The sequence below is a fragment of the Humulus lupulus genome, chromosome 8 (genome assembly GCF_963169125.1).
Source record: "Humulus lupulus chromosome 8, drHumLupu1.1, whole genome shotgun sequence".
In the NCBI taxonomy this organism is placed as follows: domain Eukaryota; kingdom Viridiplantae; phylum Streptophyta; class Magnoliopsida; order Rosales; family Cannabaceae; genus Humulus; species Humulus lupulus.
The window spans coordinates 14,984,806-15,056,894 of NC_084800.1; the positions used below are offsets into that span (position 1 = coordinate 14,984,806).

The following is a 72,089-nucleotide window of genomic DNA, read 5'->3' on the forward strand; positions in this document are numbered from 1 at the left end:
TTTACCTCAAACTTTTACATTATAACATACACAAGCTTCTCTATTTTTTCTCTACATCATTTAAATATTATATTTTAAAAAAATATTTTATTCATTTTAAGAAATAAAATAATTAAATATAATAATATGATTCTCATATATATATACAAAAGTTTATAAAAAAAATTAATAAAATATTTATAACTTGATGAATAGTGTTTCGCTACATATAAAGAAATACTATTTATTTAGGTAAAAAAATATAAATTTACATCACTCATTGAAAAATTATTTAATTATTTTTTTCTATATTATAAAAAATTAGACATTTTAGCTCCTCTGGTGCTACGAGAACTTGTCCACAATTATGCTGCTGAGCCGATGGTCCCTTTTTTTTTTTCCTCAAAATTTCATCACTTTTTTTGGGGAGGGAGAAAACTAATCCCATCAGATCAATTAAAGGTTTGGTTAATTAGTAAAATAATAGTAGACCATCACCAATCCCATCAGATCATACTATTAATAATCTGTAATCTTAGCTTTTTAAATTAAGCTTTCTAATCTGTAATCTTAGATCAGTGCCACAAATGTTGTCCTATTCACAATTATTTTTTAATTGCTTAACAACCATGTATGTGCTGGGCTGTCATTACTTCAGATTATATAGCTTAATCTGGCTCCCGAAATGAAAGAGACCACTAGAAAGAACATTAGATATCCTTACAGTAACGTACATTTTTTTTGTTCTGTAAATTTTCAATGTCAATTGATGAGGTACCTATATATATTATCAATTGCACATTTATCATTCTATATAAAAACTACTGCATGATTTCCTCTGTGTCTTCAACATTAGGAACTATTTTAGATATGTAATTAATAGATAAAATTGTCATTTTTACCACTCCATTCCAAATTTTCATTTGACCTTCAATCTCGCTCAACCTCTAACACTCATGTAAAACTGAAGAATTTTTACTTCACTTAATTATTAAAAAAAAAATTATATTTTTCATTTTTTCTTTTGGCCATTCAAATACTTGTGCACACGTACTACTACATTTACCCCAAAAGATGACACAAAAGAACGAATTGAAGGAACAAGTACGTCGAGCCAAATTTACATCCCAAATGGCTATAAATATATATTAAATAAAATTAACAATATATATAATTAAAATTAAAATTTATATTAAAAACACTAAATATTGATGACAATCAGAAAATGTCAACAAAAAGGGCTCTAAGTGATGTCTTTTTTGGGACTTACTAGTGCCGAAAAATTACTTGAAATCTGAATAGTTTAGTAACATCGAGCATTGCTTGATATCTAATCCCTTTGATTTTAAACATCAAGTAGGGGTGCACACATGTGTCAGGTTTTGGGTGCATCAGATTCGGGTTTTGCGAGTTTCGGGTGGAGGAAAGTGGTACCGAATTCGGTCCGAATTTTTTAGATTTTTGGATGGTTTCAGGTTTAGTTGGGTCGGGTTTCGAGTGTGATTGGTCCAAAATTGGGCTTTGGACCGAAAATGAGTCATGGTAAAAAATTTCAAAAATATCATTTTTTTTACACTTTTTGAATTTTTTTTTTTACTTTTCACATGTTTTTTTTTTAATTTGTTGTTAGTTTGGTAATATTGATTTTTTACAAATTGGGTCTTGGTAATTCTTTTTTAAAAAAACATTATTTTTTTCGATTTTTTTTAATTATGTCTGGGTTCGGGTTACACCCTAACTCATATACCCTTAATTTCAAAATCCGAACTCGACACGTACCATATCAGGTTCGGATCAGATTTAACCCGAATTTGATGGGTTTGCAAAAATTCGGGTTTAGTCCGGTCGGGTTTGGTTGGGTTTGCGGGTTTTTTGGGATTTTCGAAGCAAATGTTCAACCCTAACATCAAGCATGTACTCGAAGTTCAGAGCTCTTTGATAATACTTGTCATCAAAGACCATTTTTGTAATAATTGCATTATCTTCTAATAAAGCTTAATGTGGATGGTTTGAAATTTGGAATTTGGAATTTTCAAATGGCTAATTGCTTCTTTTAATTACATGGCTACTTAATTGAAATATATATAAAAATAAAGAGCAAAACATATCATTTTACATTTATCATTATTTTTTTAATTATATAAATTAAATATAAAATATTACCGTATTTTGAATTTGAAAATATTAGTTATATAGTTTTATTTAAATCATTTACTACAAGTTAAAACTAAGTTGGAAATTTCCATATAAATATAGGGTAATTCTTACAATAAGTATGGTACGTAAATATATGGCAAGACACTAGTAAAACAAGATCTTATTTTAGGTACGTAAATTAATTTTGATTATAATTTTTTACTATGACAGTGTTCATTGTAGTCATAGCAGGTCTTTTGCAAAATTCCGAATAAACTCAAATAATTTATAGTATCGAAATCATGATTGAAATAGTCTGTTGCATATGTGCTTTCTTTTTATACGCGTGGGGAGATAGATTATTTGAATCATATTTTTGGTACCGCAAATTATTCATATTTTTCTAAAAAAAATGTCTACTTTAACTATAATAAACACCAATAGAAAAAAAAATTGATGAAAATTAATTTAAGTGTCTAAAACAGAAATGTACTTTATTGATGCCTTGACATAACATGCTTTACCTTATAATTTTCATTAAATATATTCCTAACTTTAATTAGATTGCAAAATAAAAAAAATAAAAAAACATTTGGCCGTACCCGTACTTATTTTAAAATATTTGTGAAGAGAAAAGAAAAAAAGAGTAAAAAATTATAGTTTTATTATCTATTGGTTCGTACATGGCTATTGGGCGAAAGAAAAGGGCCGTGGCAAAATGGTGAATTGCTTTAGAAATTAAGAAAATGATAATAGTTTTCACTTTATGATATTTTTGTATTAATTATGAAGTGGTGAAATAAGAATAATGTTGTCATTTAGTGACAAATGAAAGCAAAGTCATAAGTGGGAGGGTATAGGGGAAATTTCATAGAAAGTTCAAAACTTCTTTATGGGGTTTTACTTTACTTTATTTTATTTTAAAGCGAAAGTTTTGTTATTGGTACCAAAATTACATAGGCACTCTTAAAAAAAACTAAATATACAGTTTTTACATATTTATACTTGCTTGTTTTTTTGCTGGAACAGTATTTATGCTTACTTAAAATGAGTAAAATATATCATTATAAATTTTTTTTTCAATTCAACTTACAAAAGCCCACATTTAATAAGCACTCTTACTATAGTATCATAATTTTATTATATTTTTAAAAAAAATAACTTTAGGAAGAGGAATTTGAGTTTGGAATTATAAGAAGTGTATTATTACTAGGGTTATGCATGCCTATGGCCCCAATATTTTTTTTTTGTTGGCATTTTCTTTCTCTTTTGAGTTTATTCTCTTTCTTGATTGTAATAATCTATATTTATCAATACACTATCACAATAAATTTTAATCATAGATTGGAGTATACATAAAATATATCTAATTTAGTAAATAACGGTGTTTTTCTTTTTTACTTTGAGGGGTGCAAACTATATACAAGGGTGTTATAATTAGTAGAACACATCTTTAATTTTTGAAATGGGATTTCAGAGTACGTATGTACATTATTTTTAGAAACGTCAATGTAATTATGCACTTCACTACTAATTTTTTATTTTAATTTTTGTAAAATTAGTTGGAGAAGTTACTTAACTTTTCTTATTGAGTAATATTATATATTATGATAATTATAATGATGAAATAAAACCACATTGTTGGAAATGTGATTCAGCCACTTGGTACACGTGTGCACTCTCCAAGACAGTTATTTTTTTAGTTACAGTCTTTTGATTGTATATATATTGTAAGGCTTAGTTTATTATGGATATAACAACATTGTAAAGCTGAAAAAGAGTTCTTGGTGAGCAGAGTTTAGTGGGAGAGTTTGGTGAGAATTTTGTTCTGTTTTTTAGAGAAGAATTATGGGTTTTGTAGCTTTGGTGATTGTGAGCTTGTCTCTTGTGTAATCTCTTTCTTTTGTAACACTTAGATTTAATAAAGGATATCAGCCATTTCTTGGCTGTTCAGACCCTTGGAGTAGATTCATGAGAATGAACCGAACCAAGTAAACTCTTCTTGTTATCTTGTTTTTATTATCTTGCTTATTTCTGATTTTTTTGTTTAGTTCTTGTTTGTTTTGTTATTTCACAACACACATATTACACATTATTCATTTATGTAAGCATATATCCGGAAACGTGTACGTTATTTATATTTCCAAAAAATTACTAAACGTGACCTTTCTATACAATCTATCAAAACCATATAAAATCGATAGTTATAGTTTCAAGCTTCAACATTCTCTTACATATAGGTAAACTATTCGAAGAATACAATTATAAATAATAAACTAATAATAACTATACCATTTTCCATATCAGGAAGGGCATAGGTAGGTTGTTGAACCATAATTTGGGAGTGTAAGTAGTACTGATCAACAGAAACCCAGTTTAGCTTATTCCCATTAATAACTTAACTTTACACGTACGTAAGAATAATGCTGTAACGTTGCTAAATTTATAACTTGTTAGTTATATTACTAGCTAGGGATTCACAGCTCAAGGTCCAACTTAATTATGCCAATTAAATTTGTATTATGTCTAACTGTCTATAATTATATAATTGAAAATTAGAGCCACTATAATACAATCACCCATTATGGTACTTAAACTGATTAAAATAAAGGGAAACCGAAGAGTGTGTAGAGAAGAAAAGTGTACACACATGAATAAAAGGCCACAATTATTAAAAATGATTTTTTTTTAATAAAGAAGGTTGTGGAATTAATTGTGTAGATGGGGATGGTTGAGGCAGGCTAGAAATTTGTGAAGAGAGAGAGCTATGTATTATATGTATATGTGCTTCTTTACCAAGTGTAAGATAAACGTGTCTTCGTGTAAGGGCTTTGGTAAACCGATTAATGTTTTGAAGCCTACTTAATAGCACTTTTTAATAATTTTTTTTTAAAAAAAAAAACAATACGTAGAAGATAAGAGTAGGCTACCAACCAAACAAATTAACTTCCTGTCAAACTTCCCACCTTCTTTATGTCTTCACTAAAATACCCCTCATTTTCAATATACAGTCTACGTTACTAAATTCACATCGTACTACGCTTTAATTTAGTTGTCAATAAAAAAAATAAAAGAAAAAGAAAGTTGAATTACTTAACCTAAATCACGTATTAATAAAAATACAATCCCTTTTGCTTTTAATATATCTTGATGTTTAAGTTTAATAATATTTGAGAGGGAGAAGTATGGAACAGTGGGGTCAGAGGGCAAAATTGGTATTTCATTCAATCGAGTCAACTTCAGAGGCTGCAGTTTTGGTAGTACATACAAGCCATAGAAAAGGGCATATATATCTCATGATCATATAACAAACCATGCATTAGAACTTATTGCCTATAAAAACCAATTAAGGCAGAGGGACTTCTTGTAAATATTGTCTCCTTGTTAGTTCTATAAATATATAAACACAACAAGGAGAAGGAGAATAAACCTTAACATACGAAGAAGAAGATGATGACGATGAGCTTCTACAACTTTATGGTCTCAATCTTCTTGATGATCAGTCTCTCCGTCTTCTTCCTGGCTGGGATTTCAATGGCTGAGTACCGTGAAGAAAACCAGCTATTTGGGGCGTATAACGGAGAAGAATTGTCGTCCATAGCCGGATATGGAGAAGAGAAGCTTTCCACCGTTCTCGTTACGGGCTCAGTTCTTTGTGAGACTTGTCTGCATGCAGCTCAGCTCCATGCATGGCCAGTTTCAGGTCAGTAATATTTCTAATTATTTCTTCATCATTATATATTAAGTGTTATTTTTCAATAATTTATTAAAATTAAGTTTATAGATTAATAAAATCTTCGATGCATAGGCCACTTTATTCTTAGAGAGATGAAAGATCAAACTTTGCATCATATATTGCTGCTAGTTTGCCTAACTTTGACCACTACTCTGCACCTTTCTTCCGAAGTTTCTCTTCTCCTTTCCTATCAAACGAATTGAAATAGTTAATGCAATATGTAAATTAAGCTATATTAGCAAAATTAAGACTTACGAACGTCCTAAAAAATTAATCTGTATTTTAATAAATTTTATTCTCTTTCATTAGTCTTTTCGTTTTATTCTTTGCTGCCTGTCTTTTTCATTGCTTTATCACGGCAAATATTTTGATGTAAAAAAATTAAGTAATCTCATGATTGTGAACATAAATTAATGGTTTTTATCCCTTCGCATATGCCTATATATGATGTTTACCCGATAATTGTGTATAGGATTAAATTAATATTCTTGTTCACTTTTGTGATTATATATGTAAATCCCTATATATTACACTAGTTTATTGAAGTTCTCTTGGATTCATCATAGATATAGATATGGTGATTTGAGTTATGATCAATTTAATTTGATGTAGAAATTTCACCAAAATATACCTCAAAAAAAATTAATATATATTTATATGAGTATGTGTTACTAAAAATTAACAAACCATCTAATTAGACAAATACAGTCTCATCCTCGAAATAATTTTTTAAGCTCTTTATTTCTGATTTCTTCATATGAAGAGAAGACCTTTTTGAAGCAATCGACAGAAATTTAATATTTAAGTTGGACAGTTGAAAATTAATAACTCCTAATTTGATTTTGACATGTTATTTCTTTGGAAACAATTTAACTCTCCCAGCTTGCTTAGGACTTAGAGTAGATCAAAACATGGGAAACCCACGTCAAGAAACAATTTTTGTTTTTAATTACACTAAAAGAATAAACGTGGACTTAAATGCATATATATAGCAGAAAACATCGTTGTAAGACCTTATATTGCCTGCATGAATTCACGGATTTAATTATACTGAAAAGGATGACTAACAAATAAAATATTGAAATAATTAGAATTGAGTTCAACGCAAGTTTTTTTTTTTACATAATTTTTTTATGCACGACACATTGAAACTGATCATTCATTTCATTATAATAATTGAAATGTTATCATATCTACAGGGGCTCTTGTTGGCGTTACCTGCCATATAAATGGACAAAAGGGTAAATCAAGTTGGATTAAAGGTGTGACAGATGAATATGGAGATTTCACCATTGACCTTCCTTCCCACTTGCATGCTATTCCCAAATTGGACAAAAAATGTTCGGTTAAAATTCTTCGAATTCCAAAGAACTCCTTATGCAAACCGGCTTATGTCAAGAGGCACAAGAGCCTGAGTTTGTCCTCGGTTGGTAATGGAATTCGAACCTATGATGCCGGAGCAGTGAGGTTCCAACATTTGACATCTACAACAAAACAAGGATGCGTTAGAAAAGAAAACAACTGAAAGATGATATTGTAGAGAGATCATCTGTTAGCTTACTTGGGATGCAACAGTAGCAACAGAAGATGGCGCTTTAGTCACAGAATTGAGTTACTGAGGTTCGTTCCCGTCAATATAGCTGCAGATGTGTAAGAAAAGAGGGAAAAAAGAACGCGAGAAAAGAGAGTACATATGACGCAAATGTATACAATCTTGTTTTTATAATATATATATATATGCTTTGTGTGATATATTCCTAGCAAAGTACTCTAAACAATACGAAAAGTTCTTCCACGCAACAAACCATCATTATTAGATAATGAGCTATCTCTTAATGAAAGAAATGGCTTTTGCATATCGTAAAAATCTTACAAGTCACAATATTAAACATGAATGGAAACATCTCAAACAAGGAGGACAAGCAACATTTTAATTTTAAGATTAGTTACAGAAAACCAGGTAAACAAAATCCTTAAAGGGTTGCATTGCTTTTGAAGAACATTCCATTCAAAATGCTGATCAAGACTTCTGCTCAGCCCCTTTAACTAGAAATTTAGCAACATCAGCACAGCAAGTCAACTTGTCTGCCTTCTCATCGGGAATTTCAATGGAGAACTCTTGTTCAAAAGCCATAACAAGCTCTACTCGATCTAAGCTGTCTAGGTTCAAGTCTTTTTGGAAATCAGCTGTTTCGGTAACCTGATTAGGTCAAGTGAGTGAGTGATCGACATTCCATGTTATTTACATTAACACAAAGAGAGCAACTGAAGGTCTGTTATTTCACGAAACTATAACATGGACTACAAAAGTAGATGTAAATAAAAATATACCTTAGAGGCATCAATTTTATCAAATTTCTTAACTAGTCCAATCACTCGACCCATTATTTGATCAGTGTTGGTTCCAGTTGATGTGCACATCTGACAGCTTAGCCGTTTCAGCATATTCCCCTTTGCAGCGAATAGTGTATCAGCTGACCCCCCTGCTCTGACATGCCACAAGATGGCATTTTTAATGCTTTGCATATTCAGAACAGCTGAAAATTAGTGAAACCAAACTTAAGTCAAGGCATACAACAAAGGAGGCATCTTCATTAATAGCCAATTAACAACAAAAAACAAGGATTAGTTACAGTTGTAGTTGTAGTTATAGATGAGTTCCCCTCTCCTAGATATGCAATCCTGCAACAAGGAAGTCTGGGAAGAGCTATAATAACAAAATAATCAAAATTTTAGAAAGGTATAAAATAACAAAAAATCAAGAAATGCCACAAACAATCCCCATTTTTCTTCAACTAAATATGTACGGAACTTAAAAATACTACAATCCGAGGCAACCACAAATTAAATCTAACAAGTTTTTTACAGCATTATGGTCAAACCTCATCATAGTAACCTCCCGGGTAATTGCAAGGGAAATTAAAATACAATAGAAGAAGTACAGCACGTGGTTTTGTATTAAGTAAACGTAGATGGACAAACATTGATTTCTCAATGCATGCAGCCAAATTTAACATACCTACTCAAAATTCTCATTAATTGCAACAACAAAAAACAAAGGCGGTGGGTAACAGAAAAACAAAGCGTGTGGCCATGAAAATGTTGAAGAGGTAAAAAGAAAAAGAAAAAAAAAGAGAGAGAGATTTAGAGTCCTTTTATCAAACAGGTGAGGGTCTAAAAATCAATTATTTATTGGACACCAATACCATCTGAATTCTCTAACACTAAACGCTACTGTTTCACTCAACTCAATCTCTCTTCACACTCTTCAGTAAAGTAGCAACCAAACTATAACTTAGTCAGAAAATGTGGTATGTGGCTAGTTCCATTGTTCATGTTCTGCAATAGAATCGTATAGTAACAAACTTTTCAGACAAAGGTAGTGAATTAACAATTCAAAACCTAAATTAGCTGTGCATACTCTTTGGTGGTGAATTTTCCATTCTTTTTGTTGGATGAAGTACACTCTGATTATTTTAAATGAAATGTAAAAAAAAAAAAAAAAAATCAAAACTTAAAACCCATTTACAATGTGTGTCCAATTTCGCAATGTGCGAATAGCAAGACCAGGGTCGAAAAGTAACAATAAGCAAAAGAGAGTTGGACCGAACTCGACATTTCTTTTTGTTCTCAGAAACAACGTTAATAACGCCCAATATGAAGAATGAAGACAACAAAAGTAGAGACTGATAACTCACCGCTGTCTTAGCTTTCGGTAGAGTTGAGAGCAATAAACGCCTCACGCAATCTGTTTGCTAAAATGCCTCACTCAGATTCTGTAATGCAACTCCGTTATAAGCGAAAGCATGGAAAAGGACCGACTGCAAGTTGAACCGGGCTGGGAACAAATTTAAAAAGCCCAATATCATTTTGAAAACAAATAAAATTAAAGCACAAGCATATTCGAAGAGCTCCCAGCGAGGATCGAACTCGCGACCTTTCGCTTACGAAGCGAACGCACTACCACTATGCTATGGAAGCATCGCTGGTAATTTTGTTTTCTCAAATAAATATAAATATTATAATATGATGGATTGACCTACAAAATAATCACATCAAATTACCATTTTATATAATTAATTTTTCGAATACTTTTACGTTGCGGTTGCGGTAGCGGTAGGGCCAATATTTCAAAATGGACTGAAGTGAAAGACAGATCTTTACCACAAAGGACAGGTCAACAAAGTTGTTCTTGAGCTCTCTCTCTCAAAAGTTCCATTCAAAGAAAAAAAAATCTATATGGAATTAATTTTCTTGCTCAAGAAAGATAAATTTGAGCACTCACATCATGAAAGGATTGTTACCTAAAATCTAAAATCAAGACAAAAATCCTTGAATTGATGGACCCTTTAACAAACAAAACAATGCTAGGGAACTTCTTCAATACACTGCCTTTTGGCATCAAATTGATCATCGTCTTCTAAGTCTACTTGATGATGTTGTTCCTCTTCTTTGTCAGCTTCGCATCTTTTCCTCTGAGGAATTACTTGGAAGAAAGAATCCTTCCAATCCTTGGTTTCCAAGAACTTGAGGAGTATCTCGATCACTTGATTCACTGTAAGGACCTGCACTCAAAACCACAATGTCATCTGTTCCTACATCGTCCCAAATAGTAATCTTGACTGATAATTATTTTTTAAACTCTAAAGTATTCCAGACAAGTGTGTCTATTGATCATTTTGATTAGGAAAATTATAAACTGAATATATTACTTGTTACAAACCATATTTATAGTTTTAAACAGTTCAATTCTCTGAAAGCTGAAGTTGTAAATCATCTACTTGCATGCATCACAATATTTGTGCAGAGATCTTAACTAGCGACCTCTTCAGATTGAGAGAACAGTTGCCGTCAGAAAGTGGTAAAATCGTGATAGGCTGCCACTTGGGCATTTAAAAGTTCGGTTAACATTAGTAGTACCAGTTTAGAATGTAGTTATGATAATAAAAGAATGCTACTAACTTCATACCTGGGAACTAGCCATCTTCAAGTAATTCCCAATTGGGAGCTTTGCAGTTTGGATGCCCTGCTCTTGTGCTTTCTTCATTGTTATCCCTTTCCACCGATTTCGATCCACTAATCCACCAACGATATACATTTTCTTTGGATCAAGTTCATCAAGCACAGTTTCTGAATCAGCTGTCAGATACACCAGATGTTCCTTTTGGTCTTGCAAAGCTTCAATATATGATCGATTATCCTTCTCGATTATCCACTTATCAAATCCAGGGAGCCTTTGCAATTGACTACCCACCTCTCCAGCGCATCCAGTCAACCAAAGATGGCCGGGGTTGGTACATCTTCCATTAACTGCATAGCAATACATAATCTGCAGATTTGTCAATATGAAGAGACATCACATGAAGTTAGAACGCAGAGCACAAATGAATTTGAATTGGCCACCGATGAAAACTAATCAACTACTTATCACAATTTATTACAAACACCTCGAATGAAGGAGGCGACGATGGGCCTCAGAGTCTCAGACAATAAAGAAAGACTCTTGTATAAAAACATCATTTCGAAGAGAAAAAGGAAAATACTAACACAAATATATGAACTAGAAACAATTTCGAAGGGCAACTTTTCCTAACTTAAAAGAAGCCAATTCAGAAAAAAAAAAAAAAAAAAAAACTTATTTCACTCTACCAAAACTGAGTATCATGAATAAACATCATAACAAAAATTGGTGGTTAGAAGGAAATTAAGAAGATAAAACCTGCTGAACTAAGCTGTTGATCTCGGAGGGAGTCATGAGGTGAGAGAACTCCATGTCTATGATGATGTTCTGGCCACATAGTTTGGCGTTGGTGAGTCTCTCGATTTTTCTCTCCCTCTCTTCTGACCTCTTATCCATTCTCTCTTTTCTCATGCTTTTACGGGACTCAATAAGCTTTGAGCGCTCCTCCTCAGGGAGGCTCGCCAGCGTCTCTTCCCACTCCTTTCGCTTCCTCTCTCCATCCTTCTTCTTTTGCTCCTTTGCCTGTGCTTTCTTCTCTGCTTTCTTTGCCTCATACTTCTGCTGCTTTATCAGCTTCTTTTGGGCGTTCTTGGACAAAGGCTGCTGGGGTACTTCTGAAGTAGTTGCTTCTGAATTTGGGAGTTTCTCGAGTGTATTTTTCTCATTTTGAGTGGCCTCCATTGAAGGCTTCCTTCCCTTGACTTTAAGGGGGCTGTGCTACAAACACAGAAGGCAATTGGCAGATAAGTGTAATGCATGCAAACGCAAGAACTAAGCATAGCACATATATAGCAAAAACTATCTACATAACACTCGATAAAATTTTGCGTGTCACTCTACTGCCTCCAAAAAACTTACTCTTGTCTTGGTTTTTGTTAAACCCGTAAAAAATATACTATAAACTCGTATAAAAGATCGATCAAAAACCAATTCGCTGAAGTAACATATAGAAGTACATTGCATGAAGTTGAGACACAATAGCAAACGAGATCAACCAAAAATCCAAATATTTATACAACCTAAATCAAAGACCTAAACATCAAAGAACTAATGAGCTTATGAAAATATCAAAGAAAAACAAAAGGTATCTACGGGAATATCTAAAACTAAATATGTGTACTGCCATCTTAACTCTCAAACACTACACTCATTTCAACATTCTCCCACGCTAATTCAGTACGGAACCAACCTAATAATAGGTAACTTAGTTAAAGTTTGTGGTTTGTGGCTAGTTCCACTGTTCATACAGTTGAGGCAGTCCCGATTGGACCAGAAAGAGAGAAAGCCTAAAACCCATTAAAACTACAAAGTAATAAAACAAATAGAACTAAAAACTATGAATTAATTCGTACCCCAGGAGTCAAAAGCTGAAACCCATAACAAAGAATTTCAAATTTTGTAATGTGTGAATAGAAGAAAGCAGGACTTGGAGTAGAGTTAACGGACAGATTAACTGGACCGAGACGCTTAGCGACGAAGTTCATGGACAAAAACACAAAAGGAAAAAGTATAGAGGATGACTCACGAGATTACAGCTACTCTTTAGTTCTCTGTCGATACGATAAACGTAGCCGCCTGAGACGATGTGTTCGATGAAATGCCACAACGAATGGATCCTCTATTTACTTGGGAACGTATGGGGTTGGCTCTGTATGCAGAATTGGGCTACTAGTCCACCATCTACGATCAAAATAGATACTTCGATATGAAAAGCCCATTAACCTATATATACTTTCCACCCACTTCCGAAATTTGCGGCGAAGTCTTAAGTCCTAGTGTATGCTAAAAATTTAATTCGCAGCATACCATTAACTTAAAATGTTAAAAAAAATTATATTTTAAAAAACATATAGAAAAAAGATTCTTGATAAAATTTTAATCTATTTTTAAAAATATGGTTGAAAAAAATAAAAGAACCAACTAAAAACATCGTTAAAATTAAATTAAAACCCAAAATATGAAGAAAAAACTGGACTTTTTTTATTAAAATTATAAAGAAACACTAATAAATTTAAACTTTTATTGTATTAGAAACTTAATATATATATATATATTTAACCTTTAAATACTAAAATCAATTAAACATACCCTAAACCCTACAACTTAATCAACAAAGAAAAAAAAACCAAAAACAAAATCAAAATTATAATCATAAAACCTAATCAAAGAAAAGGCAATAATCTAGGGATCTAAACAATGTCTAATGGCGATAGGATGATGGGGCAAGAAAGACAATGCAACTAGGTTTGAGATTGAGATGAGACTATGGGGTTGGGCAAGATCACGACGAGGCTAAGGGTTGACAACAACAAACAAATGAGATTGCAACAAAGACCATGAAATGGGGGCGTCAGTAGTTTGGTTAAATCATTGAGACAACAATGTTGGTAGATGGGTGAGATTGTGTTTGGTAGACCAATAACTAGCTTACGAAACCTTTGGGGATATACTGAGCTAGTGACGAAGCCAGACTTTAGCAAGAAGTGAGGCTTTCAATAGATTCAGAGTTTTAGTAAAGGCTTTTATATTATTTTTTAGTGATGTTAAAATATTTTATTAAAATTTTATTAAAATTTCTAATAAAAAAAAATTGAGGTGAAGAAGAATGAGAACTTCATTAATCAACAGAACATATACACCCTCCAACTCTCCAAAAGCTCCTAAAAAGGAAGTTCACACCCTCCAACTCTCCAAAAGCACCTAAAAAGGAAGCTCCACCAAACAGTACAAACTAATTACATAAGTAATCTCATCAAGTAATTTCTCTCAAGCCTATTCAAGTTTCTATTTTTTACTAAATGTAATATGTACTTCACTATATTTTTAACATCATTCACAATATGAGAGACCGAATCGGAACAGCCTTCAAAAATACACTTATTCCTATTAATCCAGATACAATAGTTGATTGCTGCAAGAATAGCAACATTTATACAGTGCACCATTCCGGCCATTTTCAGATTCAGCCAACTAGTCCAACCATTGTAATCCTTAGGCCAAGCATTCGTGCCTAACCAATCAAATATCTGATCAACTACTCTACAAGACAAGCTACATCTGAAGAACAGGTGCTCATGAGTTTCGTAACTGTCACCACACACAGAGCAGTCCAAGGAACCCAAGTCAAGATGAAACTTGACCATGTTATCTCTGGTTAGGAGCTGGGAATTCACCACTTGCCACAACATAAAACGGTGCTTAGGCATAATCAAAGAATTCCAGACAGCTTTATAATAGTGGCAGATATGAGTTTGAGTTAAAGAACTCTTATAAAGAGCTGAAGAATTGAATTTACCCGAACAACCAACAGCTGCAATATCTGATCTTGTAAATCGTTGTCTCAACTGACAGAGCTTACGCCAGTACCAGCTCGTGTCTGGTTTAAGATCATAAGACCAGAAAGGGGCACCTTTAAGATAAATGGAATTGATCCATTTGACCCAAAGCAGGTCACTCTTTCCTGTGACAGCCCAGACAAATTTAGCAAGGATAGCATGGTTCCATTTAATCCCATTTTTGAACCCAAGATCCCCATAAGACTTCGGGAGACAAACCTTATCCCAAGAGGCAACATGAATTTTACTCCTATTACCATTAACACCCCATAAAAAACCTCTGCAAATTTTCTCAACCTCCTTAGTCACACTGTGAGGCAGCACAAAGATGCTCATCCAGTAGTTACGAAGACCAAACAACATAGAGTGAATCAACTGAATTCTTCCAGCAAAAGATAAATGCCTACTAGCCCAAGAATGCAGCCTCTGATTTATTTTCTTGATAATAATGCCACAGTCTTCAGCTTTCCATTTAGTAGGCCTAAGAGGCACCCCCAGATATTTGAGAGGGAACACTCCTTCTGTGAGATGAAGATCACTGAGGATAGCACTCTTCTCATTAGAATTAACACCACCAAAGAAGACCTGCGATTTGTCCTCACTGATATGTAACCCTGTTGTTTTGCTGAACTAATCCAGCACCTCTTTAATGACTAACATTGACTGCCTTGAACCTTTGCTGAAAAGGATTAAATCATCTGCAAAGCAGAGGTTAATGAGATTTAATCCCTTACACATAGGATGATACCTGAATAAAGAGTGAGTAGCAGCTAGTTGAAGTCTTCTAGTTAGGTATTCCATGATTAGGACAAAGAGCAAAGGAGATAACGGGTCACCTTGTCTCAACCCTTTCTCACCTTTGAAGCTGCCTTGCACCCTCCCATTTATAGTAATAGAATAGGTTGTTGACCGAAGACATATCATCACCCTTTGAACAAATTTTTCAGGAAAGTTGAAGGCATTGAGCAAAGCCTCAAGAAAATCCCAGTTAACAGTATCATATGCCTTGCTTATATCTATTTTGATGGTGCATCTAGGAGAAATTGTCTTTCTCTTATAATTCTTCAAAAGATCTTGCAACATCATCACATTGTGAGCTATGGATCTACCCTTAATGAAAGCTCCTTGGTTTTGGTTGACCAAGGAAGGAAGCACTCCCGCAAGCCTCAAACACATCAATTTAGAAGTGCATTTGTAAATTGTGGAACAACACGCAATAGGACGGTAAGATATGCTCGAGAATAAGGAGTATGGTTCCAACTCTATGTCAAAAACAAAATGCAATTTACATTTAAGAAGCCAATGAATGTTGATTCAATAAGCCTACAAAATAAGAATCAATTTAAATATAATTTTCTTTGTATTTAATTAAGTTACTCAAATTTGAATATTTAAATGGTGACAAATTAGGTAACTATATTCATTCATCATAAGAAACTCTATTAGCTGGGCACGGTAGCACATAAGTGACGAATGAGTATGGTGGCTCTAAAGTAGTGGTTTGTGTTAATGACAAGTTTTAGCTCTTGCTGTTTGTTGTCAAAAATTATGCATGTTGTCTTGTCTAGCTTTCGATCTGTTTTATCTCAACTGTATAAAGGGTTATCACTGTTTTGACAGGTTAGTTATTAGTTAAAATAATAATGGTCTTTTCCAGCTGGCAGTCCACGTGACAAGCCCTTGTCACTTGTTTCTGTTCCTTCTATATATAGATCATTATGCTAAACAGAACAACTAACTCTTTGAGAAAAAAACCCTAGATTGTAGATCTTGTTTCTTGGACTTTTCTTTGTGGTGCAGAGATAAGTGTGGAGAAGAAGCTAGTGATCTACTTGGGCTTTTGAAGAGGAGCAGCTAAAGCTTGGAACAGACGTTCACTGAAGGGAGTTCAGTCGATTCTTTGAAGGGAGTTCGAAGAAGGATCTCTGTCAAGTTTTTGCTATAGATCGTAATTGGTTACAAATTGGTGTACATAGATTGATTTGATTGTACAATCAATCTATATTCTGTATTGCTGTTTGTAAGTTGTATTTGTAAACTCTGTTTGATTAATTTCAGTTCTATAATAAATCTTCTTGAAAGATTACAAGTGTTTCATGGTCAATTAATAATTGAGTTCTTTGAGTATTAGGTTCTTTGATTACTGTAAGTAATTTGAAACAATCATTAAAGTAGCACACCCACTTTCAATTTGGTATCAGAGCATGGTTTCTAAAGATCGATCTCTATCTGTTTGATATTTTTACTTTGGGTTTCTTTGCTTTAGTGATTTTTCTGTGAATCTGTTTTCTGGGAAATTCTTGTTCTGTCTGTTCTTTTTCGTGTTGTATCTGCTTATCTTGTGTGCAGGACGAAATGGATATGTTCAGAGAAGGGGGATCTACTTCAAGACCTCTGATGTTGGAAGGGTCAAATTATCCCTATTGGAAAACCAAGATGAGGGCTTTTCTGCGAGCTGTGGACGAAATAGTCTGGATGGCAGTGGTGGATGGATGGAAAGCTCCGAGTATTACTGAAAATCGGGTAGAAATTGTTAAACCGATGAGTGAATGGTCTGAAACTGAGATTGAGAAGGCTAATTTCAACTCCAAAGCTCTTCATGCTATCTTCAATGCAGTCTCTACAAATCAGATGAAAGTCATAGACAACTGTGAAATTGCTAAAGAGGCTTGGGAAAAACTGAAGACAAAGAATGAAGGGACTCAAGCGGTTAAGAAAGCAAGATTAAGGGGTCTAGCTACTCAGTTTGAAAACTTGAATATGGAGGAGGGAGAGATTGTTGCAGAATTTCATGCCAAATTATGTGACATTTCAAATGAGTCATATGCCCTTGGAAAGACCTACTCAAACACGAAGCTTGTCAGAAAGGTTCTAGCTGTCTTACCAAGAGCTTTTAAAGCTAAAGTTACATCTATTGAAGAGGTACATGATGTTGAAGAACTGGATCTGGATAAGCTGATAGGTTCTTTACAAAACTATGAGATGACTTTAAAACGATGGGGAAAAGAGAAACATGAAAAAGAGAAGGATAAGGGCAGCAACAGTCTTGCCTTCGTACACAAAGAGGAGGTAGAGAAAGGTGATATGCTAGATGGCCTGACTGAAGATAAAGTGGCATTTCTTACGAAAAACTACGCCAAGTTCTTGAAAAGAAATATGAGGAGAGGAAATCTTGGTGGAAAAGAAAATGGTCCAAAAAAGATTATGCCCTTTAATCAAAGATCTGTGACTTCACAGGAAAGGAAAAATAGAGAAATTCGTTGTCGTGAATGTGATGGGTTTGGTCACATTCAAGCTGAATGTGCCAATACTCTAAAGAAGAAAAAGGCTATGGCAGTAACGTGGAGTGACAGTGATGAAGAGAAAGAAGAATCTTGCAGTGAACAGTCAGATCAAGATAAATGCGTGGTTGCTTTTATGGCCTCATCAAATTGTAAGAATGAAAGTGAGAATGATGAGTCTGGAGAATCTGATGTGAAAAGTCTGGATCAACAATCTGCTTATGAACAAATGTATGATCAATGGGTGACTATGATCAAGAAGGTAAAGCAGGTTGAAGGAAGAAATCAAGAATTAATTCTGAGTAATAAAAATCTTGAGGGAAAAGTCAAAAGATTACTAAGGGAGATTGACGATAAGAATGTGCAGTTGCAGGCCTTACGTTTTGAAGCTTTGAAAGTTAAAAAACCTCGTGATGAATTAGGAGCAGAGGGGTTTCGAACCAAGGTAAGGTTTTTAAACAAATGCGGAAAGGAGATACTGATTGATGATCCCTCTTCTTCCAAAAGCCGTCAGTCAAATGCAAGTTTATCTACAAATCTTCAGACTCAAGAAGATGAATCCTGGAGCAGGCCAAGTTTGCAAAAAAATTTCACTAGTGGGAGATTTGTTCCAGTCTGTCACTTCTGCAACAAACGAGGTCATATACGCCCAAAGTGTTTCAAGTTACAGAACTATCTCCAAAAGTTAGTTGAGAGAAAGGAGGGATTGAGGTCCTCAGAGAAGATTGTTCATGTTCCCTTTGACATCTGTCCTAACACAAGTTCTGAGGATACAAAAGCTTGTGTGGCTCATATATCTCTGTCTGCATTTAAGGATGACCAGTGGTATTTTGATAGTGGTTGTTCTCGACACATGACTGGAAACCGGCACCTATTGATCAACTATCAAGATAAGATAGAAGGAGCTGTTACATTTGGTGATGGAAACAAAGGTGCTATTCAAGGAAAAGGGGAACTTCTTTTGAAGAATCTTCCATCTTTAAAGGATGTTCTGTACGTTGAGGGGCTGAAAGCTAACTTGATCAGTATAAGTCAGCTGTGTGATTCGGGTTATTTGGTGAATTTTTCTAACAGTTGTTGTTCTGTTGTTTCGTCAGATGGAAGAATGGTCTTAACAGGCAAAAGATCAATTGACAACTGCTATAAGCTAGACAGTGAAGTTCTGTGTAATAGAACTATTCTCGAAAAATCAGATTTGTGGCATCATAGAATGGGTTATCTAAACTACCGAGACCTGCAGAAATTGATCAAGCTCAAGGCAGTTAGGGGAGTTCCAGAGTGTAAAGTCAGTCGAGAAAAGGTTTGTGCACCTTGTCAATTGGGTAAACAAACAAGGGTCTTTCATCCTACAGTGAAGTTTCTGCAGACTTCAAGAGTTTTAGAACTATTACATGTGGACTTGATGGGACCAATGCAAACAGAGAGCATTAGTGGGAAAAGATATGTGATGGTGTGTGTAGATGACTATTCCAGATACTCATGGGTAAATTTTATCCGAGAAAAGTCTGATACATTTGGAGTTTTTTCTGCTCTTGTCCTTAAACTTCAAAATGAAAAACTCCAAAAGGTTATGAAAGTTTACAGGGTACGAAGTGACCATGAGAAGGAATTTGAGAATAGTCTTTTTGCTGAATTTTGTGATCATCTTGGTATTGCTCATGAGTTCTCCGCTCCTAAAACTCCTCAACAAAACGGTGTAGTTGAAAGAAAAGATAGAACTCTTCAAGAGATGGCTTGGGTAATGCTCTGTGGGAAGAAGATTGCCACTCGTTTTTGGGCAGAGGCAGTAAATACCGCTTGTTATATTAGCAACCGAGTTCATCTCAGAACAGGGACAACTCAGACTGCCTATGAAATTTGGAAGGGTAAGACTCCAAATCTAGCTCATCTTCATATCTTTGGATGTAAGTGCTTTATTCTGAATGACAGAGATCATCTGGCCAAATTTGAACCAAGGAGTGATGAAGGAATATTTCTGGGGTATACAGTAAACAGTAGAGCCTATCGCATTTTCAACAAGCGCACTCATACCGTCATGGAATTTGTAAATGTGAGATTTGATGAATCTGAGGATAAAGTTGCATCTAGTGAAGATGATGACCCACCTGTCCTATCTGTTTCACCAGTTGTTCCCACTGTACCTATTACTGAAGAAATTGCTTCCCCTTCCCAGTCAGCTGGAACATCTTTGTCTGATCAATCTAGCAATATTGGAGATGAATCTCCTCCCAGTTTTGATCCTCAAAAGTCTACTAATTCAGATACAGTGGTCCCATCTCCTGCTCAGTTGTATAAAAATGGTCCTCCTTCATGGATTCCAAAAGCTCATCCTCCATCAGTCATTATTGGTAATCCATCTGACCGCATGGTGACTAGGCGAAAAGCAGCAAGTGAAATTAGTCACTCATGTTATCTATCCTTGTTAGAACCAAAATCTGCCAAGGAAGCCTTGCTAGATGAACATTGGATAAGTGCTATGCAGGAAGAACTTGAACAATTCAAGAGAAATGATGTCTGGGAGCTAGTTCCTCGACCTGCTGAGTCCAATATTGTGGGGACCAAGTGGATCTTTAAAAACAAATCAGATGAGTTTGGAAATATTACTAGAAATAAGGCTCGTCTAGTAGCTCAAGGTTATAATCAGGTGGAGGGTCTTGATTTTGACGAAACATTTACTCATGTAGCTCGTCTTGAATCTATTCGTATGCTTCTGGCCATTGCATGTCACCTCAAAATGAAGCTCCATCAAATGGATGTTAAAAGTGCCTTTTTAAATGGGATTCTTCAAGAAGAAGTTTTTGTGGAACAACCAGTGGGGTTTACTGATCCTCATTTACCAGATCATGTCTACAAATTAAAAAAGGCATTATATGGGCTGAAACAGGCACCCAGAGCTTGGTATGACAGGTTAACCTCTTTTCTTCTCAGCAATGGTTTTGTCAGGGGAAATGCAGATCAAACTCTGTTTATCAGACATTTGCATCCAGGTATATTCGTAGCTCAAATTTATGTAGATGATATCATTTTCGGATCTACTTGCCCTGGTGCTATCAATCATTTTGTTGAGTTAATGCAGTCCGAATTTGAGATGAGCATGATAGGTGATCTTTCATTTTTCCTAGGATTACAGATCAAACAGTTATCCACTGGAATCTTTATTTCCCAGTCGAAATATACTCTTAACATGTTAAAAAAATTTGGTCTAGATCATTCTAAGCATGCTAGAACTCCTATAGGCACAACCTCTAAGCTTACTAAAGACATGTCAGGAAAACCTGTAGATCCAACACTTTTTCACAGTATGATAGGGAGTCTACTCTATTTGACCGCTAGTAGACCTGACATTTGTTTTAGTGTTGGTTTGTGTGCTAGATATCAGTCCACTCCCACTGAGTCTCATCTTACAGTTGTTAAGAGAATAATGAAATATGTTGCTGGTACAGTTGACTTTGGTCTATGGTACACAAATGACTCCAATATGTCATTAGTAGGATATAGTGACTCAGATTGGGCTGGAAACTTAGATGATCGAAAGAGTACTTCTGGAGGGTGTTTTTATCTGGGAAACAACCTAGTATCTTGGCACAGCAAGAAACAAAACTCTATTTCTCTTTCCACTGCTGAAGCCGAATATATTGCAGCAGGCAGCTGTTGTACTCAATTACTCTAGATGAATAAGATGCTTGTTGATTATGGTTACCCTCAAAACACTTTACTCATGTATTGTGATAATACTAGTGCCATTAATATTTCAAAAAATCCTGTGCAGCATTCTAGGACTAAACATATTGACATTCGGTATCATTTTATTCGAGATTTGGTATAATCAAAATCAGTTGTGATATCTCATGTGTCTTCTGAAGCTCAATATGCTGACTTGTTCACCAAAGCTTTAAATTCTCAGATATTTGTTCATTTACGTAAATGCATTGGAGTTTGCTCTATTTGAGTTTCTTTATCTAGAACACTCTTATTTCATTTCTATTTCCAGGATTGGTTGTTCATCTGAACCATTTATTTTTCTCAGCTAAAAAGGCTACCTTGCCAGGTGCAATGGGAAGAGCTTTCTCTTAAGATTTACTCTTGAGTAGTTTGCTCCTTCTTCTTGAGTATTTTCTGCCTTAGAGAAGACGGCTACATCCCTGGTCAAGAGTGAAAGCCATAGCTGGTTGTTTTTTAAAAAAAAATTAAAAAAAAAAATTTTAAAATTTTTTTTAAAAAAATCATAAAAAAAAAAAAAAAAACATTTTGAGAGTTTTTGAGGGAGTGAGTCGTTTTGACTCGCATGAGGACACTTTTTCACACACTCATGAAAAATTCTGGTTCAGCATCCTGTTGAAATTTTTATGTTATGAGTGTTGTTTTGTTCTAGTCATTTGGTTAAAGAGTTCTCTTTTTTTTTTCTCCTCTGGTCTGATTATTTTTTTTTGGTCTGTCTGTCATATCTCAGAATCATCTTGATATATCACAATTGGTTTGGGTCTACTCATCTTCTCTTTCTTGTTTTTGGGCCGAGCCTTTTTTTATTAGTTTGTTGCTCAATGATTTATTTTTATTGATTTAGGGTTTTGTGCACTATAAATACATACTATTCTTCCAGGCATCTTATTCATCGTTATTTTTTGAGTTTCATCTTTTGCTGTTGCTCATTCCATGGCTTCTAAAATTGTGGGCTCTCCTAGAAAGGTTCTTGCTGTTCCAGTTCGGTCCCGGTTAGCTTCTTCGCTTGTCTCCCAGTCGCCTTCGTTTGTGCTCGTCCCTGCTGACGGCTCAAATATGGCTGTTGCGATTGATCCCTCTTCAGGTAAATCATCCGACTCTGTTCTCCCTAATATTCCTCTTGTTTCATCAGAGGTTGTGCGTGTTAAATCTGCTATTGGGTCTGTTAAATCAGTGCGTCGAAACATTAAGTTTGTTGCTCGTAAACCCTCGTCTAAATCCCTTCCTTCTAGGCGTGTCACCCGTTCCCAGTCGTCAACCCCTGTCGGTGTGTCTTCCTCTCCTTCCCCATCTATCCCTTCTCAACCCTCGCCGTCCAAAGGTTCTACCAAAAAGAGGTCTTTAGGTCCTGAGTTGCTTCTTCCTCGGAAAAAGCTTTCCCAGCCCTCTTCATCTCATTCTCCTTCTCCTTCGGTCCATCATCAAAAATCTGGGTCTTCTTTGGGTTCTAAACAACCTCAATCTTCTCCTGTGATTAAAAAGAAAAAAGCATCGTTTCCCAAGTCTCCTGCTCCTCCTGCGTCTGCTCCACCTAGTGGTAGTTCTGACCTTCCCCCATTAATGTTCTTTTTCAACACTAGGAAGTTTCAGAAGTATAAAGATCGTATGTCGTTTCGACTGTTAAATGTGGAATCAAATGTCGTTTTAGATGATTTTCCTCGCTTTAAAGAGTCCATGCTTTCTAGGGGTTGGATTAATTCTGTCTCTAATCTACTCATGCCATCTCAGAATCTTGTTCGGGAAATTTATTCTAATATTGACAAACATATTTTGGAATATTCTAATCCCAATCAGTTTAAAGTGTTTTGTCGGGGCAAGTGGTTTCGTTTTTCTCCATCTACTATTGCTAAAGTTCTGAATTTGCCTGTGGTTAAATCTCCTGTTTTTTGCTCTGACTATTCCCCTGACTTACACTTGGTTGCTGCTGAGTTAACCGGTTCTCCTGAGTTTAAATGGCCTGATAATAAGGGTGTCATTCCTGCTACTGCCCTTACATCATATTATAGGCTTCTTTTTCGAGTTGCTCTCTCAAACTGGTTGCCTAATACTCACAAGTCTACTGTGGGTACTTCTCTGGCTCGATTTTTGTTTGCTGTTGGCACTGGAGTGTCTATTGACTTGTCTACCATCATATTTGATCGGATTTATAATGAGGCTGTGTCTCGTGGCACAAGGTCTTTTTTACCTTTTCCATGTCTACTTCATCGACTGGCTCTCTCCATTTCTCCAGAGTTCACTGCTCAAGAGGTTTTTCTATCAGTTCCTGCAATTGACAGCACTCTTCGAAGTTTAAAAGTTCCTCAGGTTTTTCCTTCCACTGATCCAGCCTCTGACCCTGTGCTGCCTGGTTTTCCAACTTCTGGCTGGAGGTTTATGCTGTTTGACTATATGCATCAGTTTCGGGCAAGTTTCAATGAGTTTGTGACTTCTTACAAGAAGGATAGACAGCGCACTTTGCAATTTGAGAGGAGGGTCTTGGCTCAGTTGGCTCAAATTCGAGCTTCATCTCAGGGGGAGTCCAGTGTTCCTGGTGCATCTATCCAGGGGGAGTCTCCAGATAGACCTGAGTCTCAGTAAAATGGGCTACAATTCTGATCACTGAGGGGGAGATGTTTTAATAGTGTTCAGTTGTTGTTTAGTTTTTCTGTGCAGACTTTTGAATACATTGTGTTTTAATAGTTTTCAGTTGTAGTTTAGTTTTTTTTCTGTGCAGACTTTTGAATGCTGTTGGGTATTTGTCTTTGAAGGGTTTGGCTGTTTTTTGAGAAGTTGGTGGTGTAATATGTGTTTTGTTTTTGGTTTATGTTTAGTGGCTGTTTTACTGACTCTATTATGCACTGATCATAATTTTTGCCAAAGGGGGAGATTGTTAATGTCAAGTTTTAGCTCTTGCTGTTTATTGTCAAAAATTATGCATGTTGTCTTGTCTAGCTTTCGATCTGTTTTATCTCAACTGTATAAAGGGTTATCACTGTTTTGACAGGTTAGTTATTAGTTAAAATAATAATGGTCTTTTCCAGCTGGCAGTCCACGTGACAAGCCCTTGTCACTTGTTTCTGTTCCTTCTATATATAGATCATTATGCTAAACAGAACAACTAACTCTTTGAGAAAAAAACCCTAGATTGTAGATCTTGTTTCTTGGACTTTTCTTTGTGGTGCAGAGATAAGTGTGGAGAAGAAGCTAGTGATCTACTTGGGCTTTTGAAGAGGAGCAGCTAAAGCTTGGAACAGACGTTCACTGAAGGGAGTTCAGTCGATTCTTTGAAGGGAGTTCGAAGAAGGATCTCTGTCAAGTTTTTGCTATAGATCGTAATTGGTTACAAATTGGTGTACATAGATTGATTTGATTGTACAGTCAATCTATATTCTGTATTGCTGTTTGTAAGTTGTATTTGTAAACTCTGTTTGATTAATTTCAGTTCTATAATAAATCTTCTTGAAAGATTACAAGTGTTTTATGGTCAATTAATAATTGAGTTCTTTGAGTATTAGGTTCTTTGATTACTGTAAGTAATTTGAAACAATCATTAAAGTAGCACCCACTTTCAGTTTGATTTCTGAGTTCAAACTTTTTATGGGTCTAATCTATGATATGTGGTTTGCTGATTTTTGGTATTGAGAGAGCTTACAACCGTCAAATCAGTGGGTATGGAAACGTGATGGTATTTTTTTAATACCCATAACTTGCAAACGACAACTGAAGAAAAAAAAACATCTCCACAAATAAACCTAGTCGATAGAAGCCTAGCTTGGAGCAGAAGAGTACTCGAGTAATATCACATGAACTGACAATGCTCGAGAGGCACTTCAATAGATATTAAGAAGGTATTCACGCATAGAAAATACTTCATGATTTAACTCACTAGTAAATGTCCTAAAATGAATCATCTAAAATAACTAAATAAGTAAAATTATACCAAAATGTACTAAAATGAATCTACAATGGATGTTTTATCTTTCAAAAAAGTTTATCTTCATCTATAGTACATAGCTATATGTGTAACACACTATTTATCTATGTAAACATATAATATTAATTTTTCATATTCTCTCTTACATTATTCATAAATACATAAAATCACACACATAAATATATATATCCTCTTCTCTTTGTTTTTTTTCTCTTTTTATATATTTATATATATAGTTATATACCTAATAAATGAGTTTTATTTATATTTTATAATATTATTATATTTCATTTTTTAATAAATTTTTATTGTTATTTTTTATGGATAGTATTATAATATAATTATGTGATATGATATATGAGTAGATTTTATAAATATTAAAAGATATTATGATATTATTGATAGTTAAATAAAATATTTAAAAATATAGTATTTAAATGATATAGAGAAAAAATAAAAAATCAGATATATGGTAACTGGTTAGTTATAAAATAATGTTTAACATTTAAGCATAAAGGAAACTCAAGTAGGAAAAACTCCACCAACGAAAAATAGAATGCAATCATCATTTATTGATACAATATACGAATATGTTGTTATGGATATATAATTGTATTAGATTCATTTATCAAAATTTATATATTTAATTTGTAACAAATCAACTAACTACTTCCTTTGATTTAATGAAAGCTAACGCACCAACTACTCTATTATCATGGTGACAAATATAAATAAGTTTTTACTATTTTGAGAGTGCAAAGATGCTTCTAAAATTGCACCAAAAAGCCATCATGGTTTTAGATTTTAACTATTCTTGAATATAGTTTTTTGGTTTGATTTTTATTATTTATAAAGATTTTTAGGTTTGATTGTTTGAAAAATTTTATTTTGATAATATTTGTTTGATTTTTTTTAGATTTAAATGAGTTTTTTATTTTTTGTATAACAAAGTAATATGTATTAAATTTTAAGTTTTTTTTTAGGATTTTTAATGGTTTGTTTTATTAATTAACGAGAATGAATTTTTTTTTAAATAATGATTACTTTGTTTGGTTAGAATTTTGAAATGGAAGTTTATATAAGGATTCTTGTATTTGTTTCTTAACAAAAAAAATATTTTTTTTATTATTACAATATGATACAAAGTTAATTTTGTAATTTAAACTAAAATGAACAATGAGATTTTTTTTTTATAACTTAGTAATTAAAATATACATAATTCACGAGTTAATTTTATTGATATTTCTTAGTTATATAGCTTTGAAACTATTTTTTCAGAAATTTTTAGTACAAAAGGCGAACTTGCTCATACATAATAATGGCAAGTCTATTTATAGGATTAGTATCAGATTTTCTCTCACGTTTTTAGGGAGAAGTTAGAAAATATTTACTTTTGAATTTGAAATACAATCTAGACTATCATTATTAATATCATAGACATATATCTAATTACTTTCCTTAAAAAGCGAAACACCATTTTAAATTAACAACTTTTATTCTGATATCTTTCGCTATTCGAGCCGATTCATGAGTTAACCCTAGGGGTGCACACGGGTCAGACTTTCGAGTTTTATGTGTATCAGGTTCGAGTTTTGCGGGTTTCAGATGGAGAAAAGTGGTACCGAATTCGATCCGAATTTTTCGAGATTTTGTTCAAATTTAGGTATCGGGTTTGGTCGGGTCGGATTCTAGGTTGGGCTGGGCCAATTGAACTGAAAATGGGCTTTGGTACAAAATTTTCTAAAATACAATTTTTTTACACTTTCAAAACTACCAAAAAAACAAAAATTCATATTTTCCTAAATAACTATTATGATTCTAACATATATTATATATATTACGATTCTCATTTCTAAAATTCTTACATATAATATATTTATTAACCTATATATTCGGGTCTAAATTTTCATGCTATTCAGGTTTTGGGTCTAAACCCGAACCCGCGATACCGAACATTCAAAACCCGACCCAAGCCATGACAGGTTAAGACCGGATTTAACCCGAATTCGACAGGTTTTGTCAAAAACTAGGCTTTCGGGTTGCGGGTCAGGCGAGTTTGCAGATTTTGCGGGTTCGATTGGTCAAATATTCATCCCTAGTTGACCCTCCTTCGAGTTGAAGTGTCAAATTCCATCCAAGCCAATCCTCTCGCCTTTTTAAAAAAAATTCTTCACCATTGCTCCGAGCATAAACTTATTATCCACTACTATTTATTCTTGGTAATTTAATTCATAATGTCTTTTCTACCGAGCTAATTTCTCATATTTCCCAATTGGATCTTATTCATATCAAATATTGAGTATAACAAAGTAAATTATTTTTAAAAAAAACATTGACTAATCTTTTTACTGAAAAATTCACACGTGAATAGTATGTTATATTAAAATGACATGAATTATAAATTTTTTGTTCATACAAGATTAAATTATTTTTAGTTAATAAATTGACAGAGTAGTTATTATAGACCAACTTACATCAAGGTACTGAGGTTTTATTTCAAAAAATATATATAATAATCATTTGTATCATTTTTGGGACAAGTGACATGGCAGCCATTGTGGCTAAACTCTACAATACTTAAGAGCTAAAGGTAGTGAATTTAAATTTAATTTTATAATTTTTAAAATTAAAAATTGGTAAGACCCATATGTATACTTAATTGGTTGTTTGTTTTTAAATTCTCAATCTAAATAATAATTCTAACTTTAAGCTACAAAATAGAAAATATTATTTTCATATTTTTTTCTAATTCAAATCATTATATCCTAAAATCTTACAAATCTATCATTTTTTTTTTATATTTTTAAATTTTTTATCAATTACATATTCAATATTTTAAAATTAAAACAAATTACATTTTCAAAAATATAATTTAACACTATATATCTAGGTTTTCATTTTATAAACAAATTTTTTTTTAATGCCGTTAAAGTTAGGTTGGCAAAAATTGAGACAAACCCAATGGCTACATTCGGGATTGCCTAATCCACATAACGTGTATGGATGGCATTACTGCAAGAGGCAGGGATAATGTCATGTGTCTGCTATAAATACTCTATGTAAAACATAAATGTTTAGAGTCACTATTTAGTAGCAAAAGACTAGTTGTATTCATCACAGTATTAAAACTCTAATCAATACCCAACAATCTCAAGAAACTCAAATCACTTAAGCTCATTTTGATCTTGATAGGAAAAAACAACAATAAAATAGAGTGAGTTGATGAAGGTGGTTAGTGGCCGTACCACTTTAGATCTCTTCCTTCATTTATCACATGCAGTAAGTATTCAGTAAGTATTCTCTGCAAGTTCGTGCACCAATCCTCACTGCTCATTATCAAAAACCATTACAATTTTTTCAAAGTGTTATTTTGTTAAATAGTTATTGTAAGTTTATTGAAAATAAATAGCACTGCCACTTGTTCCTAGTAGCACTATGGCTAAATCAACATCTTTTTACTTTATTGAATGGCTATTAATTATAACAAAACTAGATACAAGAAACTATACATGTTTTGTTAGTTTTATTTATAAAGTTTATTAAATATTTTTATTAAATTTGTATAATTGCTATATAAATTTTAAATAAATAAAAAATATTATATATAAAAGAATTACATAAATATTTTAATAAAAAAATTAAACCACAACATTGTTAATATTTTCTTAATATGATATATATAAAATGATAATTTTTTATATCACAAACTACTATATTTAAAGTACAAAGCATTCATAATATTATTTAAATTATACTTAATAATTAGATAATAATCTTGTTTATTCTTAATAGAAAATAAATATTATTATAATTTCTTATGTAGTTACAATTATACTATATATACACACGACACATATATATAATATACCAGATACAAGCAACGTGCAATGCACATTTGTTTAGTTTTATTTATATAATTTATTAATTATATTTATTAAATTTGTGTCATTGTCATATAAATATTTCAAATAAATAAATAACACTATATATAAAAGAATAGAATAAACATATTAAATGAAAAATTTAACCAAAACATTGTTTACATTTTTTTTTAAATATATATAATATGATAACATTTTTAAATATAAATGATAATTATTTTAATAAAAATTAAGATTATGTATTATATATTATTATAATAATGATATTTTATAATATCTAAAATTAAGATTATGTATTGTATTGTATATTATTATAATATTTAAATTTATATTGGTATAAATATTAAATATCTAGTCTTGTATTAAATTGTTGACTGGTTTTTTAGCCAACTAACGTGGAGTCAAATAATTAATTAGAGAGCTTTTAATTAGACAATCAATGAACCATAAATAAGCCCAAAACCTGATAATAATGAGCAATAAATAATAAATAACATCAGGATTTATAGATATTCGGCCCCAATAATTGGTAATGACCTACTTCCTCTTAGTTTTGTATTGATCTTAAAGGTTTACACAAGATAACCAATAAATACAGATAGATATCTAAGTGTGAAAAATAATGCAGAATGACAGAATCGCTGCTAGGTACCAAGCCAAGTTGCTCAGTATGTTTCTGGTGTTGATCGGTAGGCAATTTTCGTGAACCCCCTCCACTGTGGTGGAGGATTTGCATTTATACTAATCATGTCACCCAGGGGTTGCGCCCGAGCGTAATTGATGGGAAAATATCTCTATATTCTCGCATGTGGTTGCTTCCCTATTCTTTAGGAGCTTTGACCGAGCTTTCTGGGCTGATAGACGTTATTTGCGGATGGTTCGGGGTGATTCCTGCAGAGAGCTAACAAAAGGTCTAACTACTTTCCTTCGAGTAGGTATGTTGTTCGTCATATCAACCAACTGCGTTCTTGGTAGGCGTACCGAGCAGTGACTATTATATTGATCAACAAGTTTCCTGGGAGTCCTGTCGAGCAGCTGAGCCTCAGAGATAATATGTCAAGCAGTAACTTGTCGTATACCCTACAGGTATATACCGATCAACTTGTTGGGCGGTCTGCCCATCCTACTCCACATGTCCAATTTTGGTGCCACGTCACAAATGTCCAATTTTTGGGATAACATAAATTTTATTATAATAATAATATTTTATAATATTTTAATTCATATTTATATATTTAGTAAAAAAATAGGATTATATATTATTATCATAATGCTATTTTATTACATTTAAATTTATATTAATATATTTATTAAATATTATTATAATAATGATATTTTATAACATTTGAATTTGAATTTATATTAATATAATTATTATATATGTAGTTTTATATTAAATATTAGTATAATAATGATATTTTATAATATTTAAATTTATATTAATATATTTGATAAATATTTATTTTTAAGTTAGTTTTAAAAGTATAATGCGTTAAATATTTAACATATTTCGTTAAAGTTAACAAAACAAGTTGTTAAAACCAAAAGTTTCCATTATCTACACACTTATTGTACATAAGAGATTTATAATATTTATTGTTATTTAATATGAATATATATTTATATAAGTTAGATCAAATAAAAAAATAACATGTTTTCTTTTTTAAATATAAATGATAATTTTTTAATAAAAATTAAGATTATCTATTATATATTATTGTTATAATAATATTTTACAATATTTAAATTTATATTAATATAATTATTAAATATATAGTCTTGTATCCTAATTAGTATATTAATTAGGATGATATATTATATATTATTATCATAATAATATTTAAATTTATATTATAATTACCAAAAGTCTAGTTTTGTATTATATATTATTATAATACTGATATTTATTAACATTTGAATTTATATTAATATAACGATTAAATATGTAGTATTATATTAAATATTATTATAATAGTGATATTTTATAATATTTGTGCTACACCCAGATTTCGAGACTTGAGATTGTGACATCGAAAGCTGGACTCGTCAAATGTGAGCTCGAGATATATAAAACGCATGTTCATGGTCCAGATGTCAAACCCTCGAAGCAAGACGGCAATCTCGAAGACATATAACCTCAAAATTCTTTCTAAGCTCGAAAGAACATAGCATCGGGATATATCTGTTGTCGGGTGTCTTCGGATCAAGTAGCCCGAGCTTAAAGAGTACAAGCTCGAAATGTAACAGCCTCGATGGTGTCTATCTGCTCCGAGCTGGTCTTGGAATAAGGCGGCTAGTTCATAACTTATCCGTAAACCTTGACCGACATAATGCTGGTTGCTGATCTTGAAGATTTGATGAGTCATCTGATGTATCGCGTTTCGTACGTTTAAAGATATTTATTGTTGTAACATCCCAACATTAAAGGGATATTAACAAGTCTGTTACGTATTTCCTGGTCTTCAGGGGACATTTCCTTGGATATAGGAGTTACAGTATTTAATACCATTATTTTAATTAATAAGCAGAAGTATCTTTCCGAAATGTGTGAGAATGAACTCTGAGAACTGTCTATAAATAGAGAGTTCATGAACATTTGTAAATGACCGATCTTCTGATATCTTGGGAGAAACTTTGGAGAATTCATCTCTGAAGGATTTCCAAAAAACTCAAAGTCTTAATAAAATAGACTCGTGAACCAGGCAGAGTTAACTGCTGAACCACGTAAAATTCTTGTTGTTCTGCCATATTATTCATCTGCGCCATAGTTCCTATTGTTTAATTGCTCTACATTTTAAGTTGAAACAATTTGAATTTATATTAATATATTTAATAAATGTTTATTTTTAATTAGTTTTAAAGGTATATTCTATTAAATATTAAGAATATTCCGTTAAAGTTATAAAAAAAAACGGTTAAAACAAATTTTTTTCGTTATCTACACATTTTTTTTATAAGTTTTTATATAAAATATATGTATATACAATCATTTAATCTAAAAAAAAGTAAATAGAAAAAGTAGAAAAAAAAAGAGAAATGTTTAAATTAATTAGTCGATTATTTATTATACGCTTAGCTGTTCAATTGCAATTATAATAATGAAATCAACTTACTTCAATTATAATTTTTATAATTAGATATTTTAGTTTTTAACTAATAATCATAAATTTAAAAAAGAAAAATTAAAAAATGTGTAAAAAAATTATAAAATAGAAAGAATGCTTTGGAACAATTTTATAGTGCCATATAATTTCTTTAGGACTAACTTTTATATAAATACTAGGTAAAATCAACGTGCAATCCACGTTTGCTTAGTTTCAAAGTTGTAAACATTGTTTATTATTTTAATACAAATTGGTTTATTTTATTTTTTTAAATATATATAATAGAATGAATTATAGTTCTATAGTATATAAAAATATTTATATCAATAATTTATACATATATGACATCTAAACACATTGTTGATCTCTTTTATATAATAAGTGTGTAGATAACGAAAATTATTGGTTTTAACGGTTTTTTATTTTTTTTTAATGTTAACTTTAACGGAATATTTTTATATTTAGCAGAATATTCTTATATTTAATAGTAGTTTATAAAAACCTAAACTTAAATAAAATAAAATAAAAAATTAAAATATGATATTTTTGAGATATTTTACAATGATAATAATTTACAAATAATAAATAATTAAACAAATTAAAATATAATATTTTTTAGATATTTTACAATGATAACTATTTAAAAATAATAAATAATTAAACAAATTAAAATAAGATATTTTTGAGATATTTTATGATGATAATTATTTAAAATAACAAAATCATACATTTTATAAATTAAATAAAATTTAATTAAATTTAAACTCACTTATTAGAATAATATCATATTAAACAGATAATATAATTTACTTTCAATTAGCAACAAATTACTTATTTAAAAAAAAAACTAGCAAAAAACTTAAATTTAAAATCAACGTATAATATTTAATATTACATTAAACATATAATATATAATCTCTTGTTGTTACTCCCAAATTTAAAAATTAGAACAAACATAAACTTAAACATAAATAAATAAATTATTTAATTAAAATATGATATTTATTTGAAATTTATATGACATTAATATAAATTTAATAAAAATAATTAATAAATTCTATAAATAATACTAAACAAGCGTTGCACGTTGCTTGTATCTAGTATATATATATATATTTACATGACTACATGACATATATATAAAATACAATAATATTTAAAAAGAAATTAATAATAGATATAAAATAAGAATAGAAAAAGTCATAGTGTAGATAGTAGTATACATGCATTAATTATTTTTAGTTTATAATGTATTTGACAATGTCCTTTGGTGAATTTGATGAAAAAAAAGAGCTACAATTACTTGATAAAAAACAAACTACCACACAAATTTATAAGATAAAAAATGACATGTATGCATTTATTATTTTTATATAAATATGATTTAGTTATTTAAATTATCATAAAATATCTTTAAAATATCATATTTTAATTAATTAATTAATTTATTTTTGTTTAAGTCTATGTTTGTTCTAGTTTTTGAATTTGGTAGTGACAACAAAAGATTATATATTATATGTTTAATATAATATTAAGTTTAAGTTTAATTAAATTTTATTTAAGTTATAAAATATATGATTTTATTATTTTTAAATAATTATTATTTTAATTTTTTTAATTATTTTTTTATTTAAGTTTAAGTCATGTTTACAATTTACCGTTAAATATAAGAATATTCCGTTAAAGTTAACGAAAAAAAATAAAAAACTGTTAAAACCAATAATTTCCGTTATCAACATACTTTTTATATAGAAGAGTTATAGATATATATTTTAAATATATCTCATTTCAATTAATGAATTAATTTAATTCAAATTATATATGAATTGGGTAGATATTTTTTATTTTTTAATCTTAAATTTTTAAAAGAAGAATAAAAAAAATGAAAAGTGAGAAAATATAAAGAATATTTTGAAGCAATTTTAGAGTGACACATAATCTCTGTAGTGCTCTCTTGTATATATAGATATATAGATTTTATAATCATACATTTTAATTTTTTTCTTTAATAATCATAAATTTAAAAAAGAAAATTTTTTAAATGTGAAAAAAGGAAAAAAATAAAAAAAAGTGGTTTATAACAATTTTAAAGTGACAAATTATCTCTCATTTATATAAATACATAGATATAGATATCAAAATTGCTATCTCAACTGGTGGTAAAAATTCACAGTCAAATGAGACATTTGACATTTCTTAAAAATAAATTATCGTATGTCTATTTTAATAGCATTTTTCAAAAATAAATTATTGTATGTCTATTTTAATCAAAATAAAAAATTATTATAAAAATTAAAAAAAATAATGACAAAGAAAAATATATTCATAAAAAAATGACAACTTTACCAAATTTTCAATGGAGTGTCAATTTCTTTAGTTTGGTGAAAAGAGATTCACATGAAAAGTCATCTCATAATAAAGGGTGAAACCAAACATAATAATGACATCTCATTTTATTCTATTCCATTCTAATTCTAATAGATTCCTTACAACCAAACACTACCTAAGATCCTATTGGACATGGTACTTTGCATCACAGGTTTCTTTAAACATTTACAAGTTCCATACAAGGCTTATTGAAGTTTGAATTTGTTATCTTTCCTAAAAATAATTATTATCTCAGCTAGTTGACAATAACAAGGCACATCCACTTATCTTAACAATCCTCTCGTATCTCACTCTCAATCTCAATCTCACTGAACTATTGAATATCCAACTCCATGCACACCCAATTGCACATTTTTAATTTTTTAATTTTTTTTTTCAATATACCAAATCTAGTATAAATGAGAATAATTTTTTATAATCAATAATATATAGTTTATCTATTTTTTTTATAATTTGTGATTTTTTTATTTTTTTATTTTTATACTTATATAAATGAGAATTATATGGAAGTAATGTGACTTCCTATAATTAATAATATATGATTTTTTTTTATTTTTATAATTTGTAATTTTTCTATTTTTTTATTTAACAAATAAATTAATTAACAATTAAAAAATCTCTATAGTCCCATATAGTGTACAAACCATTGTGGGGTTATATTTTTTAATTATAAATAAACTATTCATTGACTTTTATTTGAAATTTGTTCAAATATTAATATTATTTTCTTATGATGATTGATTTAATCAATCTTGACTTTTTTTAGTGTATTAAATTTATATTAATATTTAACATATTATTTATATTTCTATATTTAAGTTTGTAGTATACATTTTTATATATTATATATTGAAAAAATGATAAATATTGTAACAAAAATATAAATATATATTTTATCACTTATTTTTTTAAAAAAGCTACGTTCATTCTTTTAAGCGATTTATAAAAGATTATATAGTGTGGTGATATTGAGTTCGTTTGGAAAAAAAAATAGATACTCTATTATGTTAATAAGTTCAAGATACTCAAGGAAAATAAGACCCTATACAATATTGATATTTTTTGTGATATGATTTATCTTTTGTGCTAATCATATAAGATAAAAGAGAAAAAAAAATAAAATTATGATATAATTCCTCATATTTTTTTTATATAAGATTAGAAAAAGTATTAGCAAATTGAAAAAAAAAAAAATTATGAGACAATTTTAAGTGATGATCTAATATATGTGTATATATATAATTTCGAGTGAATTATACAAACATGTATAACATTAATGAAAAGTGAAAGAACTACAAAATATATACAAAAATTATAATTTTCTATCATTATAAAAAAAATTATAATTTCTTTACTCATATTATGTTATTTTTTTAAATATTATAAATCTATATATTTATATAAATGAGAGTCTCAAAGAGATAATGTGACACTCTAAAATTACTCTAAATCACTCTATCTATTTTCCTAGTTTTTCTCATTTTTTTATTCAACTTTTTCTAAAAACAATATATTTTTATTCTACTTTTAAAAAAAAATATATAATAAGAATAGTAATTAACTATATTTTATTTTAGTTTCTAAATATATATCTATATATAATAATAAATTAATTACTATTAACTTTATTTGCTTTTATCTTAGTTTCTAAATATCTATATATAATGATAAATTAATTGACTAATTTAAATAAGAGATATTTAAGTGTCTTTTTAAATGAGAGATTTTAAAAAAAAATATTATAATCAAAATGAAACGTGCATGCATATATAAAAATGATTTAAAATTAAACTACAACACAATTATATAAAAGAAAATATATTCTCATCAACTCTATTTTTGAGAAAATTCAATACGAACTCATTTTTTGATAAATTAATTTTTCTTATCATTTTAAAAATAAAGGATCCAAATAAGTAATCAACCAAAATACACGTGTTTCAAATAATCTATTATTATATTCATGTTTTTAACGCTTTAACAAAACACAAGGTCCAAATGGGTAATCGACTAAAACAGAAGGTTCGAAATGGTGTAAACTCTTACACAAAACATATTATGTATAATTTATTTTTTATAAAGAATTTTGAACCTTTTGAATACATACATGATCCAAAGATTAATTTTTAAAAATAAAAGTTCAAAATAGGTAATCAGTCAAAATAAAGTATTCAAATAATCGATCTATCTATTCGTATTTTTAACATTTTGACAAAACACGAGTAAAATTTAATTGTTAAAAATAAAGGGCAATTGGCCAAAATAACCATTGCACAAAAACATAATTTAGAATTTTTATTAAAAAAAACATAATAATAAATATATAAATAAAATTACATGCATAACAAATATTTAAATTTTGTTTTTGGCACCTTAATTATTTGTTATCCAATAAACACAATTAAAAAAAATTGGAGTCAAGATTCGTCCACATATACATATAAAAAATATGTTGAAGGAATAAGGTAAAAAAGACTCCATTTCACACAATCTTTCTAATAAAATTTGATGATTTTTTCTAGTTAGGCTAATAATTGTTCTGCTCTGTCATGCTATTTTCTGTGTGTCATCAAAACATTTAAAGAGATAAATGGTAAGCCTGAGAGTATATACTCGTTCACTTTGATGGGGTCTACGTGGGTGGGCCACACCATCATCAAGGTGGAACAGCTATGTCCTTGATAAGAAAAATCTTTAAATTTTGAGGGCATAAATGAAAAAGAAACACAAATGTAAGGTTTAAAGAGTAAAGCCATTTTTTTGGTAAACAACAAACGAAAGGTTGGCTGCCTTTGAAAACTATCTTCCTGCCCTGAGGTTAGGCACTCTCTCGAGGAGAGTGAAGGAAGACGCAGGGCATTCCTCCGAACGAAAATCAATAACCCAAAAAAAAAAAAAAGGGTAAGACTTGGTCAATCGTGACGTGACGACTATCTTCTCCATACCCAACATCATTGGGCCACCATTCCATCTTCCAAACTCATCGGAGAATCAATATTTTTTTCTTTTCTTTGCTTATTTTAACCTTTTATTTGATACTTGTAATTTTCCTTTGTTTTGTTCACTTCTTTATTGCTAAAGTTTTGAGTTTCCTTTTTCGTTCACTAATCTAAAAATTCTCTATATTAGGCATCTACAGAGAGATTTGCTTTGTTACCCATTTTTTGTTTTTGTTTTCTCAATTGATTTATTCTGGGTATGATTTTTTTTAAGGGTAGGAATCATACTTGAGATTCTACAACCGGGGTTTTGTATAATTCTCTTTTTTGGCTTTTAGAATATTTGGATTTAGATTATAGTAGCCAATAATAATATTACAAAAAAACATGGGAAATGTTAATGGAAGAGAAGATGGGGTTAGTAGCCCATCTGCGCTTGAGGAAGAAGGCGATAGCAGCGGCGGCGGTGGTAGCGTGCAAGAAAGCATGGCTGAACAGAGCCCCACGGCGCCTGACGGAGCTCCGGAGATGATGGGTCAGTCTCCTCCTCAAACCCCCAGGACCCACTCACCTTTGATGTTCACTCCCCAAGTAAGTAGTTCTTTTGATTTCGTTTTGATATTCATTGATTTACTGTGCTGATAATTCAGTCTCGAAGATTTGATCCCTTTTAGTACTTAGATTTTTTGTTTACTGACATTTTTTTTCGGGGGTTTCTAAAATTGATTGGACTGGTATTGCGAACGCTCGAGATCTTGTGTGTCTTGCATATTGTAGGTTGTGAACCTTGCACAGAAATTTTTTCTTTGTAAATACCTTTTAATTTTTTTCTCTACATAGTACCTATCACTTAACTGTTATTTCATCATCTTTTTCTGTTGATTGGTTCTACACACGTTAGGTGTTTGATAGAAGTCCCGAAAGAATATATGGGTATTCGATCTCAGATATTTTTTCGCCTTTGGTTAATCTTGTTTGTCACGTCTGCAAGTTGGACGAGGTGATATAGCTTCAACTTCATGCAATGTGCTTACATTTTTTATCAGTGAAATGTTGTTTGATCGATTCTTTCTGATGTGACTGTCGTGTTTTTTTTTTAAAGAAGTAAAGAAGAATTAGACAATAAATTATTTAGAAGTAATAATTTGATGACTTCTTAAGTTTCTCATACCTAGGCTGGTGTATTTGCAGTTTCAACTCATTAACTTTTGGTGTATATGTAATGTACTAATGTGTTAGGTTTAATCTTGAATGCGTTTCACTTTCTTGAAACTAGCCTGCCTGGTTTCCTTTTGTTATGCCTATTCAATTTTGGCTTTGTGAAGGTGTATGATCTTCATCACTTAGTTTTCATTTCCACCTCTCTTCTCAGGTCCCTGTTGTACCATTACAAAGACCTGATGAGATTCACATCCCAAGCCCTTCGTGGATGCAAAGTGGTTCAGGGGTTGATGAAATGTCTTGTGAACAAGCTATTCCATCAATGATTACATGGGCATACGGTGGCAATGAAGTAGCTGTTGAGGGTTCATGGGACAATTGGAAGACAAGGTTTGTTGTGTTCATTCCTATGTTGAATTTCTGCTATGTGACTAATATTTTGCTGACCGCCTAAGACATTTTCTTGGTCAGTCTGCCCCTTCAGAGATCAGGGAAAGACTTCACTGTTATGAAAGTGCTGCCGTCTGGTGTTTATCAATATAGATTTATCGTTGATGGTCAGTGGAAGTGTACCCCAGACTTGCCCTGTGCTCAAGACGACACAGGAAATTTCTACAACATCCTAGACTTGCAGGTATAATCTCTCTTCTCGGTCTTTATGTTTAGAGGCAGGTATGTACGTGTGCCATGGTATGGAGCACTTGCATGAATGGTCTAACACAAGCTTATCTTAACAGAAAACTATATTTTTTAGTTTCTCAAATTGCTTTAGCATCTGTTGTGGTTAATCTCTTTCTCGCATTTTAAATTCTTAAACCGAACAGAAACTCCCCTGCATGGAATTTAGTGATACTTTTGTTTGGCTGCTTGGCTAAAATTGACAATCTTGGTTAAATATAATTTTTGTTGCAGGATTATGTTCCGGAAGACATTGAAAGCATATCTGGTTTTGAACCTCCACAGTCCCCAGATTCAAGCTACAACAACCAGAACCTTGGATCCGATGATTTTTCAAAGGAGCCACCAATTGTTCCTCCTCACCTACAAATGACGTTGCTTAATTTGCCTGCACCGTCATCATACACGGAGATTCAGCCACCTTTGTCACGACCACAGCATGTGGTACTCAACCATCTTTACATGCAAAAAGGGAGGAGTGGCGGCCCATCTGTGGTGGCACTAGGTACAACACATCGGTTTCTCGCCAAGTATGTGACGGTGGTGCTCTACAAGTCCTTGCAGAGGTGAACTTAAACTACATCCGTGAGGACTAAGTAGATTTATTTATCTAGCTAATTAATACAATTTTAAGCTTTCAATGATGCTGTAATGGCTTATATAAAGCTCGGAAGGAGTATAAGTTGAAACTTTGAGATAGTGTTTGACATGATGCAATTGCTTCTTGACCATTCATGCGGCGAACTTTTTATCCTTTATTGGCTGTTTGGTGACTACATACGTTGTCTTCCGCTGTACTAGACTTGATGGTAAAGGCAATAGTTAGTTAGTCTTGTAGTGAAAGGAATAACATAAGAGAGTTGAAATTATTTTGTGCAACCTCGCCGAAGCTTATTGTTCTTGGATTTATTTTTTTTAATTTTTATCTCCAGTCATTATGGGTTCTTAAACAGGAAGCTCACGAGAGCATTAAACAGGCAAAGTTGGTAGATTATTAAATCTGGCCGGACTACAATACCCAACAAAAAGCGTTAATTAACAGTAAGATTTGACACGACTAGAGTAATAGTTGCACTGAAATCCAAGTGAAGATTTCATATCATCAAATAGTCAAAATGCATAGTTGAAATAGATGTATTACCTTTTGGGATAAGAAAGAGGTTAAAATGCATAGTTGAAATAGATGTACCTTCTGGGATAAGAAAGAGGTTACTAGTCAAATGTCTATGTGGGTGATAGAGAGAGTGATGACTAATTTATTAACTATCTATGCAATCCTTACAATATATTAGTATTATTATTAACAACAGCATAGATTTCACTCCAACAACTACTATACCACTGATCTCTTCCTCCACCAAAGCATCAATGAGAATTCTATTCTTTAATAATAAACAAATACCGTATCATAAGAAAAATATGACCCTCATTCCTCAGTGGCTACACCATTTCCTACTTTTCTCTTTCTTAGCACTGGTAATGGCAATGGAGCTAATTACTCAGAAAACTGGACACCCATCAACTTTAATACCAGGTGCAGTTGGGCATGTGGCCAAAGGGCAGTGATCCAGGGAAGTGCCCCACCACTTGAGTTCTACTTTTTCATTTTGCAAAGCGAAGAAAAGCAGGACAGCCATGAAAGCAGTGCCAGCATCCAATGCTGCTGACAGAACATAATTATATTTTTGCCACCAGCGTTTGTGATATCTGAAAACAAAGTAGTTAAAGATAGTTCCTGTGACGAGCCAACTAGCTATGTTGGTGGGAGTTGCAGGAGGCATTCCTGCGAACCCGTAGGATATAACTGGAATGTTTATCAAGGGAATCCATTTCTTTTCCGGGAAAATTTTGCTCAGCACCCAAATAGGAATTGGCAAGACAGCTCCAATGAGGAATAACCATACCAAGTTGCGGTAAAGTCCCCCTGGTCCAAATAACCTCTTTGGTCCGATCAGGCCCCAAATGACAGAAGCATCGAAGGTCACTCGGTACTTAGGACAAGTCCATGGACCGTTAGGGTGGAGAGATTCAACGTCGCATATGTTTTCAATGCTCTCAAGCATCCACCATGCCACTGAAAGGTTGACTGTCCCAGCAACTAGAGTTCCCACAAGCTGCGTATACAAAAATAAAGAAGTCAGAGAGAGTAATCCAAACAATCAAAGTTGAGATTGAGTTTCTGAATTGAAAGTACCTGAGCTGTGTACATGCACCGAGGTGGAATCTTCATGTAGTGTCCAAGTTTAAGGTCAGATAAGAAAGAGAGAGCATGAACAGTACTAATTCGTCCATAAATTTTGAAGAGCAAGTTTGCAATGGGTTTTCCTGGTAGAATATAACCAATGATGAACTGTGCAATAATATCATATCCGGGTTGCTGCAACATAATCACAAGAATCATAGACTTAAAAACAATAGTTCAATAAATATATATCTTCATATATTCTGTTATGATAAGAGACTCTTCAAAATCAGAAAATTGCTTTTATAACCTGGTTGGTGGTTGCTTGGATGACCCCAATGGGGAGAGTGACAATCCAAGCTAAGGCAAAAGCAAACAACATTCCCCACCAAGGCAACTGAACATCTTCTTTCCACACAAAAGACATCACCAATGATAGAACAATGCTTCCAGCTAACAAGATGAGGAACCACCATTCGGGCACTTGTTTATAGCTTTTCATAAGCTTTGCATGAATGTCCAGTTTCGCATTCTTCATTGCCGATCTGCTCTGCTTTATTATATCTCTAATAAAAAGGAAGCACAACATAAAACAACTAGTGAGTGAGCAATAATTTACACCTACTCCTAAGAGCAGTAATCTGAATGGTAGGACGCTAGCAGCTTACCTGCCATGAAAGAGTGCCACATGAGTGAGAGTTGCTGTAAATCTAGCAAATCCTGAACCAATCGATAGAGCAAAAAGAGGGCTAAGGTAGAGTTTTCCATAGCTATTATAAGCTTCCACATTAAGATCAAACTGTGGTGTCAAGACCTTGGTGGTATCATATTTATGGCCAGCGTTAGTAAACAGTTTATTAGAGAAAATAGGAAATTTCTGAGCATCAAATGTGTTGTACTTCCAATAACATAGTGGAACAATTATGTAGATAAACATGATAAAACCAACTCCAACGTTGAGAATGGAAGAGAAAGGAGCGACAAGAGGGCTTCCATGATAAGCAGAAATCCCTGCCCAATCTAGGGTAAAGGCACCTATCCCAAGTCCATTATAACCTGAACCAATCTGTTGAGCAGTGATACTATGTGGCCAAATCCAGCAAACCCATGAGAAGAATGTCAATATGGGGAAGATATACCCAGGGAGGGCGTAGTAGGCAAAACTTGCTGCCATGACAATGAGGAAAAATTTCATTCTGGTCATGCCTTTACTTTTAGACTCATTTTCATGGAGTGCTCTGAAATAACAAAGTTTATGTTGTTAGCCAAAATTGCATTATTAGAACACTGCTGCTCATGCTTAAAAAATTTAGGGTCATGTATAGTTCAATTCCAAAGATAAAAATGACTCAGATTCGTTCAAACACAAAAGCTCAAAGATATTGGAGAACAAGATAGTTGAATATATTACTCAATGCCTTTTCAAGTATACATTTAATCAGGAAAAAAAAAGCTAACAGTGAAACAATACAGTATGGTATTTTAAAAACAATCTACTTTGTGCTGATTTATGAAAACTTTTAGATTAGACTTTTCTCTTTTAGCTTATGCAAATTCCCCATCAAATCTATTCATAATCATTTTCCACTCGAACTTAAATTTAAAGAAAATAGATAAAAATGAAAGGAATATTGCACTAACTGACCAGACACTAAATGGAACAAATTCTGAACCAGTGAACATGCACTTGGTTTTGTGACATCATGAAACAGGAATGCAGTGAAATTTTTCACAAAAGACTTCTAACTTGTATGGGGCAATCCAGGTTATCTCTTAGCTACTACAAATTGTTCCACACTTTTGTACCATACTTCTAACATCATGATGCTTTTACTTTTCTTTGAAAAGCAACCCTATGCATCTAGGTTATAATAATAATAATAATAAAGGGGAAGACCCGTAATGGTATGACAGTAGAGAATGATATCATAATTACGAGGGAGTGAGGGAAGGTAAAAACATCTAGTTATATCAACATATTAACTTTCACTCAAATCCTATTCAGTTTAAAGGGAAAAAAAGGTTACCACTTTTCAAAACTGGAAAAAGAAATGACATAAACTACAACCCACCATTTTGGTTGGTCTATAAAATTGTGGAATGAAAGATAAATAAGAAAATAGAGCTACTTTGAGTGTGTGTTCTGCTATTTTGATAGTGACAATCAGGGACCAGTTGGCCAAAATATGACCTATTTGCTTACTTGAGACTAGTGATGGAATATATTACTTGTGTGTAATGGACCATACAAGTAACTTTAAACTTATCTGTGATCCTACTTTTTCTTGCTAACCAAACAGAATATCGAGTCTAGTAGGAAAATGAGAAATGGAGGAATAGTCAAACCTAAACAGAGAAACCTGGGCAAGGTTTGCTGGCCACCACATCTCAACTGGGTCGACCAGGTATCGCCTAAGCATTCCAGCCCATCCATACCCCAAAATCTGCATAAAAATGTTGACCCATAATTCACTTAATTATATACTAAGGAAAGACCAAATTAGAATTACTTAAGACCTCCAAACTAAGTATATTAGAAATTCCAATAAAAATTGATAAAGTCTCGTACTTTTTAGAGTTTAAGGGTAGAAAAATCGAAAGATAATACATCATATAATTTATTTATTTGAATTGTTTTTGCTTTTTGTCACTCCTTTTCATTTTTCATTAAATAAACCTTAAATAAATAAATTAATCCCCCTCTAACGAATATATTAATTAATATAGTATTAGATTTCATTTTTAATTCCAAAACCCCCTCTAAACTTAATTATTCATTAATTAATTAAAATTAAGATATAATAAATATAAAAATAGAAAAGAGCGAAACCTGAGTGGTCAAGACGATGAGAAGCGCACAAAGAAAGTTAACGCTTTGCTTATAATAGGCCTTCATGACGGTAATGGCTCCGATGGAGTAAGCGTCGCCGCCACCAGTGGACACTCCACAATTGGCAAAAATGGTGATGATGACGTGTTCCTTCATGTTAAAGGGACCTGGGTTCAAGCTGAACCGCCATCCCAACAAGCTGTACTCCTTTCTGGGAAGAGTGGCCGCCATGAACTTTCCGATGGGCAAAACGGATATTTGCATAAGAATGGCGGAAATGGAGAGGGGTTGAGTACGGTAGGTGAAGAAGGTGTTGAGGAAGATGAGTAACACACATGAGCCCAGGCCCAAAACCCAGGCCCGGAAAGTCAAGACCGGCATAGTTGGGTCGTCGGTCTCCGGCACCACCAAGGCCACTTCCTCCACTGAGCATCTCTCCTCCGTGGAGTCGCCGTTTGGCCTCTCCGTATCTGTGTTGTTTGGTATTTGGGTCTTGGTCGCCATTGAAGACTCTCACCGTAGCTCTCTCCCTAAGTTTCCTGTCACATAAAAGAGAATAAAAGATAACCAGAGACAGAGACTGTATCTTTCTTACAAGTTCGTTCTTTGCTTGGAAACTGTCGAGACAATAGCTCTCTATATATATACATTAGACCATAACATAACAGAGCGAGAACTGAGAAGAGTAAGAGTTTTTTTTATGACGAAAATGACCTTCATTGATTGCTGCTTTTACCAAATGGGATTGTACACTGTGGACTGAAGTCACACTATAGTTAGTCTCCCCAAATTCCCACGTCTGACGAAAAGTTATAACGTTAGTTAGGTTTAATTACTTAAACGCCCTTATTAGAAAAACAATATTAAAGATATTGTTCTTTAAAATACTTTTTAATAGCTATATCATTTAAATATTATATTTTAAAATATATTTTATTAATTAAAGTAAAACAAAATAATTATAAAAAAAAATAATAAATATATACTAAATAAAAGAAAAAAAATTTATAAAGAAAAATAATAATATTAAAATATTATATAAAAGATATGTAAATGTAGATATGGATTAATTATAGTTTGTACATAACTATTATAAATATATTTATAAAAGAGCTAATGGAATATGTTTTCGTGAGTTTTAGCTAAATATTATAGTAAAAGTATATTACAAAATACATCATCTAAACATAATTTTTTATAATTTATCTCAAGCTTTTAATTTACCTCAAAATATATATTTTTTCTATATCATTTAAATATTATATTTTTTGAAAATATTTTATTCATTTTAAAAAATAAAATAATTAAATATAATAGTATTACACTCATGTATATACAAAAGTTTATAAAAAAATAATAAAATATTTATAGCTTAATGAATATTGTTTCACTATATATAGAGAAATACTATTCATTTCGGTAAAAAAAATATAAATTCATATCACACATTGGAAGACTATTTACCCATTTTTTCTCTATATTATAAGGAATAAGATATTTTACCTCATCCATTGAGAGTGCTCCTAGACCCCTCACACCTAGTGAGCTACTCTATATTTATTTTACCAAACTAAAACTTTACTTTTTATATTTTACCTAAAACTACCCTACACAACTTTCTCTTTTTTACCTCACCAAAACTCCACTTTAATATTTTTTCCCACTTTCAATAATATTTATATATATTTTAATATTTGTAATATTTATTCATGATGCCAAATATAAAATATACTCTACAATTAAAACAAATATACTTTATTTGAAATAAATTCAAAAGTTATAAAACAAACTAAATTATAAATTAATTCAAAAATATAAAAATAATAAAATAATTATAAGAATATTCATTCTAAATATTGTAATAACAAAAAATATAATGCATTATAATTTAAAAAATAATTAAATAACAAAACAACTAATTAATGAATCATAAATAATAACATGAAAATACCTAAAAAATGGGTTATTTACGGCGAAAGCGAAAGTACTCAAGTTATTACGTTTGTAGCACTTAAGTACCCAAGTTATTTTTTTTACGTTAAAAGTACCTTTCGTCCATATTTTTGTGTAATTTGGTACAACAGCCAATTATCACCATTAAGTAAGTTTGTAAAACGTAGGTAAAAGTACCAAATTAAATGGATATTTGTGGCGAAAGTACCCAATTTAAAAGACGTTTGTGGCGAAATTAAGTACCAAATTTAAGAGAAATTTGTGGTGAAAGTACCTAAGTTATAAGCAAATTTCACACTATGTAGGCAGACTTAACGACGAAACACACAGTTGTACTAAACTTCACCGAAACATAGACGGAAGGTACTTTCGCCGCCAAAAAAATAACTTGGGTACTTAAGTGCTACAAACACAATAATTTAAGTACTTTTACCGCAAATATAAAAAATATATATATATATATACAAAGACAAATATATATGTATACTAGATACAAGGAAAAACAACGTGCAATGCACATTGTTTGCTTAGTTTCATTTATAGAATTTTTTAGCTATATTTATTAAATTTGTATCATTTTCATATAAATTTCAAATAAACAAATAGTATTATATATAAAAAAAATGACATAAATATATTAAATGAAAAATTAAACCAAAATATTGATTATGATTTTTTTTAATAATATTGATTATGATTTTTTTTAATATATATATAGTATGATAATCTTTTTAAACATGCATGATAATTTTTTTAATAAAAATAAATATTATGTATTATATATTATTATAATGATATTTATAATATTTAATTTTATATTAATATAAGTATTAAATATTTAGTCTTGTATTAAATATTATTATAATAATAATTTATAATATTTGAATTCATAATAATATAATTAGTAAAAAATTAGGATTATATATTATTATCATAATAATATTTTATAACATTTAAATTTATATTAATATAATTATTAAATATTTAATATTGTTTTATAACATTTTAATTTGAATTTATATTAATATTAATATAATTATTATATATGCAGTTTTATATTAAATATTATTATAATAATAATATTTTATAATATTTGAATTTATATTAATATAATTAATAAATATCTATTTTAGTTAGTTTTAAAGAAATATTCCGTTAAATATTTAGAATATATCATTAAATTAACAAAATAAACCGTTAAAACTAAAAATTTCTGTTATCTACACATTTTTTATATAGAAGAAATATATACACACATACACAAAATGCACCCACTACACATATATATATATATAGGGGGTTTCTTTGGTAGGGCTCTTTTGTGTTTTTCAACCTTTGAACAGTTTTCGGCCCGATTTTTTTTTTATGACCATGTATATTGTAGTTATTTAGAGCATCCTGCAAATTTTCAGAAAATTCCGAATAATTTACAGTGCCGAAAACAGATTATTGCACGCATGACTAATTTTTGTATGCGCGTGGAAAATAGTATGTTTGAACTTAGTTTTCGGCACTGTAAATTATTCAGAATTTTCTGAAAATTTGCAGAATGCTCTAAATAACTACAATATACATGGTCATAAAAAAAAATCGCACCGAAAACTGTTCAAATGTTGAGAAACACAAAAGAACCCTAGGAGCACTACCAAAAAATTACCCTATATATATATATAATACACACACGTTAAAAAGAAAGAAAAAGAGGGAATGAAAGAGAATAATGAGTTTAGAAAATAATAAAATAGTTTTACTTAAGTGAATAGTTCATCCTATATTTAGCAAATTAAGAAATAGTAGTCTAAGGTAATTTGTTTGTAAAATAGCTTATTTATTGGAGCACTATTTTACCACTTTTTAGCTAAATTTTTAAATTTTAGTATTAGGATTAGGGGTATTAAACTTGGAATATATATGACAGCAGCATTCAATAATATCTTATTAGCTTCGTCTTCTTCTTTTTTTTGTACACATAATTCATTAAATTGTAGAGTTGAACACTATAAAATGATCACTATGTCTGGTAGATCTTTTTAACTGCAAATATTTGGACATTAAATAGAATATATTATTACGCGGTAGAAAGCTTATTTTAAAGTCTAGTAGTTTGGCATCGCATGAAAATTTATGACAAAATCTGATTTAGGATTTGGAATTTTGTAGGGAAGTTTTATTCTGATACTGTAAAATTAAGAAGTACTTGTCAATTATTTGGTGTCATAAATATTGCAAGTTTTGTTGGTTTCTAGCCACTAACATTTTGAAAGAGACAATAGAGTAGTATATATATAAGCCTTGCATATAACGAATTAATTAATTAATTAATTTGATTAATCTAATGTATGAATATCATATTCTCGAATGTTACATAACTGATCAATCCACTAGTAGCTTAGAAGTTATTCGAAAAGGGTTTCATGCAATTGCAGTATTATGCTGTTACATTTTTCTTTTTATAATCCGTTTTATCTTTATAATTATTTGCTAATATTATATAAAAAGTCACTTACTTTATTATTATTATTATTATTATGTATTTTCGTGAGAAAAGTTTACTGTAACAATTGAAAGAGTACTCTTGTCGGCTCCTCTACTCTATACTTCAAAACACATAATTAATTAAAACCTCATTTTTTCTATATTACATTATACTATATATAACTTCTTTATATTTTTTTTACATTATTTAAATATTTTATATTTAAACATTTTTATTAATTAAAATGATAAAAATAAAGAAAAAAACTAATAGATTTAGACAGAGAGGGAAAGAAATAAAACGAATTAAAAATAAGAAAAAATGTTTAATTGAGCTCTAAAAATTCTATAAGTGTGGAGAATGAAACAAAAAAAAATAAAAGAGCTCAAAAATGAAGAATAAGTTTAAAGGAGCTAATGAAGGTGAATTTAATCAAGGTTTAAAAAAACTGATAGAGGGGAATTTAACCAAGTTTCTTCAACTTTTTAAAGTAGTAGCTCCTGGAGTGATTAAGTATTCCCTTTATTCAAATAAATGATATGTATCTCCTTTTTTTGTAAAACATAAAATTAAATTAATAGCTTATGAAAATGTTACAATTTATAGATGTTATTCTTCAATTAATTAATATTAAAGATACAAAATTCTTTCTGAAATAAAAAAAATAATTTTAATATTCAGCACAAAATCATATATTGAAGAAACTTGATTTTTACGTAATGTGATTGGAATAGCTCATTGTATAAAATAAATCATGCCTCATATTTTGCAAAACTTAGGCATAGGATCCTAGTGTAAATACCAACATACAGCATTACATACTGTAGTAGTTTTTAAAAGGATAAAAAGAAAATAATATCATCATAATTATAAATTATTGTACTTATCTGTAGAAAGAAGAGAATAAGATGAAAGAGAATCATTAAATTCAATTATTGGTGTTTCTGATCTTTAGTGAGGATGAGCCTTCCTTCTTAGGTAAAAACTTCTATACCAACCACAAGCTAGTGCATATTGAAAATAATATTTTTCTTCTTATCATCATAATATTGTTGATTTTTTTTATTCTCTTGTTTTTTCCTTTGTTACTATTAAAAAAAAAAAGGTACACTCGATCTGTAATTCAAACTCTCAAATATATATATATTTATAAGTGAAATATTAACTAAAAAAAAAACCTTCTCTAACTCAACATTCTAACTTACTTTTGGACAAAATGTACTTGTAGTGTATTTTGACGAAGGAACTGAAATTCTTTGTCTTCACCCATTCATCCACATATAACTCTGACTTGAACGTGGATAATATCTTAAAATCATAAATTTAACCCATGCCTGCATACTTAGGCTCTGTTTGGAGTTTAGATTTTAGAAGGGAAAAAAATGCTAAGGAAAAAAAAGGTGTGGAAAAGAAAAAAAAATATTTCTCTATGTTTGATAAGGAAAGAAAAAGGTGTGGAAAAAATGAATTCCTTATAAAATTATTTATTTTTTGTTTAGTTCTTTGATAAAATATGATGGAAAGACAACGAACTCTTTATAAAAATAAAATAATTTATATCATATAATTTTATTATTTGATTTTTTTTCTTAAACATATTATTTATAAATTAATAAATATTTTTTTATTTAAGAAAATTATAAATTATATTAAAACAATATATTAAATCTTCATTTTTTTCAACTTTGGATTTAATATTTACCAGAAATCTTACAAATAAAAAACATATTTTTTATAGTTTATAGTAGTTACATTATTAATTACTAGATTGTAATGACCCACTAATCAAGACTTTTTGGACCATTAACGAAACTATACATAAACTTACATTTTTACGAAAATACCATAATTTTATTGAGTAACTTGTAAAATAAGAGTTACTTACAAATAAATACTAAGAAGGATATGGGATCCCATTGTCTTTAAAAACAAAACATGATTTAAATGAAAAGAATTACGTAAGAAATGCGGAAAATACATATAAAACCATAAAAGATAAAATGAGACTACATCCTCGAATCGAATAACGCTCGGCCCCTTGACTCCATTCACCATCGATACACATCCTCTAAGCGTCCACGAATCTTACCACCTCTAAAGCTATTTTCCTGCACATAAAACAAAAAGGAATGAGCCTAATGCCCAGCAAGGAAAATCTAACACATAGTCATACACATAAATTTCATAATAAACGTAAAGACATATCATAACACTTAATACATACACTTATTATAATGGCCATTATTACTTGGGGTCCCATAGACTAAACAAGCTTATGCCCATGAGATTAGTGGGGTCCTACTAGCTAAGTAGGCATATGCCCATAATCTTTTTGGGGTCTTGTTAGTCAAATAGGGCATAAGCCCAAGCCTACAAACATACACATTCATAACATATTTATAACATATCATATTTCATAACATAACACATAAGCAATACACATATAGATTTTATCCTATTTTCCTTACCAAAGTTACCGGGATATGATGGACTGAGTTGGGACTTTTGGAACACTCCTAAAACCATATGAGAAAGAGCGAGTCTTATGAAGAAGAAGAAATGAAAATGAATAGGAAGACTAAACCATTGAGAAATATGCGTACCACAACTTATGTGTTTAAGAACTTGGATTCCCTAACCAAAATAAAAATGAGGTTAGGGGACTGAGTAGAAGGCTTTGAGAAAGAAAATACCATGTAACAAATGAAATAGAGTTTCAGGTTTACCTCAAAGACTTGCAAGACCAATCTAACCACAACCGAAATACTATAGAACCTCACTTCCCAAAGTGTTTGATAAGCTTATGATGTTTAAGCTTATGATTTTCCCAAACCAGGTGTTTACACTCTCACACTCACTTAACACTAGCAACTTCTGAACTTAGAGCAAAAGGTGAATAATGGCTGGGTACTAGGTCCTATTTATAGAGTTTGAGAATGAAAGTATCTTGATTTTACTTGAATAAAAATAATGGCTTTTTAGGTGAAAATAATTTGAATAATCGTTCAGCAGAGGCTGAAGACTCGTTCAAAAGATGCTGGACTTATGAAGGAGTTTGAATGGCTGAAAGGAAAAGAATTAAAAAACGTTTGAACATATGCTGGAGGAGGCGATATATCGCCCCCTATAGGCGATATATCGCCTGGACCATTGTTCCCGAGGCGACCGTGCATCGATTCGTGTTTTCCGTATCTACGTGATGCGATATATCGCCCCCTATAGCTGCGATATATCGGCACACGCTGAATATTTAAACACGAAATTACACATTTTTAGCTAAGTTTGAATGGAGTAAACAGCCTTGACTAAGCCCTCAACGTATTCAAAGCTGCTGACTGACCCTATAACATTCAAACTTTACTCCTTCTTAAATTTAATCCTAAAAAATACTTAATCCTTAATCACCATTCATAACATGTGCTTAAAATCCTATTGGTTGATATCTAAACCTTATAGTACAATAAATATAAATTCTTAATATCAGTCATATTAATCAACCTTAGGTTAAAATTAATATTCTTAAACTTAGAAAATCTATAAGTACTACTATGAGTGTCCAAATAATTCCCGGTCTGAACAAAAAATCCACAGTTACAAAGATAATACTAAACATACTATAATACTACTAAACAATTAGCTAAGTAAAGTTCTTGGACTCTACATAGATAGAAGCAACGTACAATGCACGTTTGTTAACAATATTAACTAATCTACAATAATATTAGTTAATTGGTTATATTAGTTGTCTTGTTCTGTTTTGAGTTGTTTTAGTTTCCCGCACAATTTTTCCTCTTGTAATTTTTCTCTGCATTACTTTTCTCTATAAATATATCAGTATAGAGTTTCTGTATTTTCATTTAGAACTCTTTTCATTTTACCTCTCTTACATTAACTTGGTATCAGCGCCTTCCCACTTCCTTCCTCTGCCCTACTTTACTTTCTTTACCCTAACGCTCTCTTCATAATTTCACCCATGGTCGCCTCCGATGACTCTCGCACTCAAGACCTTGTTCCTCCAGCTCCAGCCCTGTCTGCTTACTCTGCGCTTCCAGCCCAGCAACAACAGTTCATAGCCTTGTCTCAGGCCCTCAACCATGGCCTCCCTGTCAAACTGGATCATACTAATTTCCTCCTTTGGTGAGCTCAAATGGAGAACGCCATTCTTGCTAATGGAATTGATGATTTTCTTGATGGAACAAATGAAGCTCCTCCTCAAACAATCACTGGTACTACTGGGCACAATCCTAATTTTGTTCAATGGCGTAGAAAAGATCGCCTTATCCTTTCTTGGCTCTATTCTTCCCTTTCCCCTGAAATTATGGCACAGATTGTGGGTCACAACAACAGCGCCACTGCCTGGGCAGCTCTACAACATATCTACTTCTCTACCTCTCATGCTCGTGTAATGCAATTGAGGCTTCAGCTCCAAACTCTCAAGAAAGGGTCTTTCCCCATGATGGATTACATTCTTAAAGTTAAAAGTCTCACAGATCAATTGGCAGCCATAGATGAGAAAGTGTCTGATCGTGATCAAGTCTTGTACCTATTGGCTGGGCTTAGTGTTGATTACAATTCGTTTGTTGTCTCGGTTACCTCCAAATCCAAGGGCATCTCTTTTGAGCAAGTCACCAGCCTTCTCCTTGCACATGAATAAAGATTGGAACAACAAAACTCAGTAGATGACTCCACACCTATAGCCGCTAATGTTGCCTATCGGTCATATCCTCAATCAAGGACTTCGTTTTCACATCGCCCTTCTTCTGGTCGTGGTCAGCACTCAGGCTCATTCTCCTCCTCTAGTCGTGGTGCCCCAAGCAATCGTGATACTAATATGGGCTCACACACTATCTGTCAGCTTTGCTCAAGAACTGGTCACACTGCTTTTCATTGCTATAGGAGATTTGACCCCCATCTCCCTACTCCAAATACACATTCCTCCTCCTCTACTTCTGTTCAAGCGATGGTGGCAAACTCCAACACTGTGGCTGATGACTCTTGGTTGCTTGACTCAGGTGCTACCCATCACATCATCTCACCCCAAATCCTCATAATCTTGATACTTCTTCTTCCTACTCTGGTAATGATCTGGTTACAGTAGGTAATGGCACCCAACTCCCTATTCATTCTGTTGGATCTTCCTCCATTCATACCTATAAATCTACATTTCATCTTAATAATGTTTACCATGTTCCCCACCTAGCTGCCAATCTTTTATCTGTCTCAAAATTCTGTTTAGATAATCAAGTTTTCCTTGAATTTCACTCTGATTTTTTCTGTGTTAAGGACATTCACACGAAGACAATTCTTCACAAAGGCTCACTTGATCGTGGGCTTTACACCCTTCAAGTTGTCTCTTCACTTCAAAGCAGATCTCCTTCTTCCGAACTTGCGTTTGCTTAGTTTTAAAGTTGTAAACATTGTCTATAATTATAATAAAAACTGGTTCACTATTTAAAAAATATATATATATATATAATAGAATGAATTATAGTTTTATAGTATATATAAACTAGAAAACATAACCGCGCTCCGTACAGTCTTTTGTAATTATTAAAAAATATATATTTTAAAATATTTTTTGGGAGATTGTGGGGTAGTGATTCATTTTCACCATACTTGTACAATATGCTCTTTATATGGACACATGAAGACGTCTTGACCATAATTTTTATTTCATGATGGCGTTCATTGTTCATTGTATAGCGTACCTCCTGTAGGTTTTTGAAAAATTCTGACAAATTAAAGTACCGAAAATAAAGTTCAAAAAGCTTGTTGTACATGTGCTTTTATTTATTATTCTAATTATTATATGCTTTGCGTAGTTTTTTTTATAAAAAATCTAAATTATTTATAAGAAAATTTATATTTTGTGTAAGACTTATTTTGGCTGATTATCTGTTTGAAGCCTTTATTTTAAAAAATTAACTTTTAGGTCTTGTGTTTTTTTAAAATGTTAAAAATTGGAATTGATAGATTGATAATTTTTTTTTTGGTAAATCAGCTCAAGTTTTGTATTAATCACAAACTAATTACAAACACCAATCATTAATTACATGTGTAGATTTCCCAACAAACCAAATCCTTCTTACTGACCTTTCTTGAAACCAAAAGACTCATCCTATTACAAATATCTTTTTTTATACTCTCTATAACAGTATTAACTACTGGTTTCTTTACATTCCAAAAATCTCATTTCTAGCTTTCCAAATATAATACACACCAGCACAAAGAGCACAGCTATACACTTTCCTTTGGCAACTAGAGTGCTTACATCTTCTCATCCAATTCGCAATACCCACCAGCTCATACTTCTTGGAACCAATACCCAACCAACTCAGTATGTGTTGCATACACATCTTACTGAATTGGCATTCAAAAAACAGGTGTAGGACTCAGCAAGCTGACCACATAACAAGCAAAGGGGGTTAGAATTAATACCAAAGCTGATAAGTCTATCTCTAGTTGGTAACCGCTTTTTAAGAGCTAGCCAAGTCATAAATGATAGATTGATTATTTGAACACTATATTTTTGTTCATTACCCGTTTTGACAATTTATTTTTAAAATTAACCTTTGGAGTTTGGACCATGTATTTATTTAAAAGGTCCAAACTTCTTATAAAAATTAAATTATATATTTATATAATTTTTGTTTTCTGTAAGGGTTCATACTGTTGACCACAATTTTGGCCAACGACGAGTAGACGTCAAAACTACAATGAACCTTCAAGAGAATAATACGACACAGATAATTTTATAGTGGTTCAGCCCCAATTTATTGGTAATAGCCTAATCCACTTGGAGTTGTGATATATGTAATGCCCCAAATTTCCTAATAAGGTTTAGGACCTTGATTAGGAGGCCGGGAGGGCCATAATTGATTTATTATGGTATTTAATGATTATATGCATGTTTATGTGAATTATATTATTATATGATGGTGAATGCATGCATATAGGCTCATATTTTAATTGCAAGGGCATTTTGGTAATTTGGCCGTTGGGGGCGTGATTGTGTAATTTTATGCATATGGGTGAATTATAACTTTACCACATCATATGTGGTTTGGTTTTAGCCATTCGACATGAGACGATCATGGGAATGCAAGTTTTCGGTCTAGTCATAACGGGATTAAGTTCGAGACTCGGGGTCATTTTGATGATTAGAACATTACCGGGAATTAAAGGGTAATGGGGTATGATTTATTGGCATTTGAGAATGTTGAGATTAGCGGGAATCGGAGAGCGTTAATTATAATTAACGGTATAGGTTGGAAATGACGAATTTACGCTTGGATGTGTTTAGAAACTTTTAAATTGGCCTAGGGGCATTATGGTCTTTTGAACTTAAGGATTTATATCAGCTTTGGGGCTTAGAAGGCTGTGGAAACAGAGCCAAAACAGAGACATCCCTCCTCCTTCCCGTACGTTACTTTTCTCCATTTTCTTCTTTGGTGTTCTTGAGCTCAAGGTGGGATATTAAGCTAGGGAACTTAAAGGCTGAGGTTGTGGACTTAGTTCAGCTGTTGAGGGAGGTTCAAAGCTGGTTTCAAGGTGAGTTCTAGTCACTAAATTCAGCCTGTGCTCTGTTTTCCTTTTTGGTTTTCAGCTTATGGTTTTTGATGTAGAAAGTGGGAATCAAGGGGAGTTTTTGTGTATGTTTGGTTGGGTTTTGATGAGGGGGAGTTATGAGTGATGTTTGGAGGTTTAAATGAGTGTTTGGAAGAGGTTTTGGGTTGATTTGAAGGGCTGGTTTGAGAGGAAAAACACAGGGGAAAAATTGAGTTCGTGTGCTGAGTTTTGGCTAATCTGGGCTGGGTGCCGCGGCCCTTGGCGTCTGGCAGGGAGGCCCTCTTTGCCTGGAGGGCGCACCGCGGCGCAACTGGGGAGGGCTGCAGCCCTTAAGGTCATTTTAGCCGAAAAGATGTTTTTAGTTTGGGGATTCAAACCTAAGGCCTCGGGGTTGAACCTACTACCCGGTTGAGTAGTGTTTGAGGTCCCGGAGGCTAGGATTTGGTTTAGGAACCTTTTATTATTCATTTTATTGATGGAATCCCATAATTGATTGTTACCAGGTAACCGTTAAAGGAACAAAGGACTGATTGTTCTCAAAGGTCGTATCTTTTATTAATTCTTGCTCGAACCCAAGGTAAGAAAACTGCACCCCATATGTGACATGCATGGCTATGAATGATGCATGTTGAATGTTTAAATGTAAACATTGATAGCATAATGAATGCTTGACAATCTTGCCCATTTGCATATGATTATTGTTGAGGCATGCTGGATGATTAAGTGTGATGCATGTGATGCACGAGAAACATGTGATTAGGGCATGCCATGAATGATGAATATGAGATTGGTCAGAGCTTGAGTCTCTGAGTTTGTGCATGATCATAATTATGCTAGCAACTGTTTAGTAAGCATGTTGAATGCCCTGTTCTTGGATAATTGGCATATGATACACATTGATAGCATTGCTTACTTGTGCATGGTACTGACTAATTAGTTAGGTTTGGCAAATGTGCTAGTATCAACTGTGAAGCTGTGACTCATTAGTCAGGTTCGGCAGTGGTACTGGGCACTGGTCACACAGGGCTGACTCATTAGTCAGAATTGGCAAAGGTGTTAGTATCAACTGTGAAGCTGTGACTCATTAGTCAGGTTCGGCAGTGGTACTGGGCACTGGTCACACAGTGTAACGACCCGAATTCGCTAATTGGGCTTAGGGCCTTGATTAGTGTGCCTGGAGGGCAATAAGTGATTTAATTTGCTTGTATGTGAATTTATGTGTATATATGATTATGATGCATGTTTAATTGAGTTAAATGTGCATGTGGGCCCCGTCTGGATATTGGGGGCATAAATGTGATAAATGAAATATATGTTGTATATGTGTGATATGTCTATACAGCACGATCCGAGACAGTCCTGGGGAGCAGTTAGCCAGAGAGTCACAACGGGGTTGAGATTCGGACTCGGGGCGAGTCGAGGGGATAATTCGGGTATTAGTTGAGTTATCGGATTATCGGGACATGGGAATAAATATTTGGAGATATATTTGAGGATAGAATGCTTAGGTGGGAATATTTGGGGAATTTATCATTTTTGCCCTCGGGGACGTTTTGGCACCCCGAGCCTTGAGGCAACCTTTAGACTTAAGTTATATAAAACAAAGAAGAGAAAGGAACTGTTTAGAAACCTTGAGAAACCGACCCATACTTCTCTTTGAACTGAGGTTAGTTTATGCTTATCTCTCTCTCACTTTCTAAGACAACATTCAAGAGGAAACTCATAGGGAATTCTTGGTGCAAGCTAGCATAAGCAAGAGATTCAGCTGTGTTAACTCAGAAGCCTAAAGCTTGTGGATTAAGGTTCAACATCAAGGGTTTGAATTCAGCAAGAGGTAAGTTTTCCATGGAAGTTATGTTCAAGTTTCAGCCAAGTTTTAAGCTTTGCATGTGGATAGAATTTAGGCTGTTTTGGGTGTTCTAGTTGTATTTTGGAGTAGAATTTTGTTGAGTTTTGGTGTTAATATTGAGCTGAAATGAAGGTATTATTATCTGGGATTGTTGGCTTAGCTTTGGTGGGAGTTGGCTTGAAGAAAGGATGAAAAACTGATGGGTTCGATGTGTGGCACCGCGGCCCGCATGCGCGCGCAACCATGGGAGGCTAAGAAAATTCAAGCGCGCCGCAGCGCTTGCAGGGCGCGTCGCGGCCCGCGTAGGGGTCAGTGGAGAGCTAGCCTCTGTTTTGAGGCTAGCCGCGGCTCTAGAGGGTGGGGTCGCGGCCCTTAGTGTCAGTGAGGATTTTAATGATATTTTTGACTTGGGAACCTAAAGGGTAAGTGTAATGCCCTGGTTACCCCAGAACAGTTACGGTGAACAGTGAACCGGAAATTTGACTCGCTACCCGAGTCCTTTGGTTAAAAACGTGATCTAGGTACTATTATCAGGTTAAGGTGAAAAACCAATAAAAAGGAAAGGGTACATTTCATTAAGTAAATAAACTGCTCATGAGCCTTTTAAAATGTTTACAAGATGTCAATAATACAAAAGAGTCGCTACAGTTTCAAATTTACAATCCCCACCGGCCTAAGCAGCAAAGATAGGGTAAACCCCTAGTCCCTCTGAGAACTCCTTGACCGTGGCGGTCAAGCGGCCCTGTATGTACATCACATCATCCAAGCTCTCCACTCAGGGTTGGTTAAGCTTTTCCTTCCCTTTACCTGCACCACATAGCACCCATGAGCCAAGGCCCAGCAAGAAAACACCATAAAGCATGATATAATATCAACAACGGTCATAATAACCATTCAGGACTATCAGTCCAAACAGATAGGTGACTGTAATGCCCCAAATTCTCCGATGTATTTAACGGCGTGAACAGTAGGCTGGGAGGGCCGTACTTGCTTAATTATGTTATTAATTGATAAAATGCATGTATATGTTGATTATATTATGATATGATGTGAAATGCATGCATGAGAGTCCACGTTTTTAATTACAGGGGTGTGACGGTAATTTGGCCCGTTGAGGGTAAATTGATTATTTGTTCGCATGTTGGTGATATAATTTGAGACCACATTATAATGTGGATTTGTTCGAGCTATTTGGCATGAGACGATCTCTAAATGTTTAAGTAGCGGTTTAGTCATAACGGGAATAAGTTCGAGGCTCGGGGTGAGTCTCGGGATGTTTTAATGATTAGAACGTTGCCGGGAGTAAAAAGGGTAACGGGACATGAATTATTGGTGTTTGGGAATTTTGAGAGAAGCGGGAATCGGGAAGCGTTAATTATGATTAACGGTATAGGTTCGAAAGTACCAACTTTGCCCTTGGGAAGGCTTTAGAAACTTTTAAAGACCTAGGGGTATTTTAGTCATTTGGGTTTGGATTTATATGGCTTTGGATGGCTGTAGAAACAGAGGAAAAACAGAGCAACTTCATTACCCTTCCCGTACATCCATTTCTATCTTTCTTTCTTTGAAGTTTTTGGTCCCAACTTGAAGATACAAGCTAGGAAATCAAAGCTTGGGAGTTGTAGACTCGGTTCACCCATTGAAAAGGACTTTAATTCCATTTGAGGTAAGGATTCATCCATGAAAAACAAGCCATACTCTGTTTTACTTTATAGTTTTCAGCTTATAGTTTTGGTGTGGATAGTTGGAATCAATGGGAGTTTTTGTGTAAGATTGATTGGGTTTTGATGAGGGTGTGATGTAGATGAGGTTTAGGGGTTGAATTGGGTGTTTGGTGAGGTTTTGGATTGGTTTGGAGGGTTTGGTTTCAAGAAAAATCGCAAAGAAGATGAACCAGAAAGTTTCTGGTCTGTTCTGGGCGCAGCAGCGCCACTTGGGGCGCAGCAGCGCTATTCAGGGCTCAGAGATGGGCTCTCTGACTTGGAAATAGGGCTGCAGCGCCACTCACAGGGCTGCAGCCCCTTCTGATGGGGCTGCATCGCTAGTCCATTTTTCAGCAAGCACATTTAAGGGCTCGGAATGATCCTTAAGGTTCGGGGTTTGGTTCCTTTGCCCCGTTTGAGTATTTTAAGCATCCCAAGAGTGGGGGATTGATCCCGGGAGTGTGATTTTAGATTGTGAACCATTTATTTATTTATTTTATTAATGGATTATAATTGGTTATGATTAGGAAACCGCTAAGGAATCTAAATGTTGATCGTTCTCAAGGGTCGTTCTTTTACTCATTCTAGCTTGAACCAGAGGTAAGAAAAATGCACCCCAAGTGTGACATGCATGGATATTCATGAGGCATGTTGGTTGTGTTAATATGGACTTGGATTGAATAAAGAATGTTTAGCATATGTTGCTCACTTACGCATGGTACTGACTCATTAGTCAGTTTTGGCAAAGGTGCTAGTATCAACTGTGAAGCTGTGACTTATTAGTCAGGTTCGGCAGTGGTATTGGGCACTGGTCACATTGCGCTGACTCATTAGTCGGGACGGCCTTAGCGTGTATCACGCAAGCCAACAGAGATTGGATCTAATCGACCATCAGCATTGAATGACTCAAAGAGCATTAATGCCAGTCCGACCCCGAGGGTCGATGATTGAAATAAGCGCTTGGAGGCTAGTGGCTTACCTAGCAGCCACTCTCCCACTTGAGATTGGTGACTTACTTGTCAGTCACTCAGTATGGTTTACCAGAACCTGTTGAAGGCTAGAGGCTTACCCAACAGCCACTCTTCCACTTGAATTAGTGACATGCTAGACAATCACTCAGTATGGTTTATCAGAACCTCATGTGATGTTCACTCATTTGTTTGAAAGATTTATGCTCAGTGTGATTATAATGATAATCATTTGATAATGTTTATGCATAGTGTTATGTTTTCTTGCTGGGCTATGGCTCATGGGTGCTATGTGGTGCAGGTAAAGGGAAAGAGAAGCTCACCTAGCCTTGAGTGGAGAGCTGATGTGGTAATGTGTACATATGCGGCCGCTTGACCACCACGGCCAAGGAGTTCTCAGAGGAACTAGGGGGTTTACCCTATTTTTGCCGCTTAGGTCGGCGGGATTGTAAATTTTAAACAGTAGTGACCATTTTGTACTGAAGAACAACTTGTAAATGTTTTATTTAGCTCTGCAGAGCAGTTTGTAAAGAAAATCTCCATTTCCTTTTTACTGGTTTTATACCTTAACCTGTTAATTACACGTAGAGCACATTTTTGACCAAAGGACTCGGGTAGCGAGTCAAATTTCCGGTCCACCGTTCACCGTAACTGTTATGGGGTAACCAGGGCGTTACAGTGACAATAGCCAAAAGTCACAATAATGAGCATTGCTCCCTCTAGCCATGTGACGATAGGGTCACCAGGGCTTAATTGATAAGTGATTCTTTCATAAGCTTGGTCAGGACAGGTGTATGGTGATTAGTCACCAACATAACCTTCCTCACGACTCTAGAGTTGAAGCTATGGACAACGTCCCCTAGCCATGTGATAAACGGTCACCGGGGTCATATACCTTGGCTATAGTCATCTGGTCATAGACCAGGCAAGCGCTTATAAGTTCTTCGACCCTAGGGTCGGTCTAGCATTAATGCCATAGAGCCATTCAATGCATGATTCTCGACTTTAGAGTCGGTCCCTGACTAGTTAGTGTCTTAAACAGGTAATCAGCGTACATCAGCACTTAATATGAAATCCACGTCCACATATATCAACCAACATGCCTCAATATCAAACCATGCATGTCATATACTTATACAGGGTGCAACTGTATTCATACACCGTTTTCTTACCTTTGGTTCGAGTGAGAATTATAATATGAACGACCCCTGAGAACGATCAACCTTTAAATTCCTCGACGGTCACCTGGTCATAACCAAAATATAGGATTCATCAATAAAAATGATAACTGAGGGTTCCCAAACCAAGATCTAGCCTCCGGGAAATCAAACATAACTCAACTAGGTACTAGGTTCAACCCCAAGGCCTAAGGTTTGAATCCCCAAGCTAAAAACACCTTTTTGACTAAATCTGCCCTGATGGGCCGCGGCTCACCCTCCTGACAGGGCCATTTTCACCTTTTAAGCCAACTCAGGCCGCGGCACACCATAGACAGGCCGCGGCTCATTTCGCAAAACAGCCAAGAAACCAGCACGCACCAGCCAACTCTCCCCTGCGTTTTCCCTTGGAACTAACCCTTCGAACCAACTCTAAACCTCCTCCAAACACTCAATTAAACCCCCAAATAACACCCATAGCTCACCCTCATCAAACCCCAATCAAAACAACACAAAACCCCCCTTTGACTCTCACTTCCCACATCAAAAACCATGAATTGAAAACTAAAACGAAAACAGAGCAACACCTGGAACCAGTGACTAAAACTCACCTCAAATTCAGATTTGAACCTCCTTCAATGGTTGAACCAAGTCCACCAAGCCAGCCCTTGAGTTTCCTAGCTTGAATCCCCACCTAGAACTCAAAACCTCAAAGGAAGAATGAAGGAAATTGTGTACGGGAAAGGAAGATGAGAGTCTCTGTTTTTGTCCTGTTTAGTCTACCACTTTCTACAGCCAACAGCCACCTAAAGTCACATATATCCTCCCTAAAATGACCAAAAGACCCTTGTGTCATCCAAAGCCTCTAAAACCATCACAAGGGAAAAATTGGTACTTTCCGCTTAACCCGTTAATCATAATTAACGCTTCCCAATTCCCGCTAATCTCAATATCCTCAAACACCAATAATTCATATCCCGTTACCCTAAAATCCCTGGTAACGCCATAACCATAAATATCACCCCGAGATTCACCCCGAGCCCCGATCTCAAACCTGTTATGACCAAACCGATAAATCATGTTTAAAGATTGTCTCATGTCGAAATACTCGAACCAATCCACATTATAATGTGGTCTCACAATATATCATTAACACGCAAAAAAATATTCAATTATACCCTCAACGGGCCAAATTACCAAAACACCCCTGTAAACAAATGTGGACTCACATGCATGCATTTAACATCATATTATAATATAATTCTCATAAGCATGCATAAACACATTTAATGGCATAATTAAACAGTTATGGCCCTCCCGGCCTACTAATCCAGCCATTAACCATAATAGGGAATCCGGGGCATTACAGTAAGGCTCGGGATGGATTTTATCATTCAGATTGATAGAATTCAAGATCCCGGAAGTTAGGGTTATGGTTTGAGGCTATTTGTTGGGTTAGAATTTGATGGTCGGATATTGTTATGTGTTGTGACTAGGATTTCGGCGAGGCTCACATTAGTGGATTGTGCTCGGGGCATCGGTGCTCAAGAAGCTCGGAACTCAGGTAAGAAAACCCCTATTTCCATAGAGCATGTGTGCAGGGCTGAGCCCAATGTGTTGAATGGAAATGATATGCAGTGCCGAGCCCTATATGCTGGAATTGCAGAGCATGGCTCTTTATCTGTTTATGCTTGAATTCTGTGCTTGTTGCTTTACCGTATTTGATATTATATGTGTGATCGGCAAGAGCCGGGAACGGTGTAGACCGGGACGGCGTGGGGCCGAGAACGACGTCAAGCACGATGAGTGCAAGGCCGAGAACGGCAAGAGGCCGGGAGCGGCGTTGAGCACATGGGGTGCGAGTTGCCAGGGCGAGTCCTTAACAGGATACTTGGGATATCCTTACGGCGTGGTTCGTGAACCCAGGGCTTGGTAAACGCCTGGGACGGCTAGGCCGTATGTGTTTAGCCGTTGGTGGCCTGTTTATATGTTTGATTCGTGTATGTTATCTGTTATGGGTTTTCTTGCTGGGCTTCGGCTCACAGATGCTCTGTGGTGCAGGTAAGGGTAAAGAGAAGATCAACCAACCATGAGCACAGCTGGTGTGAGGCAGCGTCTACATGTTCGGCCAGCCCGGCTGTCACAGCTAGGGGATTTTGGGAGATGCTTGTAAATAAACTTAGATTTTGTCGTTTGGTTGACTCTGATCAGTTTTGTATTGTAAATATTTTCTAAACTATGTCTTGGGATCCCAGGTGTAAAATTTTATGATTAGCTATGAAAAACTACTTTCTCTAATGTTTTTTTTTTAATTATGGCTTAGCTACATGTTTTGAATTAAAACCTCGATTAGCGAGTTGAAAGCACGATTTAAAACACACTTGGTAACGACTCTAAGGAAGTAGGGCGTTACACACAGGGCTGACTCATTAGTCAGAATTGGCAAAAGGTGTTAGTATCAACTGTGAAGCTGTGACTCACTAGTCAGGTTCGGCAGTGGTACTGGGCACTGGTCACATCGTGCTAACTCACTAGCCATGACAACCCTAGTGTGTTTAGTGCAAGCTATGTCGATTGGACCTAATCTACCCTCTTGCATTGAATGACTCAAAGAGCATTAATGCAGGACCGACCTCAAGTTCGATGAATATAAACAAGCATTTATCTAGCCAAAGGCTAGTCATTTAGAGCCATTGCAGGAAAACCTAGGTAACGGTGTTGTTACACGGCTATGGGCACTGGGCCCCTAGTGACTTGGTTGTCAGTCACTCAGTATGGTTTACCAGGACCTCAAAGTGATATTCACTCATCTGATCAGAGCTATGAGCTTTGTATGATTATTTTGGTCATCATATGCATTGGCTTGGGCACTGAGGCCCCAGTGACTTGCTTGTTGGTCACTCAGTATGGTTTACCAGAACCTGTTGAAGGTTAGAGGCTTACCCAACAACCAGCCTTCCATTTGAATTAGTGACTTGCTTGTCAGTCACTCAACATGGTTTACCAGAACCTGTTGAAGGTTAGAGGCTTACCCAACAGCCACCCTTCCACTTGAATTAGTGACTCGCTTGTCGGTCACTCAGCATGGTTTATCGGAATCTCAAGTGTTGCGACACTCATCTGATTAGGATTGACTTGATAGTCCTCCAATCAGAAGGCCAGGATTTCTTATCCTGGATACCCCAGCATCTGTTTGAATTCATTTCCATGCTGAATAGAGCTATGAGTGCTAGGCATGCCAGATATGATTTGATATCATGATATGACTGTTTATGAGCATATGAGTTTTCTTGCTGGGCTTCGGCTCATGGGTGCTTTGTGGTGCAGGTAAAGGAAAAAGGAAGCTGAACCACCCTTGAGTTGGAGAGCTTAGGTGATGACGTGTACATATGCAGCTGCTCAACCAATACTTGGGCGAGGTTTGAAAGTGGAACTAGGGCTGAACCATGTTTTTCCGCTTAGAACGCCCTGTTGTAAACACTTTCTTGTAATAAACTCTGAAATTATATTTTTGGGATCCCAATGTATACAGTAAACGTTCTAGTGAAACGTTATACCTTAACCCAAGTTTTTAACCCATAAACCGCTAGTCATACTTAGTTACACGTTTATGGCCAAATGACTCGATTAGCGAGTTTAGCACTGTTTGCAATGTGCACTGTAGCGGTCCCTGGAGTTGGGGCATTAAAATATATATCCTACACTTAAGATCAGATGAACTTGAGCCAACTGAGTTTCTTAAGTGTAAGTAGAAAAATACATAGTTTCTCTCTCTAAACTCTCTTAGAAAATGTCCCAAGAATCCCCCAAGTAACAGTCCCCAAAATCTCAAAACAAGAGAGTTTTCTTAGACTAAAAAGACCAGCCCCCCCTAATGATTTCATGAGCCATTTATTTATAGGCTCATGGATCGTACATAAATATCTCCCTTTTACCGGGTCTTTGGTTCTTCCAACAGACTTTAATTAATAAAATATAAATAACTCTAATATTACAACAATATGGCTATTATTCCGGGATATCTGAGAGATTCCTGCGCAGGTATGACCGATTCTTGTTGATGCCGTTATTGGGATCTTTTGCGTAGCCCTGCTCTGTTTAGTCGGTCCACACCACACCCAGGAGGAAAACTGAAGGGCCAAAGCACTCCACTGGTCGGCCAACACATGTCTGGTCGGCCAAACACTTGGTTGGTCAGACAAGCACATAACTGGGCGGACAAGCTCCTGATTGGGCAGACAAGCACATGACTGGTCGGACAAGCACCTAATTGGGCGGACAAACTCCTGACTGGGCGAACAAGCACATGACTGGTCGGACAAGCACCTGATTGGGCGGACATGCACTTGACTGGGCAGTCATGACACTTCTCTGGTCTAGCATGACACTTGACTGGTCAGTCAAAAATCTTCACCAGTCAGACATAAATTCTATCAGATCGGTCAGATCTCTTTATCACAACTCCGAAGAGCCAACACATTTATTGACTATCGTTCACGGACCATGCATTGCCACTTGTCACTTCTGATTTCCACGTCATCGAACTCCAATTTTTGGGGATAACATTTGCCCCCCAAGTTTATTATACGATTTACTCGTATGATAAACTTTTTCTCTAGCAAAATGTTTTTGAGGTCATCCAAAAGCTTCCATCCGATCGATAACTTTCATGTAAACCCACGATTGAACTTGTCTTTTGATTTCTTCAAATTCTATTTTTTGATCTTGTTGTTGTGTATTTTGGGTGAGGAAATGAGTTTGTGTTCATGGAATTTAAGGCTTTTGTTTTTCGGAATAGGTTTAGGGGTTATGCGCGGTCATGTCCGATCGGCCATAATTTTTCCCTCTTGTTGTTTGAACACTTGGGCACTTTGTCACGCCCTAAACCGCTCGGATGAAGGGCACCATTACTCGGCCATGCCATTGGCTGCTCGGGCACCACTTCGATCGAACCCTATGCCATTCTCTTGGACATGGCACGCTCAAGCTCCTCGGACAGGCATGGCACACTCCTCGGACCCCACATCGTAGCTCCTCGGACAGCAGCCCAGAAACGCATGTGCTCGGCAACCCCTTGGCACGCTGCTCAGACACGCGCGCACGGCTCGGGATGCTTCGACGTGATGCAGGTGCACCGCTCGGACGCTACGCTCAGCTCCTCGGATGCCCAGCCAGCCGCTCAGACGCAGCCTCCAGGCGCTCGGCCACGCACCCCAACCGCTCGGGCGTGCATCTCCTCGACATTCTCCTCGAGCTGCTCGGACACGAGACTCCTTCATCCGTTTAGGCAAGCGGCACAGCCGCTCGGGGGCATTGCACAACCTCCTGGACACACGACCGAATCACTCGAACAACTTGTGTGTTTCTCTCATAGTATTTTGAGAGATTGATTTCTCTCAACCAATCTTGGGGAAAATTGACTTCTCTTCCCAAAAACATTTTTCCACTATGTAGTATTTACTTTGCATGCATTTGTTCATGTTTGTTTGATTCACTCCAGGGACTTATCCTTGTTAGTCATGCTCAACAACAGAGTTTCCTACTTGACCAATGATATATGCTCAGCTGACTAGGGAAGTTGTATCTGCTCTCCCGACCAGGAAAACGTTGCACTTGATCAGCTAAACCTTGTACCTGGCCAGTAGTTTACTCTTTTTTCTTGTGAAAACAATTCTTGCTTAGCAACTTTGATATTTTTCTCGTACAGCCGAGCTATTGGCATTTATACTTTACTTTTCTTTGTTAACTTAAAACATTCTAAGTATTTTTAGACTTAAAAAGTTATAAGTTTTTTTTTTTGTGAATAATAAAGTCACTCTGATGTATGCCTTATATTTTCACATGAGTACTTAGTTTTCTAACTTTGAAATTCTAGACATTTCATAAGTCCATGCTAAGTATACTTTCTCACACTCTTATTGCTCTAACATTTTATGAGCATAATGTTTATTGTCACACGAATATCTGCTTCTAACTTGAAAAAAAAATTGCAAGTTACTTAAGCTTTGTCAAACAAGTTAGCTTAATGGCCTTTTTGGACTTCTGCTACTTGACCAAATCTGTTCGAGTAGTTAATTACTCGTGAAACACATAGAATATATGGAAAATATTTGAGCAGTTGAACACTGCTTGAATGTATCGACCAGTTGAACACTATCCGATTTTACCGACCAGTTGAACATTGTTCGGATAATTAACAACATGCACATTTGTAGCAAGAATCGACCACGCTGCACGTAATCTCTTTTATTACTCGTAAATTAAAAAAGGACAATACGTGTCTAATAACGAGTCTTAAACAAAAAAAATTGTTCAAAAATAGATGCTTGGTCAACAAATAACCAGCTCATAAACCAAAATTTAAATAACAAGTTAAACAACTTGAAATTAAACTACCACTCTGAAAGCAGTATTTAGAAATAATATATTCACAGACGCTTGCCGTCCCGGTGGCTCCTGATCCTAGCACTCCCGCTCAGCATACCTCTTCCTTGCTTTGTTGCTATCCTCAGCCAAGTGTGGTCCTCCACATATAGTGTCTAAGGTGAAGTCCACAGGTCTGGGCTGCAAGGGTGGAGATCTCTGTCGTTTGAACCTAGGATTGCTGCTGCCTCCTTCTCCTTGGGGTGTCTCTGCTCGGTATTTCCTCAACTTGCCCGACTAGAGAAGAAATTCTATCTCATCCTTGAGGTGATTGCATTCATTCATGTCGTGACAGCGAGAGGTGTCATTGTAGTTAAGATATATTTTTGTAAAACTATTACAATGAAAATAAAAAACATAAATAATTTAAATAAATATTTTTTATTATTATTATTGTTGTCATCATCGATCATAAATTAGAGAGGTGTCATTGTTTAAACACATGAATATGTATAACTTGAAAATGATTTATTCGATTTAAAATTTTTAAATTAATTTATTTTTATTAATATTATTTTTAATTGATAAAGTGTTTCTTGTTTCTAAAAAGAATTTTTTGTGTTTCACATCAACCTCTGCATCTTTTGTTGATGCGGAAATACCCACTAAAATTACAATCTATAAAATATTTATTTACTATAGTGAAAACAGATCACAAATCTAAACAATACCTTTAGTAATATTGTATTGTCAAAAGCTTAATAAAATATCAAATGAGAGAAGAATATAAATATTAATATTGATGATTGGTGATAATAATTATAATATTTTGTAAGACTATTCACTTTTGAATAAAAAAACATAATTATAATATAATAAGAAAAATAAATATATAGAGAATCGAAAAGTATTATGTAATTTTTAATTAATTTTTTTTAGTATTTTTCAATGATTAAGTAGGTAAGATATTTAAGCTAAATAAATTTTTAATAAAATTAATATATATAATAATATTTTTATTTGTTAAGATATTTTAGAAAATAGAAAATGAATAAAAAAATTAGATTGTAGATGGACGGTGGTGTGGAGATGTGGGTGTAATTGGACTTTGTTCAGCATTCGAGCTAGATTGTGATTCATTGGCTGCAGGATGAATAATGGGAGCAGGCTCAAAAGTGGTAGTCGTTGGGCTTTGGGTGGTGATATGTAGTGGGGATGATTCGTTTGTAGGCTTAAGTTCACCAAACAATTAATGATTCAGGATCCCCGAAAATATTAATGTCAAAATTATCATCACCCTATTTCATGCTTCTAAAATTATATTTAGAACGAATAGTAGTAGGAGCATTTTCAGCAAATGGAAATTGATTTTCAAAGAACTTAACAACTCTAGAAAAAAAAAACTTTTATTTTATAGATAAAAACTCTCCATCCTTTCTTACCAAAAGGATACCCAACAAAGACACATTTTCGACTTCGACTTGCAAATTTATCATTCTTAGCTCATTGATTATGGGCATAACATAAAGATCCAAATACTCGCAATTCATCAAAAACTGGAAAGTGTTAAATAAAATTTCATAAGATGTTTTATTGTGAAGAACACTCGAAGGTGTTCGATTGATCAAATGAGAAGCTCCAAGACACATTCATCCAAAAAATAAAGAGGAAGGTGACTTTGAAAATGCAAGGCCCTTGCCACTGTTAAAATATGACGGTGCTTACGTTCAACTCTGCCATTCTGTTGTGGGGTCCCCACACAAAAGGTTTGAAATAAAATCCCATTTGAAAGAAAATAATCTGTCAAACAATTAAACTCCGTCCCATTATCCCTTCGAACAATCTTAACCTTTTGTCCAAATTGTCGATCAACCATAGCAAAAATGACATAAACATTTTAAATACCTTTAATTTATCAATCAACAAATAAACCCATATAGCTCGGGAAAAATCATCCACAATAGTAAAGAAATAACGAACCCCACAAGAAGAAAATGTATTGTAAGGTCCCCATAAATCACAATGAACCAATTCAAAAATTCGGGAGGCCTTATGATCACTAAGAGAAAAATAATCACGAGATTGTTTGGCACGAGGGCACACATCACATGCCTTATTCAATTTATCACTAGCATTACGTAAGAAAGGTAATGACTTTACTACTTTCTCTGAAGGATGTCCAAAACGTTGATGCCAAAGTTCCAACAAAGCTGAAGAACCATCCACTGAGATAGCTTGCATTGTAGACGGTTGCCGGAAGTAGTAAAGTCCATCTCTCTGTTCCCTCGTTCCAATCAGCTTCCTCGTATGACGATCTTGTATAACACACATATTAGAAGCAAATTGTACAAGACAATGCATGTCATCAATGAGTTGTGTAACCAAAATTAAGTTGCAGTGCAACTTAGGAACTTAAAGAACATTTTTAAGATACAATCCGTCCAAGAGCCTCACACTTCTCTCTTTAGTAGCAATTATTTTTTGGCCATCAGGGAGTCCATCAGGACATGCAGCAATATCATAAAAATCAAACAAATATTATTCATCCCCCATCACATGATTAGAAGCACCGGTATCAATAATCCAAGAAATCTTAGAAAACTTACCACGTAAACGATTGGTCGAGGAATGCGTATTACCAAACATAGTAGCTATAGTTTGCCATTGTTTCGCAGTCAAAGGAGATGTATGGTCATTTCGAGAAGATATAGGTGGAGGTGGAGTCTTAGTCGTATCGTGACCGCCAGCCATTGCCGGATGTGTATCTTAGCTGTGTGGCTCTGATACTATGAAGAAATCATGAATAACTTGATTTTCATTGATATGTTTTTGTCATATATATATACAAAAGAATATAAAATAGGTAACTAGAAATTAGGAATCTAATGCTGTAATAGAAAATAGGAAACTAGTAATTAGGAAAATAATGCTGTAATTCTAATCTAATTCCTAAACTCACGCTTAACCATATATACATTTAGTATAATAAAAGAATATCTCAATAATTTTCCTTCAACTTTTTTTTCTTTCTATTTCCCTACCAAATTCCAAGGTTCAAGAAGAGAAAACATAAAATCTAACTAAAAATGAAAAAAAGCCAATCAAAATTGAGCAATAAATAAGTGCATAAAATTCTAGTTTGGCTTGGCTTTGTTTTGAATGACAATGAGCAGGGATGGAACCTTGCCACTCTCAATTTAAAAGAACTTACTAATACTAATCTAATTATCTAACTTGCATTTCATTAAAAAAAAAAGGATTTATACTAGATAAAAATTGATTATTTTCTTTTTTATTTATTTATTTTATACTTAAGTGGGTTAATTT

General features: G+C 33.5%; 5 protein-coding genes and 1 non-coding gene across 13 annotated transcripts; 2 read left to right on the forward strand and 4 right to left on the reverse strand.

The window, feature by feature from the left end:
- The first annotated feature begins 5,439 nt into the window (after positions 1–5,439).
- LOC133794726 (uncharacterized) lies at positions 5,440–7,603 on the forward strand. Its single transcript, XM_062232107.1, has 2 exons — positions 5,440–5,818; positions 7,051–7,603. The coding sequence occupies exons 1-2, from the start codon at positions 5,566–5,568 to the stop codon at positions 7,374–7,376; spliced, it is 579 nt and encodes a 192-aa protein (XP_062088091.1). The 5' UTR covers positions 5,440–5,565; the 3' UTR covers positions 7,377–7,603.
- A 35-nt stretch (positions 7,604–7,638) lies between these two features.
- Positions 7,639–9,715, reverse strand: LOC133794727 (acyl carrier protein 3, mitochondrial). 5 transcript variants are annotated; one of them, XM_062232113.1, is made up of 4 exons: positions 9,550–9,715; positions 8,514–8,558; positions 8,183–8,388; positions 7,639–8,051 (listed from the first exon to the last, which is right to left on the reverse strand). In XM_062232113.1, the coding sequence occupies exons 3-4, from the start codon at positions 8,375–8,377 to the stop codon at positions 7,872–7,874; spliced, it is 375 nt and encodes a 124-aa protein (XP_062088097.1). In that variant the 5' UTR covers positions 8,378–8,388; positions 8,514–8,558; positions 9,550–9,715; the 3' UTR covers positions 7,639–7,871. The 5 variants fall into 5 exon arrangements, with proteins under 5 accessions (XP_062088097.1, XP_062088094.1, XP_062088095.1 ...); XM_062232110.1 differs by having other exon boundaries at positions 8,485–8,533; positions 9,550–9,712; XM_062232111.1 differs by having other exon boundaries at positions 8,485–8,548; positions 9,550–9,712.
- A 45-nt stretch (positions 9,716–9,760) lies between these two features.
- On the reverse strand, positions 9,761–9,832 carry TRNAT-CGU (transfer RNA threonine (anticodon CGU)). Its single transcript has one exon. It is a non-coding gene; the product is annotated as a tRNA-Thr (tRNA).
- A 244-nt stretch (positions 9,833–10,076) lies between these two features.
- On the reverse strand, positions 10,077–12,943 carry LOC133794724 (tRNA (guanine(9)-N1)-methyltransferase). Of its 4 annotated transcripts, none has more exons than XM_062232104.1 (4): positions 12,838–12,943; positions 11,571–12,029; positions 10,821–11,180; positions 10,077–10,416 (listed from the first exon to the last, which is right to left on the reverse strand). In XM_062232104.1, the coding sequence occupies exons 2-4, from the start codon at positions 11,991–11,993 to the stop codon at positions 10,219–10,221; spliced, it is 981 nt and encodes a 326-aa protein (XP_062088088.1). In that variant the 5' UTR covers positions 11,994–12,029; positions 12,838–12,943; the 3' UTR covers positions 10,077–10,218. The 4 variants fall into 4 exon arrangements, with proteins under 4 accessions (XP_062088088.1, XP_062088089.1, XP_062088087.1 ...); XM_062232105.1 differs by having other exon boundaries at positions 11,571–12,024; positions 12,838–12,934; XM_062232103.1 differs by lacking the exon at positions 12,838–12,943 and adding an exon at positions 12,665–12,831.
- A 24,772-nt stretch (positions 12,944–37,715) lies between these two features.
- Positions 37,716–40,591, forward strand: LOC133794729 (SNF1-related protein kinase regulatory subunit beta-2). Its single transcript, XM_062232115.1, has 4 exons — positions 37,716–38,464; positions 39,246–39,424; positions 39,506–39,668; positions 39,947–40,591. The coding sequence occupies exons 1-4, from the start codon at positions 38,261–38,263 to the stop codon at positions 40,280–40,282; spliced, it is 882 nt and encodes a 293-aa protein (XP_062088099.1). The 5' UTR covers positions 37,716–38,260; the 3' UTR covers positions 40,283–40,591.
- A 350-nt stretch (positions 40,592–40,941) lies between these two features.
- On the reverse strand, positions 40,942–45,341 carry LOC133794728 (oligopeptide transporter 3). The gene is made up of 6 exons (XM_062232114.1): positions 44,725–45,341; positions 44,241–44,338; positions 42,563–43,132; positions 42,205–42,460; positions 41,907–42,089; positions 40,942–41,826 (listed from the first exon to the last, which is right to left on the reverse strand). The coding sequence occupies exons 1-6, from the start codon at positions 45,226–45,228 to the stop codon at positions 41,212–41,214; spliced, it is 2,226 nt and encodes a 741-aa protein (XP_062088098.1). The 5' UTR covers positions 45,229–45,341; the 3' UTR covers positions 40,942–41,211.
- Between the last annotated feature and the right edge of the window lie 26,748 nt (positions 45,342–72,089).

What these genes read in the sequence shown, in the direction of transcription:
- LOC133794726 (XM_062232107.1), top strand. Translation starts at nt 5,566, where the DNA reads ATGATGACGATGAGCTTCTACAACTTTATGGTCTCAATCTTCTTGATG. An exon ending in CCATGCATGGCCAGTTTCAG is followed by an intron (nt 5,819 to 7,050) that starts GTCAGTAATATT and finishes TCATATCTACAG; the next exon opens with GGGCTCTTGTTGGCGTTACC.
- LOC133794727 (XM_062232113.1), bottom strand. Translation starts at nt 8,377, where the DNA reads ATGCAAAGCATTAAAAATGCCATCTTGTGGCATGTCAGAGCAGGGGGG. An exon ending in ATAAAATTGATGCCTCTAAG is followed by an intron (nt 8,052 to 8,182) that starts GTATATTTTTAT and finishes TGACCTAATCAG; the next exon opens with GTTACCGAAACAGCTGATTT.
- LOC133794724 (XM_062232103.1), bottom strand. Translation starts at nt 12,796, where the DNA reads ATGAACTTCGTCGCTAAGCGTCTCGGTCCAGTTAATCTGTCCGTTAAC. An exon ending in TTCAGCTTTTGACTCCTGGG is followed by an intron (nt 12,030 to 12,664) that starts GTACGAATTAAT and finishes CTGTGTTTGTAG; the next exon opens with CACAGCCCCCTTAAAGTCAA. An exon ending in TGAAGATGGCTAGTTCCCAG is followed by an intron (nt 10,417 to 10,820) that starts GTATGAAGTTAG and finishes TTTTGAGTGCAG; the next exon opens with GTCCTTACAGTGAATCAAGT.
- LOC133794729 (XM_062232115.1), top strand. Translation starts at nt 38,261, where the DNA reads ATGGGAAATGTTAATGGAAGAGAAGATGGGGTTAGTAGCCCATCTGCG. An exon ending in TGGGACAATTGGAAGACAAG is followed by an intron (nt 39,425 to 39,505) that starts GTTTGTTGTGTT and finishes TTTCTTGGTCAG; the next exon opens with TCTGCCCCTTCAGAGATCAG. An exon ending in ACAACATCCTAGACTTGCAG is followed by an intron (nt 39,669 to 39,946) that starts GTATAATCTCTC and finishes TTTTTGTTGCAG; the next exon opens with GATTATGTTCCGGAAGACAT.
- LOC133794728 (XM_062232114.1), bottom strand. Translation starts at nt 45,228, where the DNA reads ATGGCGACCAAGACCCAAATACCAAACAACACAGATACGGAGAGGCCA. An exon ending in TCATCGTCTTGACCACTCAG is followed by an intron (nt 44,339 to 44,724) that starts GTTTCGCTCTTT and finishes ATTTTTATGCAG; the next exon opens with ATTTTGGGGTATGGATGGGC. An exon ending in GTGGCACTCTTTCATGGCAG is followed by an intron (nt 42,461 to 42,562) that starts GTAAGCTGCTAG and finishes CCTTTTTATTAG; the next exon opens with AGATATAATAAAGCAGAGCA.